General features: G+C 38.7%; 3 protein-coding genes and 1 long non-coding RNA gene across 5 annotated transcripts; 2 read left to right on the forward strand and 2 right to left on the reverse strand.

The window, feature by feature from the left end:
* Positions 1 to 25,927: 25,927 nt before the first annotated feature.
* LOC6498165 lies at positions 25,928 to 27,661 on the forward strand. The gene is made up of 2 exons (XM_032456159.2): positions 25,928 to 26,426; positions 26,529 to 27,661. Exons 1-2 carry the CDS (start codon positions 25,975 to 25,977, stop codon positions 26,533 to 26,535), a joined length of 459 nt encoding a protein of 152 aa, XP_032312050.1. The 5' UTR covers positions 25,928 to 25,974; the 3' UTR covers positions 26,536 to 27,661.
* A 7,339-nt stretch (positions 27,662 to 35,000) lies between these two features.
* Positions 35,001 to 35,334, reverse strand: LOC116656530. The gene is made up of 2 exons (XR_004311452.1): positions 35,131 to 35,334; positions 35,001 to 35,048 (listed from the first exon to the last, which is right to left on the reverse strand). It is a non-coding gene; the product is annotated as an uncharacterized LOC116656530 (long non-coding RNA).
* Positions 35,335 to 37,246: 1,912 nt separating this feature from the next.
* Positions 37,247 to 37,648, forward strand: LOC123258170. The gene has a single exon (XM_044718047.1). It carries the CDS (start codon positions 37,247 to 37,249, stop codon positions 37,646 to 37,648), a length of 402 nt encoding a protein of 133 aa, XP_044573982.1.
* A 10,777-nt stretch (positions 37,649 to 48,425) lies between these two features.
* LOC123258171 lies at positions 48,426 to 51,144 on the reverse strand. 2 transcript variants are annotated; one of them, XM_044718048.1, is made up of 2 exons: positions 48,631 to 51,144; positions 48,426 to 48,562 (listed from the first exon to the last, which is right to left on the reverse strand). In XM_044718048.1, the coding sequence occupies exons 1-2, from the start codon at positions 49,563 to 49,565 to the stop codon at positions 48,556 to 48,558; spliced, it is 942 nt and encodes a 313-aa protein (XP_044573983.1). In that variant the 5' UTR covers positions 49,566 to 51,144; the 3' UTR covers positions 48,426 to 48,555. Both variants share the same exon structure in this region; 1 of them encodes a protein (XP_044573983.1).
* Positions 51,145 to 72,089: the final 20,945 nt, after the last annotated feature.

Consider the following 72,089-nt stretch of genomic DNA (forward strand, 5'->3'; position numbering starts at 1 on the left):
GCACTCGAAAAACTCCACATGGAACAAAATTAATTAAATCAACTCCAAGAATACGAGTGTACGTGACTTGAGTTGTATGTTTTTTTTTTATTTTTGTAACGTACTTAAAAAACAATCGGAACCAGAAATCGAAAATCGAGTCACTTTTATTTATTCGTAGAAAATTCCTACTGCCGGGCATAGGAACTTATAAGCACTGTTTAATCCTTGGCTATTGTTGGCCTTGGCTATTGTTGGCACTCAGCTACTTACATATTGTAAAACTTCAGGGGTAGAGTTCGAATATTTTATTTAAATATTAATATTAATCCGTTGGGCGTCAATTATTTAATCGCTTGTGCCGGCTGGCTGTGCCTCCGTGGCAGGGGTAGAGCCAGCTGGTTGAAGATAAGTGGCAGGGTCGGCGGTAGGTTGCTGCCGCTGGTGGCCCTCGTCGCTATAGCTTCCAAGGCTCCCAAGGTTTGGGTAGTGGTGACCACCAAAGTTGGCAGCCACTGGAGAATCGAGTGGTCGCTTCGACTTTCTTCCTTCTTCCGAAGTTTACGGTGGGAGATACTTTTCTCCGTTGTTACGTCCCTTAAGGCACGATAACCAAATTCACTAAATGTGACGGCTAAAGCCGGAGTTTCATAATCGAGCTGGTGCTTTTTATTCCAAATCCAATTTAAAACTAAATGACAGACCGCTGACCTTGCACATTTTGCAGAAGTCATACGATCGCTGTCCACCAATCAGACAAAGCCACATCAGACAAAGCCGCAAATTGCACATAACGGTCCAACTTGCAAGCTAAGCTTTCGGGCCCGTTTGGCTGGCACCAACTTAAGGTGGACAACACAAGAGTGTGTTAATAATAGTAATGAAAATAATTAATAATAAAAATTATTAACATTTATAAGAATGGATAATTATTGGATAAGAATTGGCCTGCTCAGCCTACGCTGGGAGTTGGTTGTTAACTTGTACAAGCAGTACATGAACAAACAATGTGAGTCAGCAGACTCAGAGGTGGGTGTTGCTCAATGACTGAACTTAAAAATCAACCTACTTCGAGTGATCCTGTGTAAAACGGTTCACAAGTAGGACTCTCTGAAAGCTATCTACTTCACGTGGCTCCAGTGTAAACGGACCACCAGTAGAACTTTCATCATCGAACCTACTTTGAGTGGCTCCTGTGTAAATGGACCATAAGTAAGGCTTCATTATCTACTCTACTTCGAGTGTTGCTCCCGTGAAGCGGACCACAAGTAGATCAGGCGTTACCCAACCTACTTTACAAGTAGGACCGGCCGATAAGGAATCAGGCGAACCACCATACCATCTGTACTTGAGGAGAACCAGCCCAGGACTTCAAGAACCCCACATCAACTTCAGCCTGGTCAACCCGAGCAGTCCCTTACAGAATTCAGGTTTATTTAGTCAGAACCTTACCTTCCTTTCACTACGACTCCAGGACCTACCGTTATGCCCGCGAGTTCAAGTTCGACGTAGTGGCCGCATAACGCTCTACGAACGAACTGGGTTAAAACCAAAAAAGGCTTCCGGTGGTGATCTTCTGACGCCAAAGATGCTGATCGAGCTTCCAAAAAGCGCTAAAGAGGTCTTCTGCATACTATTTAATGGCATCAATAATCTTGGCTATTTCCCAAAAACGTGAAAGAAACCCATCATTATAATGGTACCGAAGCCTGGAAAAGACCACACAACTCCGTCATCGGACTAATAAGCCTTATATCTTGTTTGTCTAAATTGTTTGAAAAATGCTTACTAGCTTGAATAATACCATATCTGAAAGCTTGCAAAATTATGCCGGCACACCAATTTGGCTTCCGAAGAAACCACGGAACCATCGAGCAAGTGAATAGATTAACATCCGAAATACGCTCAGCCTTCGAGGAGCGAGAATACTGTAGCGCTATTTTTCTCGACATATCTTAAGCTTTCGACCCATTTTGACTTAATGGACTCATGCACAAAATTAAAACGTATTTGCCAACATACACCCATAAGCTACTGGAATTATATCTATAATAGACTTTTCTCAGTGAGGTGCAAAGCAACTACTTCGGGCGACTATATCATCGAAGCTGTAGTTCCCCAAGGAAGCGCTCTTGGCCCGTGTCTATATGTTTTGTATACTGCGGATATTCCCACAAACGCACAACTAACAACGTCAACGTTCGCCGACAATACCGCTATCCTTAGTCGCTCCAGATGCCCACCGCAAGCAACAAACAAATGTCCGATTGGCGAATTAAAATAAACGAACAAAAGTGTAAACATGTAAACGACTCTTAAAAGACAAACATGACCTCCGCTTTCACTAAACGGTATGCAGATCAGTCAAGCTAACGAAGTAACATACCTTGGCGTCCACCTTGATAGACGACTAACCTGGCGTAAGCACATCGAATGCAAGAAGGTGCACCTAAAACTGAAAGCCAGCAGCCTCAACTGGATCATAAACTCACGATCACCACTGTGCCTGGACTACAAGCTACTACTGAAGCTGAAGGACGACATCCTCATAAAACAAAGGACCAGGTACACACATTTGCTTATCAATATGACATTAAAGTGGGAGTGGACGGCCAGACACCAATAGGCGTTGGATAATCCAAAGTCGCGGTTGACAGGAGATCCAGTGCTGATATGCCCGCTTTTCTCAAAGAAATTTGTGCTGCAAAAGACGCCACCGACGCCAGGGCGTGGAGCACTTCTTACGGAGGACAAGCGAGTGGTCGCTTACACCAGTCGAACGCTGATAAGAGCACAGAAGAGTTCCTCGGCGACTGAGAAAGAGTGCCTACCCATAATATGAGCAATTAGACGATACCTGAAGGCGTACCAGTTCCACGTGATCACGTGAGCCTACTGAGAAGGATTGCGAGATGGGTCATTGAGCTTCCACAATATGACTATGTAATCAGCTACAGAGAAGGTAAGCTGAATATGGTTGCAAGAATCAACGTCTTCGAATGCATACGCGCACTGAAGAAGAAAATACAGAAAAACTCTCAGAAATGTCCAGAGTACATGAAAGAAGCGGGCCGACATGTTCTACATAGAGCCGGAAGCGAAGAAGTGGCATCATGGAAGTTGTGTGTACCGATTGACATGAGGCAGCAGGTGCTGTTGAAGGAGAACCACGCACCGACAGCGGGATATTTAGGTGGAAGAAAAACCATAGTAGCAAGGTTCTTTTGGCCAGGCATGCAAAGGACATAGGGAAGTTTGTCAGACAGTGCGAAACATGCATGCGGTACAAACCAAGTCAGCTGCAGGCCGCAGGGAAAATGCTGACACAGATTCCGAAAAAGCCATGGACGATGGTATTTCGTAGGACCCTTGGCGAGGCCCAAGCCTGGCAACACCATGCTTTTGGTATAATTGATCGATTTTCAAAGTGTACAGATATGGTTCCAATACGAAAAGCCACAACCGACACGCTGCAGAAGGTAATCCGCGAAAGGATTATCGCTAGATACGGGGTGCCAAAGGTGATAGTGACAGATAATGGTGTCCAGTTCAAATCCTACGGAAAGGGCAAACAGGACGGTCAAGACAATGATCGCCCAGTTTGCAGTAAAAGATCAGAGGACATGGGACGAGCACTGACGAAAGTTAATGCTGGCAGTGAACTCAAGCGTGTCCAACTCCACGGGGTACTCGTCGTGCTTCGTAACGTAAGGCAGAGAGTGGAGAATGCCGAACACCATTACAAGCCACACCCTCAGAGAACGCAGCGAAGCTACAAGAAGTGTTTGAACTGGTGCGACCGGGAGCCAGCGGCGCAGGAGCAGGCTCTGCCCTACAACCTGAGTAGGCGGGAGTGCAGCCCAAAACTTGGCGACATAGTGAGGGATCCCGCCTATGGAAATGCGACGGGAATTCGGGAAAGGATTAACGACGAGAATACAGGAACGAAGGATTAACGGCCGGAAGCGATATTTACAAGGATTAACGGGAGCCTCAGGCCGAGTCTTCTAGGGAAGCTGCAAGTGGAAGTGAAAGACCCTCGTGGGTAAGTATAACATTCAAGTAAGAAAGTTTCCTTGGAGGAATTAAGAGTATAGGCTGAAGGATCTGTGATCCATGGCTCAAGGACCCACTGTTGGTAAGTCAGGCGTCTGTACGCGAGTCATCAAACAAGGATAAGATAAGGAGCAAGTGGGAAAAAGATCTAGGATCCGCGGCGGAACTGAAGCCTAAGGATAAAACGAGTCGGGTTGGTTTATTGCCGGACACGACAGGTATCCTGGTGTAAGAAAAATAGCGACGGATTGGTCTGGCCTATGCCGTATCCATTCCTCACCGTTACGACCAGGATCCTGTAAAGCAACGGGGTGACCAGGTCGGGAACTCAAGCCCGCACTTAAAACCAAATAGGGACACCCCGGTCAAGTCAAGAGACTCCTGATTAAGGCGCTGGGGCAAACGCACAGCGAATCACCTACAGAAGAAGAGCAACGATAACAAGGAGAGGATCAGCGGCTAAGTCGACGACAGGAGCAGCGACCACAACTGGATCGGATCAACGGCGAAGCTAACAACGGGAGCAGCGACAGCGGCAGAACAGGAGCAGCATAGACCCTGCAGCTAAAGCACGTGTGTCCGAACAGATGGAACCGTAAGCCGAACCGGCGCCAGACACCAAGGCCTCACGTCCTGCTGGTTGAATGCGGCATTTGCATAAGCGACTGCCGGGCAGTCCATGATAGTGATGTGAACAAGATAGAAATAAAAGGGATATTGTTAAACGAACCACCCTGTGTTATTTCTGTGCTTGAACAGTCACGTCGAATCTATTAATTCGGTGAAACGATCCATAAACTCTAGCCGCGGCATTTCAGGCGAGCACGAACAAGCAAAACAGTTCTTTACAATCTGGAAAGATCCAAGGAGCCCTCCACCCAGTTGGACGCATTGTAAGAGGACGTTATGTGCATATTACATCTCCCTCCTTTTGAAAAATAACGGAGTTGTATAATTAGATGTAGATAATTAAGTGGAATTGTATGAAGTCTAGTATAAGTTAGTTTAGGGCGGAGCGGGAGCGCAAGTGAAACTCTCACTTGCGCTCTCCCATGAATTCGCCCCGCTTCGCCGCATTATATAAGCTAGGCTTAAGTTGTTGCTGATTGAATATAACCGAATTTATAACGTCGAAGAGTGCACGCATTTTGTTTTCGTTCGTTTTTTTCGCAAGTTAATTTAATTCTACAGCCACCTATTTTTCCTTTCGTTTTTTCGCGACGAGATAAAATAATCTCGATAAACATTTTGGCGCCCCCGGGTGGACTGTAGTAAATAATTAAATAAAAAAGCAACAAAAAATAGTGACAGTGACACATAAAATATATAAACAATATATATAACATATATATATTCAAAAAAAAAAGGAGTTGCTCGCGACGGTTGTGCCAGTGATTTCAAATACAAATTAAAGAATTCTCCGCGTCGCGAAACAAACTTCTCCATAGCTGCTACTGGAAGGATTCGTCGTCCCCATGCCCTGCACCTGCATCGATTGTGAAAGGAAAGTGGCCGCAGGATTAAAGGATCCGAAAGCAGAACTCCAGGTATTTGTGCAAAAAATTGAAAGTTGAGATAAGACAAATTAAAATCTGTCTTGTGCTGGAATATTGCACCCTCCTTTCAATTCTTGGCGCATACGTACGTAGAAAAAATAGTAGAGCAAAAATAAATAACAACATATATAAAAATTCTAAAATTTTAATTATAAATATATGTGCTAACCTAAATTTACTGCCTGTGGATAAAATAAAAAAGAGAATATTTATATTATTTGCAATCACTGTCGCCCCCTACCCCTCGTTCTCGAATTTACAAATCTTCCAAATAAATACTAAAGTGCAGCCAAAAATTATTATATTTATTACAGATAAAATAAAGGTGCATATATATTTGGTTTACATACATACAAATAGATGCAGCGATAATATTCTCGTTTTCGTTTCCCACCGTTATCCGCTGCTGTATGTATGTATGTATATGCACTTTTTGGCGCGTATAGTTTACCGGTCTACCAAGTGACGCGCTCCCCTACAATTTGGTCGAGCATATTGGTTTCGGTGTCATTGGCGACCAACTATTTTTTTGGATACTCTGTGCCTCGACTATCAATAATTCGTTATCAATTAATTAATCAATTTAGATTTGGTTAAATTTAATAAATTATTTATTATATTTAAATAAGATTAATTAATTATTTTCGTTTTCGCATTTTCTTGTTGTTGAATTAAATTCAATAAATTTTTAAATAAATTTTAGAAAAATTTAATAAATAAAAATTTATATTATATATATAATATATATATATAATAATATAATATATATAATATATAATATAATATATATATATATATAATATGTATAAATTATTAATATTATTATTTTAAAATTAATAAAAAATTTTAAATAAATTATTAAATCTTAAATTTACATTGTTTTCGTTTTTGTATTGAAAAAACAAATTTTTTAAAATGGAAAGTACTAAACAAAAACTTAATTCCACGACTCTTATTGACTTAAAAAAAAGATTAAATGTCAAAGTTAAAAGCATTCGCCGGTTGGAGGAACGTTTGGAAGATGGATCACTTCCTCTAAACAAAACCGAGCTAGAATGCAGGCTTCAGGTTTTAGATGGGGCAATTTCTAAAGCAAATGAGTTGCAAGACCAGATCGAGCAAATAGATGAAATGGATGATTTCGGAGCCGAGTTGGAAGAATTAGGAATAACTACGAAGGCAAGGATTATGTCCTTATGTAATGCCTTGAATTCAGCTGAAGACTACCGTTCAGCTACTGCAATTTCTGCAGCCCCAACTCGAGCTCGACTTCCTAGTTTGGCATTGCCAAAATTCAGTGGAAATTATTCGGATTTCAAAAATTTCATAAGTCTTTTCGAGACATTAGTTGACAAAGATGTGAACATTCCAGTTATCGAGAAATTTAATCATTTAATTTCTTGCCTCTCTGGTGAAGCCTTAGGAACTGTCAAGGCATTCCAGGTCACCGAGAGTAATTACGCCAAAGCTATCGCTAGTTTAAAAAGAGTTTATGATAAAGAATGTCTCATCTTTGCGAACCAAATACGTCAACTGTTCAGCCTTCCGAAAATTTCCCAGCCGTCTGCGTCGTCGTTGAGGGGTCTCATCGACACTGTATCATCCATTTATGGATCACTATTATCCACAGGAGATGAGACTAAAATTGCAAACTCAATGATTATTCATTTAGTTTTGAGAAGAGTGAATCCAGTGACCAAGCAAAAATGGGAAGAGTCACTGGATTATGAGGAATTGCCGCTGTGGTCCGATTTCGAAAAAATACTAAATCGTAGATACCAGCATCTGTCCACTGAAGAGACTGGCAAACCAAAACAAGAAAGAACTGGGTTCGGCAAGCAACTAAATAGAACTTCGTTGGCTTGTTCTTCTACCAACGCCAAACCAGCTTGCAGTTATTGTAACGCGAACAACCATTTTTTGGCCCAGTGTAGTCCGTTCGTTCGTCTTGCTGTAATGCAAAGGTTTGAGTTTGTTAAGTCAGCCTCCCTATGTTTGAATTGTCTGCGAAAAGGTCACACGGTAGCGAATTGTAAATCGACCAGGTGCCAAATCTGTTCAAGATCGCACCATAAACTTCTGCACCGATTTACAGTGACCGAAAATAGCTTAGCATTACCACCACCCACACAAAATCCTCCTCCAGAGTTAACGAATGATGGCCCTTCTACTTCACATGCTTTGCATGCGTCGTCTGTAGAAAGGGTTTTGTTAGCAACGTTTCGACTTTTGGGTTTTGAAAACCATTTCAGGCTATCACCCTGACCAGTCGGTGAACGTGAAAGATTGGACCCTACCAAAGAACTTGCCGTTAGCAGACCCATATTTTTACAAACCTCAGCGGATAGATATGCTAATTGGAGCTGAGTCATTTTTCGAACTGTTGTCCGTTGGCCAAATAAAACAAGGTCCGAACCATCCCATCCTTCAAAAAACTCTCCTTGGGTGGATAGTATCGGGAAAATATCTGGCAAATTCCTCAACTCCTCCACAGCCAGTCTCTAGTCTGAATTGCCAAGAGGAAGTATTAGAGTCAATAGACAAAAACTTGAAAAAATTCTGGTCGTTGGAAGAAGTTCCATCTTCTAAAAAGATGTTGTCGCCAGAACAAGAGCTATGTGAGGAACATTATCGGAAGACTACAAGAATTCTGCCTTCAGGTCGATTTGAAGTTAAACTTCCATTTATGTCGGATCCAAGCGTTTTGGGCAATTCATTCGAGATAGCCAAACGCCGATTCCTGTCGCTCGAGAGAAGATTATCTCGAGATCCGAACTTAAAGAAAATGTATTTGGAATTTATGGAAGAATACGAATCCCTAGGCCATATGTCCCCTGCAAGCAATGACGTTCTTGCTTCTCCACACTACGTCATACCCCACCAGTGTGTCTTGCGGCCACAAAGTACAACGACTAAACTTCGAGTCGTTTTCGATGCGTCCTGCAAGACATCCACACAAAAGTGTTTAAATGAGTTGTTGATGGTGGGTCCAACAATTCAGGAAGAGCTTCACTCAACTCTTCTTAGATTTCGGCTAAACAAATTCGCTCTGGTAGCCGACATAAAAAAGATGTATCGTCAAGTGATGGTAAATGAAGCAGATCGACGATACCAGTTGATAGTGTGGAGAAAAGACCCGTCTGAGTCCTTGAAATTGTGCAAGCTCAACACCGTTACGTATGGCACTGCACCAGCCCCATTCCTGGCCATAAGGTGTTTGAAGAGGTTGAGTGAATCCGCGAAAAATACATTCCCTCGAGCTGCTAAAGTTATTGGGTCTGACTTTTACGTCGACGACATGTTAACGGTTGCTGGTTGCGTGGAGGAGCTAAAGACAATTAAGTCTGAAGTAACTCAGGTTCTTCAAAACGCTGGGTTTGAATTGAGCAAGTGGTTTTCAAACTCGCCTGAAGTTACTGCATCCGAGAGCACGGTTAAGCCAATAACACTTTCGGACTCAGAGCTGACAAAAACATTAGGAATCGTTTGGGTTCCTAAAGATGATGTATTTAAATTCGAAATTGATATGTCAGTCATGGGTCAAAGGGCGACTAAGCGGAATATTCTTTCGGGGACGTCAAAGCTTTTCGACCCTCTTGGCTTATTAAGCCCGATCCTTATTAAAGGAAAGATCCTGTTACAGGAACTTTGGCTCAATAAGCTAGATTGGGATGAGTCCATTCCACTGCACTTGGAAACCGCATGGAACAAGATTCAGCTTGCCTTGTCACAGTTAGAAGAGATCTCAATACCGAGATTTGTGATGAGTGAGCCAATGTCACCAATTGAAATTCATGCCTTTTCTGACGCATCGATGAGAGTCATGGAGCCTGCGTCTATATCCGTTGCAAATCTGCAGAAGGTAGTAAAGTCTCATTGTTGACAGCAAAGTCGAAAGTAGCGCCGCTCAAGACAAAGACGCTCCCCCGTCTTGAGTTATGTGCCGCTCACCTTCTCGCGGACCTCTGTCGCAAAATAAAACCTCTTATCAAAGCACCGATCGAACGAAGTGTATATTGGTCAGATTCGGAAGTTTGTCTTCATTGGATTCGTTCCCATCCATCGTCGTTGTCAACGTTCGTATCAAATAGAGTTGCTGAGATTCAAGAGTGGTCAGAGGATAGCACGTGGCGGCATGTACCAACTAAACAGAACCCGGCAGATATTGTGTCAAGAGGTGGAGACGTAAAGGAAACGATAGAATCAATTTGGTTCACAGGTCCATCGTTTTTAACGGAGCCGGAAGATAAGTGGCCAACGAGCCCTCGGTTTGATCCGTCACCAGAGATTTTGCAGATGGAAGCAAAGAAGAGTGCGGTCGGACTGACTGCAATGGTCTCTACCTCATATTTGTTGGAAGTGATAGAAGGATTTTCCTCTCACTTAAAACTGCTGCGAGTGTTCGTTTACATGGTCCGCTTTATAAAGAAATGTAAAAAATTAGTAGTTCCTTCTGATAATGTACCTTCCCCTGTCGAATATCGAGACGCGTTTAATAAAATTGTCCAGATAGTCCAAGAGCACGAGTATCAAGAGGAAATTAAAAATGTTAGAAAAAATCTGGTTGTTAGCCCAAGCCTACAGAAGCTAAGTCCGTTTGTCCATGAAACCTCTCAGGCTGGGCTTACCTTTTCGTTGTTGCGGGTCGGGGGGCGACTAGCTAATGCTCCTATTTCGTACGATGCCAAGTTTCCAGTATTGTTGACGAAGCGCTCTCAATTTGTTCAGAGCTACGTCCGATACTTCCACGAGTCGAATTTTCATGTGGGTCCACGAGCACTAGTGAGTCTCTTGCGACAGCGCGTTTGGATAGTAAACGCGCAGGAAGTCTGCAGTCAGATAGTGCGGTCATGCATACGCTGTTTTAAATGCAAGCCTCATCTGATGACTCAAATCATGGGAGATTTGCCCCTAGATCGAGTTCGTGCTCTCCGCCCATTTTCCATATGTGGCGTGGATTTCTGTGGCCCTATTGAGACGACCTTGAAAATTCGTGGTAGGGTACCATACAAGTCCTACATTGCCTTGTTTGTTTGTTTTTCGTCTAAAGCAGTACATTTAGAAGTAGTTTCCGATCTGTCAACTGATTCCTTTCTATTGGCTTTTCAAAGGTTCGTTGGGCGCCGAGGATGTCCGCAGACCGTGCACTGCGACAACGCGACGAACTTCGTCGGAGCGAGTCGCCACTTCGCGGCACTGCGGCACCAGATCGAGAGCGAAGCGGACGAGCTGCGACAATACGCATCAAAAAAAGGATGCGTATTTGCGTTCATACCACCGCGGGCTCCGCACATGGGCGGACTATGGGAGGCAGGTGTGAAGTCTGCAAAACACCTACTCCTACGAGCGGTGGGCAGCGCAAAGTTGACCGCAGAGGAGCTGCAGACCATCCTCGTTGGAGTCGAGGCCGTCCTGAACTCGAGGCCCCTGGGCGCCCTCAGTTAGGACCCAAGCGACGGCGAGGCGTTGACTCCCGGGCACCTGTTGACAGGCGGGCCGCTCAGTCTAAGCAGGGTCTAACGTGCTTGCGGCGATGGCGGCTTGTCTCGTCAATCAAGCAAATGTTTTCGCAGCGTTGGTCCCGGGAGTACGTCTTGGGCCTACAGGCGCGGTCGCAGTGGCAGCGGGAGCAGGAGGACGCCAGGAAGGGCGATCTGGTGCTGGTCGCCGAGGACAACCAGCCGCCCCAGCAGTGGATCACCGCCAGGGTCGTCGAGACTCACGGAAGGGTCAGGTCACGGACGGAAGGGTCAGGGTCGCCGACGTCAGGACGAGTAGAGGAGCAGTATTTCGGAGAGCAGTCCACAAGCTGGCAAGGTTGCCAATAGTTGAAGCCTAAGGAAGGCCTTCAACGGGGCCGGTGTATAATTAGATGTAGATAATTAAGTGGAATTGTATGAAGTCTAGTATAAGTTAGTTTAGGGCGGAGCGGGAGCGCAAGTGAAACTCTCACTTGCGCTCTCCCATGAATTCGCCCCGCTGTGTGGCCACCCCAGTAAGGTGCATGGGGGGGAATGAAATTCCAGTTGATTCCTTCGTCTGCCAGGGCCTTCAGTACAGTGTTGTTGTGTTCGTCTGACTTCAGACTTGTTTGCAAACGGAAATGCCTGCCGAACCCGGACAGACGGCAGATCTGACATGAATTGGTGAGATGTGTGTTGCCGTTGTCTAAAGCATTTTAGACAGTCATGCGTGATCTTTCGAATGAGGTTGAGTGCGCCAAACACCCAGTAGCGTTGGCGTGCGATCACGAATAACGCCGATACTCCAGGATGTAAGTGAATCCGGTGCTCATGTTCCAGAATGAGTTTCGTTATGCGATGAGATTTGGGCATAATTATTGGATGCTGCACATCCGCTGGCAGTTCTGAGTTACCTAAGCGGCCACCCACTCGCAGGAGTCCATGTTTGTCGATTTGCGGTGAGAGGGTGCGCAATTTTGATTTGTTTCCCAAATCTTGCTGGTTGAGGAGTCGCTTGTAGTCAGCTTGGAATTCGTCTTGGGCATGGCGCAGGTACAGGATCCGTGCGTCATGGATCTCCTCAAATGTCAGCGTAGCGGTGTTGGATTTTCTGCGAGTGCGTCGGATGAACTTGAGAACGTAGGCGAGAATACGAAGTAGCTTCGGCCACGAGGAGACACGGTCGATCAGCTGATCCAATAGTCAGGTTTCAGTGTTGTATGTTCTCATTGTCGTGAAAGCGGAACCTTTTACTTCAGCCTGGACTTCAGCCTGGAGACACGGTCGATCAGTTGATCCAATAGTCAGGTTTCAGTGTTGTATGTTCTCATTGTCGTGAAAGCGGAACCTTTTACTTCAGCCTGGACTTGTTCATCTGAAATGAAACTAGAATGAGGAGTGCTAGGTGTTTTTACCCATTCAGCTTCGGTTGAGTATAGCCAGTGTGGGCCCTTCCACCATAGGTTGTGGTTTACTAAGTCAGCAGCTAGCATGCCCCTTGAAGCGCAGTCAGCAGGGTTGTCATCTGATTTGACATGTTGCCAGTGATCTCGTGGAATGATGCTGAGGATTTCGGCAGTGCGGTTTGCGACGAAAGTCTTTAGTTTGGCAAATATGTGCGAGAGCCAAGCCAAAACAATGGTAGAGTCGCACCAGGCGTAAACAGTGGCGTTGTAGTTTTTCAGTGCAGCTTTGACTGAGTTGATGAGTCGACTTAGTAGCAGTGCGCCGCACAATTCCAGGCGTGGAAGTGATTGTGTTTTGAGCGGTGCAACACGAGTCTTTGCAGCAATAAGAGTAACCTGTATGTTACCATCAGGGAGAGTGACTCTACTGTAAACGGCAGCGGCGTAGGCTTTTATAGATGCGTCCGAGAAGGCGTGCAATTCAATTGTGTCAGTAGAGTTGCCAATGTAGCGTGGAACCTAGCGTCGTGCTTGCATTTGAGATACCAATCTTCCAGGCTGAGCGGTAGCGGGCTGTCCCAGTCTAAGTTGAGAACCCAAAGTTCTTGGAACAGGATTTTGAATTGAATAACCACTGGAGCCAGCAATCCAAGTGGGTCGAAAATGCGAGACACGTCTGATAAAACTTGCCGTTTTGTAATCTTTCCCTCGCTGGGCAAAGATACCTTGTATGCCAATGTGTCCGTGTGCGGTTGCCAATGAATTCCCAAAACCTTGTTCGTAGTTTCGAGTGGACTGTATAATGTGTTGTTTGTGATTGTTGTCTCAGGATCGACAACGCGGTTGCTGTTGGAAATCCATTTTTCAAGTTCGAGTTGAGCACATGACATTAGTTGAATTAGTTCTTGTTTATATTGTAGAAGCTTTTCCTCGGTGGCAGCTCCTGTTAAAACGTCGTCAACGTAGAAATCTTCAAGAAGAATGCGCGCAGCAGTTGGATACAAATGTTGGTAGTCTCTGGCCAGTTGCTCAAGAACCCGTACAGCCAGAAATGGTGGACACGCAGTGCCATAGGTTACAGTGCAGAGTTGGTAATGTAGAAGTGGAGCTGAAGTATGTTCTCTCCAAACGATACGTTGATAGTTGCGGTGATGCTTGTTGATCCAAATTTGCCTGAACATCTTGATGATGTCCGCAGAAAAAACGTATTTATGTAGGCGAAAGCGTACGCATACATCGAACAGGTTTCGTTGAATGCTCGGCCCAACGTTCAGGGTGTCGTTTAAAGATTAACCAGAAGAATCTTGGAATGAACCGTCAAAAACTACTCATAGTTTCTTTCCAAGTACCGGGTGATGTGGCATGTAGAATACCCTTCCATTGTTGGTGAGAATTTCGTCAGGGTTCAATTGGCGCATGTGGCCTAGAGAAATATACTCTTGCATGAATTGTACATACCGTGAGTGCAGATCTGTGTCTCTATGTAGACGGCGCTCCACAGAAGCAAAGCGTTGGGTTGCTCCCTGCAGAGTGTCAGTGAATTGTGGATCTGCATCCTTGAATGGAAGCTCTACGGTGTATCTTCCCTTGGAGTCGCGTGAGTGCGTGGTTTGAAAATGCTCTTCAACCTTAACATTTTCAGGATCATGGTGAGTGGTGATTTGGGAGTCCTCAATTTCCCAAAACCTTTGTAGAGTAGCATGGATATCGACTGTAGACAAAAATGACGTGGTGATTGATGGATTTTGATACGCAATCGATGTGATAACCCATCCAAAGATTGTTGAAATAGCTATTATGTTGCCTTGCGCATCCAGCTTCCTGTTGCCGGTTAAAATAGCCCATACAGAATCGGTGCCTAGTAGGACGTCTATAGGCGATGCCGAGTTGAATTCAGTGTCTGCAAGCGGAATCCCATTGAAGATCTCAAGCGCAGATGCATCGATGTTTTCTCTTGCCAGCGTAGATGTGATTTTTCCTAGAATATGAGCTTTTACTTGTAGCGAGTGATCAGAAACTCGAGACTTGATCGTGAGTGTGCTGAATCCCCTCGTGGATCGGCCTTGATTGAAGAAATGCCGGAAATGAGAATCCAGCCAGGAACCCGACTAAGACCCAGTGCCTTAATACAGCGTTCCGATACATATGATAACTCCGAGCCCGTGTCGAGTAGCACCCGGCAGTTTGTGTATGTGCCTTGAGAGTTGCGGATGTGTACCAATGCAGTTGGCAAAGTACATGTTCGTCCTACTTGCCCATGTGACAATAGGGTTGGCGTGAGTAGTGCCTGTGACATGTGACTCGCAGTCACTGATGTCGTGTCTGGATCCTTGTGATCGCTTGAAGACGTGGATGTGATTTGACCCTCGTTGGTCTGCATAGCATGCGTTTGTATGAGTGTGTGGTGTCTGCTGCCACACTGCTGACAGTTGTACTTTGAGCTACAGTTTGATGACCTGTGACCTGGTTTGAGACAGTTAAAGCAGAGAGATTTGTGCTTTACAAAAGAACGGCGTTGGTCGATAGACAAACCAATGAATTGAGGACACCTAGACAGTTGATGCCCATCCGCATTACAATTCACGCATTTTGTCAACGCAGCAGTTACCATGGCTCTGCTTGTCTTCTTATTGTTACCACCCAGTCTCGGTACAGGATCGCTTTGACACAGCTCAAATTCTTCACATCGTGCATCCAGGAACTTGAAGAACTCTTCGACTTTTGGTGAATTTGAAGAACGGCTTGCATCTACCCATTTGCGGCGTGACTCTGGATCGATTTTGTTCAGCAATAAATGGATAACCCAGCAGTCTATGGATAACCCAGCATATGGCCAATTGAGTCCAATGCACGGATGACCTCATTTGCACCATCTGATATGCTACGCAATATGGATACCTCTCCATTGTTAGTCGATGGTAGCTCCATAAAGGTGTCCAACAGGTTGTGAATAATTTGCCGTGGTCGATCGTATCTCTCGTTGAGGCGCTCCCAAGCGTTGTCATATGCCGTCTCAGAAATCGGCAAATGGCGTACCAAACTTGCAGCCTCGTAAAATCGTTCCACGAGGAACGATTTTAGATAGTGGTACTTTTGTATCTTACCCAGATGTTGCTTGCTATGTACAGTGCTTATTTACAGTGCTTTGAAGGCTGGCCACTCCTTGTAAATGCCACCAAACGGTTTTATGTGTATTTTCGGTAATTCTGTCTCCCTTACTGGCGCCGCGGCGTCAGCCTGGGTTGGTGTTGAAGTTGCTCCTAGGCGTTCGAAAAACTCTTGTTGTTGCTGCACTAAGCGAGAAATAGCGTCGTTGTTAGCTATTGAATCTCCTTCTGCATGTCTCGTTGTTGTTGGTGTTGTCGGCTCCTGTGAGCGCTTGAGGGAAAACAAAAGCGCACGGGCTTTTATGTACTTCGCCTCATACTCGTCGTAGTCATCCTCAGGATCAATCCAGCCCTCGACGTCGTCAAGCACGCACGATCTCCGGCAAGTTCGAAATCATTCCAAACCTTGTCGAGCCTGACTAGCAGTACCTCCACGGCGTCAACGCCGATTGATGCGGAAGAGTTTTCTGCTGGGTGTAGCAGTTTGGTGAGGCTGGATTTGCGACGGCCCCTCACTCCCTTTAGCCGTTTGAGTTGTTCCATCGCAATGGTGCTTTACTTTTCTAACAAAAACGAATCTGGCTCTGAAGGACCAAACTTCCTTATGATGATTAACTTTATTTATTGAAATATAAGTTCTGGCTCAATCGCTTGATTTCGCCATCTGTCTAACAAAGCAAAGCAAAAACTCACACGCCGAACTTGCAATCGACGCTTCTAGTCCCTTCTTCTTCTCTACATAAACTATTGTGTGCCCAGTTTCCAAATCGAATTGTTAATTAATGCAGTTTTTTTAGTTTTACAGTGACCGTTCATCAACAAAACGAATTGAGTGAATTGAAAACGTTGAAAACAGAGACGTTTCATTCAAATGATTCGAGTTGTAAATGGAAATAAAAACAAATTAAATGCAGCGAATTTATATCTAATTTAAATTGGAATGCAAAAACATTATTTTGTTAATATTTTCAGAGTTAGTGGCGATTTGACAACGCTTCGCTGTTATCAAATTTATGCGTTTGAAAAGGTCCGTTCCGAAGCCGCGCTGCTCGCTGGAATGCAAAATATTTTGCAGCTTGTTTTGTGCAATAGCGGAAAAAATTGCTTATTTAAATGCCACCAAGCTAAAGCATTAAAATCAGGAGTGTATGCAACCTTAATATTGGAATATCCAGAAATTTCTTGTTCCACCTTGTCCTGTATTGTCTCAAATTTGGGGACATCAAAATAATCGGCAAATTCATCATCTACTAACTGGGCTTCATTATTGTTGAGGTCAGAATTGTCTTCAAGAAATTGACTCATAATTATTTTGCAATCATTAATAATGGTCTCTTTCTCAGTTTGTGAGAATTGAATTAGTTTGTTAGTTGGGGGAAAAAGGAACAAAGCTATGTTTGGGTATTTTGACAAATTTGGAGTAACTGTTGATAAAATTTGGGTATTGAGTTGGAATTTAAGGCTTTTAATTATTTCTGCGTCATAGTACTCGATATTGCAGGTTTTCTTTAACTTGTTTAAATGTGGCAAAATTAAATGTATCGTTGGGCGTTTAGAAGCTTCAAGGTTTGGACACATTCTCAAAAACTTCCAGCAATCGTACAATTGCACCTAAATGATTAATATTGATGTCATCCACTCTGCAGGTCTGATTTTTTTCTTTTAAAATTGCTGTTAGCTCTATCCAATTTATTTCAATGGACTTGACCAAATAGTAGACGGTATTCCACCGAGTTGGACAAAAACTCTTTAAAGACACCCCTAACGATGAATTATTTCCTGACTTTTTAAAATAAGTGACTAGCTTGCTGCAACTTGTGACAATATTTTCCACCTCGGGAATAGCGTTAATAGCTTTTTCAACAGCGTTGTTAAGCAAGTGGTTTATGCAGTGAATTTTATCCGAGCTCGAAAAGGCTTTAATCATGTTCGACCCACGATCAGTTACGAATACGGGTTTGTCTACTTCAAGGTCACATCCAAAGTCCTTCAAAATCGACTCTATTTTTTTCTTTATATTGGCACCTTAACAAAGAAAAAATTGTAATTATACTTGTGACATAAAGATAGGGTTAACAAACCTGTGCTGGGCGAGCCCTTCATTGACTTTATGGCCATAAGGCGATCGACCAAAACTCCCTCCCTTATGTAATGGACAGTGCACGACAAATATGCTGTTTTTAAGAAGTTATCAGTCCATATGTCACTGGTAATAGCATATCCAAAGGCTTTGTACTTTTCTATTTCCGTTTTTATTGGCCCAAAGTGGGTCAAATATATAGATTTTATGTTTCGGGATACGGTAGTTGGATGTGGTAACAGCTTATTTACATGGACATTTGCACCATATTTAGCTCCAACATTAATTAAAAATGATGCAAACTGTTTAATGCCAGAGTCGTCAATAATGTTAAGAGGACGGCAGTTCTTAAGAACCCATTCGGTTACAACAGATAAGCCCTCGTCTTTTGTAGCTTTGTTAACTTCAACAAGAGCAGCGTTGTGGAATTGGCTGGCATTTAGGATGTAGCATTTATGTTTGACCAGGTTAGATGTGCTTCCTGTAAACTTTAAAACAGTATAGCACATCTTACAAGCTACAAAGTCATCAACTTGTTCTCCATTTTCGTTTTTAATTTTGCGGAAAAACTCCCAGACTTCGCTTCTGCCTCTCTTTTCTATTAAGGTGTACATTCCACTTTGCAGGTTCTCTTTGATACCCACAGCGCTTTGCACAGCCTATATATTTTAAATAAATTAAATAACCTCTTAAAAACCTAAAAACTAAACTTTAAAAAACTCTACAAATATATACATACAGGCTCGTCGGCTTCTTTTATAAATTCGTTGTCCATATTTCCGTTTTTTGTTGCAGCTCTTTTTTTTTTATATTAATTTAAAAATTGTTAAAAATTTTTAGACAAATTTGTAGCAGCTCTCAGATAGAAATGTGCACGAATGATAAGAAAAAACTCGAAGGATTCGGGTATACATGACATTGACATATTTCTCATTTCACTTTTCGAATCATTCATTCCCTGTCATTTCGTTTGACGTCTCAAATTACGAGAGGAACCTAAGCTTACATTCATACAATCTCATTTCATTTCCATCATTCCACTCACTTCATTCTATTCGATTCGAATGTACTCTATTAGAAGTATGTTATGAATGTAATCATTCAGATGTCTAATAGCTACTCATTGTTCTCTGCTCAGTTAATTTTATGTGACACACCAATATTGTGTTTACTGAAATTTTGTGAAAAAAATTTGAAAAATTTTAACTTGAAATTTTCTCACTTCACAAATTTCGCGGCAAATTTTCTCTCTTATTAACAATTAACGATGCCGAGGAGAAGACGGCCTGACTTAGGTCGTCGTAGTCAATTAAATTTGCGAAGAGCTACCTCACGTGCTAACCGCACTGATGACCCGAGACAGACAGATCAAGAAAATAGTCGTATTGCTATGTCAGAATTTCGTTCTTTAGGAGATAGGCTTAGAATGCAACGAGTTCGTGCACATGAAACTCATGAACAGCAAGCTAGACATAATAAAACTGAGCGAATCCGCAGACGCAGTGCTTCTGTGATTCTTGAACGAGCTGCATTCCACTATGATCCGGCAATTAATTATTGTGCCGACAAATCAGTAAAAATTGGTGAAATGAAAACAATTTGTAAATATTGTAAGGCGTTAAAGTACACTGGTGAATCTACTGGATTATGTTGCGCTGAAGGCAAAGTAAAATTGCCACAATTATACAAGACAATTTCATGCCCACTTTTAAGGTATTATATAAAAATATTCAAGTTTGTATTAAAATATAAATATAGGAAATAATTAATGGCCACAATAATTAATAACCCGTTCGACAGCGTTCCCGTGTGACTTGGCATGAAACGTCCACCACCACGTCCACCGTACTCGTTTCCATTGTCTGATTTTGGTAGTGGACCAACTATATCCATGATTACTCTATCGAAAGCTCTTTGTGGAGTTTCGGTTATAGTTAATGGGGTCTTAGTGTATTTATTTGATTTAGACTTTTGGCATTTAGGACATTTCCTTACGTATTTTTTTATGTCTTTGGACAAAACTAGGAAGTCGAGCTCGAGTTGGGGCTGCAGAAATTGCAGTAGCTGAACGGGAGTCTTCAGCTGAATTCAAGGCATTACATAAGGACATAATCCTTGCCTTGGTAGTTATTCCTAATTCTTCCAACTCGGCTCCGAAATCATCCAATTCATCTATTTGCTCGATCTGGTCTTGCAACTCATTTGCTTTAGAAATTGCCCCATCTAAAACCTGAAGCTTGCATTCTAGCTCGGTTTTGTTTAGAGGAAGTGATCCATCTTCCAAACGTTCCTCCAACCGGCGAATGCTTTTAACTTTGACATTTAATCTTTTTTTTTTAAGTCAATAAGAGTCGTGGAATTAAGTTTTTTTTTAGTACTTTCCATTATAAAAATGTATTTTTTCAATACAAAAACGAAAACGATGCAAATTTAAGATTTAATAATTTATTTAAATTTTTTGTTAAAGAAATTTTATTAATTTATTTAAATTTTAAATTAATTTTAAAATTTTAATATTAAAAATTTATTAAAAAATAAATAAATTTTAGAAATTCATTTAAAAATTTATTGAATTTAATTCAACAACAAGAAAATGCGAAAACGAAAATAATTAATTAATCTTATTTAAATATAATAAATAATTTATTAAATTTAACCAAAAACACAAATCTAAATTGATTAATTAATTGATAACGAATTATTGATAGTCGAGGCACAGAGTATCCAAAACAAGAAAGGAAAGCTAACTTCGAGCGGAGCCGAAGTTTATATACCCTTGCAGTTCACTCGCAGTCCGCTAGGTGGCGCCACGCATCACTGTGGACGGAAGTCCACGAGGTGACGACCTGCATGCCTAGGCGTGCGCGAGGAAACTCTATATATAGCCGAAGAATTAAAAATTTTCTGTAGGCAACCGATCTAAATGAATGATATACCAATCGAAAGGTATTGTTTCAATTAGATAATTTTTGTCGAAACATATTCCAAAAGTTATTTGGTTTGAGAGAAATTAGGGTGAAAGTAAAAAAAAATTTTATCACTAAAGTGGGGCTGGTGGACACATTTTGGTCCCCAGATAGAATATTTTTATATATTCGCATTCTAGAGCTAAATACGCGTCGATTGGTACCTCAATCGACCCGATCCGACATTTCATTCAGAAGTTATTCGAAAAATTCGATTTTTTCTTCTTCTTCAAAATGAAGCCAGTTTGCGTCGGTTTGTCGGTTTGTCTGTTTGCACTATTTTTATCTTAAAAATCTTGAAAAAAATTGGAAAATGTTTGTTACTATCATATGAGCAACTATTGTTCTACAACTTTTTGAAATACCTTAAGCTTACGTCAAAAAATTAAAAAAACGTTGTTAATGAAAAAATTCATAACTTTATAATTAAGAAAGATATTAAAAAGAGCTTTACACCGTTGAAATGGTTTTTTAAATATCAATTTCACTTTCTTTGAGACCAAACGTCGATATAGTAAAAAAAAAAAAATACACTGAAAATAAACTTTTTTTTTAAGAAAAAAAATTATTTCTCAAAATTTACTCGACTGATCCTATTTTTTTATTGCACGTGTAGATAGCTTTTGAGATGACGCAACTTTTGATATATCGCTCATATCTGGCAAAATCCGTTAACTCAAGATATAGTCCTGTAAGTGCAGCTACCCATTTTGTCCAGCCTCCTGTGAAGCTTGCATTTACTTATACTTGTGTGTGTATTTGATTGGCAACTTTGCTTTTTGGAGTCTGCTTATATTTGGTCAATACCCTAAAAATATGGAGTATATCTTTTCAGATTTTAGTTTATTTATTTAAAAATAAAATACAAATAAAAAAGGGCTTAAAAAGTAAAACGTAAACATTGACTCAACTTGGGCTCGAACCCAGGCCCTCCGTGTTAGGAACCACGACGCTCTCCACTCGGCTAACCTCGAACTTTGTTGCTTGATGGCAAATTTTGTTGTAATTCTGCTTTGTGTTTCAGTGTCTCGTGTCTCAATGAGAAGAATGCAAAATTTTATGAGTAGAAAGCTTTATATGCATATGCCCCCACTGAGCATATAATGCATATAAATAAAACTCTGCTTTACTTAAATTACAGCCACCACCGTTTTGGGCCAAATCATGGATTAAAATCTAAAAAAAAAAACCAGGCAAACCAACTCCGCCAATACTTTTCTAATATTTATTATTTTATATCGCACACCCAAAATAAATTGTTACATTCAACAATTGGTTTAACTAGAAATTTTTTTTTTAATTTTTTATCTTTGCGCATTTATTTTAGATATAATACATGTTTATTATATGATTAATCGGATATGCCATACATTTTTATACCCTTGCAGAGGGTATTATAATTTTGGTCAAAAGTGTCCAACGCAGTCAAGGAGACATCTCCGACCCTATAAAGTATATATATTCTTGATCAGGATCACCTCCTGAGTCGATATGAGCATGTCCGTCTGTCTGTCGGTTTCTACGCAAACTAGTCTCTCACTTTTAGAGCTATCGAGTTGAAACTTTGCACACATCCTTCATTTCCTTGCAGGTAGTACATAAGTCGGAACGGCCGGGATCGGTCGACTATATCCTATACCTGCCATATAACTGATTGATCGGAAATGCCATAACTTTGGTGTTTTTTAAGTTAGAGGATTGGGACTTTCCACACATGTTTTATTTGACCAAAATATCTTGTACAAAATAAATTGTACAAAAATATGTACAAAATTTCATAAGGATCGGCCGACTATATCCTATAGCTGTCATAGAACGATCGGCATTGGCATAACTTTGGTGTTTTTTAAGTTAGAAAGATGGGACTTGGTACAGATTACTCTTTGGGCAAAATAATTCAATATGCCAAATTTCATAAGGATCGGCCGACTATATACGATCCGCTATATATTTAATAATATAAGATGCGTGGCGCCACCTAGCGGACTGCAAGGGTATATAAACTTCGGCTCCGCCCGAAGTTAGCTTTCCTTTCTTGTTTTATTAGAAGTTTTGTTGATGGTGAAATTCTCATAAGGATCGGACAACTATATAGGATCCGAAATATATAATAATAATATAAGCTTCTGCTTAACTGCAAGGGTATATCAACTTCGGCTCCGCTTGAAGTTACTTTCCTTTCTTGTTTTTTTTTTTATAATTTATTATATAGTGGAACTCTCATAAGAATAGGCCTCTCATCTGTTAATTTGTTAAAACAATTTGGTTTCCCACAACTGAAACAATTTTGGATTTAAAATACATTTTTGGGCAAATTTTTAAATAAAATTTTTAAACTAACCAAATTCTAAAACCTTTGTAAATTAAAAATACGTATAACTTCAGATCCACTGAAGCTATCGAAAAATTCTTTACGTCTTTGGAAAGGTTTTTAATTATTCCACCTTTTTGAATGTCAAAATCTATAGAGTTAAAAAAAAAAAGATTTTTGATGTTTATCCTTACAATTAAAGTATTGCTAACTGTGTGAATCGCCTGTCCAGAGGTTACTTCCATATATATATATATATATTCTATATATTATACGTTCTGTTTTAAATAATTGAAGATCAATATATACAAAAAACAACTGATATCATATAAAAAAACCTCTTGACGAGGTAAAGTACCGGTGACGAACCTGCATGCGAAACCCAAAATATCTGATATCAATTTTAGTGACGAAAATATGCTATATAGGTGTACAAAATTGCATATAAAAAATATTCTTGTTCGGCACGTGCAAGAAAAACAAAAAAAAAATCAGTCACGTGCCGAACAAGAATATTTTTTATATGCAATTTTGTACACCTATATAGCATATTTTCGTCACTAAAATTGATATCAGATATTTTGGGTTTCGCATGCAGGTTCGTCACCGGTACTTTACCTCGTCAAGAGGTTTTTTTATATGATCTTATATTATTAGATATGTAGCGGATCGTATATAGTTGGCCGATCCTTATGAAATTTGGCATATCGAATTATTTTGCCAAAAGAGTAATCTGTACCAAATCCCATCTTTCTAACTTAAAAAACACCAAAGTTATGCCAATTTCGATAGTTCTATGACAGCTATAGGATATAGTCGGCCGATCCTTATGAAATTTTGCACACAAGATATTTTGGTCAAATATAACATGTGTGGAAAGTCCCAACCCTCTAACTTAAAAAACACCAAAGTTATGGCATTTCCGATCAATCAGTTATATGGCAGCTATAGGATATAGTCGACCGATCCCGGCCGTTCCGACTTATATACTGCCTGCAAAGGAAAGAAGGGTGTGTGCAAAGTTTCAACTCGATAGCTTTAAAACTGAGAGACTAGTTTGCGTAGAAACGGACAGACGGACAGACGGACAGACGGACATGCTCATATCGACTCAGGAGGTGATCCTGATCAAGAATATATATACTTTATAGGGTCGGAGATGTCTCCTTCACTGCGTTGCACACTTTTGACCAAAATTATAATACCCTCTGCAAGGGTATAAAAATAGTTGGTCGCCAATGACGCCGAAACCAATATGTACGACCAAATTGTAGGAGAGCGCGTCACTTGGCGTTCCGTTAAACTATAGGTGCCAAAAAGTGCATATACATACATACAGCAGCGGATAACGGTGTGAAACGAAAACGAAAATATTATCGCTGCGTATATATGTAAGTATGTATACCAAATATATATGCACCTTTATTTTATCTGTAATAAATAAATAATTTTTGGCTGCACTTTAGTATTTATTTGGAAGATTTGTAAATTCGAGAACGAGGGGTAGGGGGCGACAGTGATTGCAAATAATATAAATATTCTCTTTTTTATTTTATCCACAGGCAGTAAATTTAGGTTAGCACATATATTTATAATTAAAATTTTAGAATTTTTATATATGTTGTTATTTATTTTTGCGCCAAGAATTGAAACGAGGGTGCAATATTCCAGCACAAGACGGATTTTAATTTGTCTTATCTCAACTTTCAATTTTTTGCACAAATACCTGGAGTTCTGCTTTCGGATCCTTTAATCCTGCGGCCACTTTCCTTTCACAATCGATGCAGGTGCAGGGCATGGGGACGACGAATCCTTCCAGTAGCAGCTATGGAGAAGTTTGTTTCGCGACGCGGAGAATTCTTTAATTTGTATTTGAAATCACTGGCACAACCGTCGCGAGCAACTCCTTTTTTTTTTTAATATATATCTAATATATAAAATTCTCGTGTCACAGTTTTCGTTACCGTACTCCTCCGAAACGGCTTGACCGATTTTGATGAAATTTTTTGTGCTTATCCGGTATCTATGAGAATCGGCCAACATCTATTTTTCATCCCGAATAATTGCCGGGAAAATCCTCAAACCGCATTTTTCTATTTCCCATACAAACGTTTTCTAAATAAACTACAATAATAGTAGGCGCCGGAACGTGATTCATTGTTTGACAACTTCTCATTGTTCTCTGCTCAGTTAATTTTATGTGACAAACCGATATTGTGTTCTTTGAAAAATTGTGAAAAATATTGGAAAAATTTTAATTTAAAACCATCATATCAATCACGTGTATTGTGGAAATTATTTTTCAAATTCATTTGTCTTCAGCCAGCAACAAGTGTATTGTGATAGTGACACTTTATGAGCGGGAAATTTTCTCACTTTGATTAATTACAAAAACAAGCAATGCCAAGAAAACGCAAAGGGGTTGATCTCAGCCGCAGTACAAGCAGAGCTCGAAGGTTGCAAAATAGCAGATCCGAAAGAACAGAAGAACAAATCCAGCTACAAAATACTGATGCACGTGTCAGAATGACGCGATTGCATCAAGAAGAGCCACAAGATACACGAGATGAACGCAATGAAGTCAGAAGATTAGAACAACGACAATCACGCCGTTTCACAGTCAATAGACGAAGAACAAATAACCAACAACGACAACAGGTACATCGAGCATTTATATCTGATTCATTCCTGCGTCTAACATTCCAGTATGAGCCCGATATTGAATATTATGCTCATTCAAAAGTGGTAATTGGTGCTATGGACAAGGAATGTCCGCGTTGTCATGCTCTGAAATTCAAAAATGAGCCAGCTGGGATGTGTTGCGCGTCAGGAAAAGTGCAACTACCTGAAATTGAAACACCACCTGAACCATTGAACGGCTTACTTAACGGCACGGATCCAGATTCTAACGTGTTCCTGAAGTCAATTCTAAGATTCAATTCATGCTTTCAAATGACATCGTTCGGAGAAACAGAAATAGTTCGAAATACTAATGCAAATGGTCAACAATTCAATTCTACATTCAAAATCAGAAGCCAAGTTTATCATAAAATGGGCTCACTGCTGCCAATGCCAAACGAACCACATAAATTCTTACAAATTTACTTTATGGGCGGCGAGGATTCCGGAAGCGCACTTGCCAATCGCGTGAATGCACGTTGTAATTATAATAACCTTGATTCACTTTATGCCAGGCGCATCGTCAGCGAGCTAGATGCTCTTTTGAACGAGCACAACGAGTTGTTGAAAATATTCAAATCACATATGCACCAATTACAAAGCGATAATCACGCTATCGTCATTAATCCTGATAAAACACCAGCTGGAGAGCATATTCGTAGATTCAATGCACCCGTTGTTGATGATGTTGCTGGAATCATGGTTGGCGATTCTACAGCTGCACGAGAAATTGTGATTCGTAGAAGAAATAATAATCTTCAGTTCATTCTGGAAGGGACAAGACGGATATTGCATAAACATAAAACAACGAGATACCGTATCAGGTACTTCATTGATTATTAATTTGATCATTAATCATTTAACAAAACAATTAAATTATTGAACGTAATAAATTTAAATTATTTTTTTATGAACAAATTTTACAGGAGCTGAAACAAACAAGAACGTTAGCTCAAAGGATTACGCATAATAATCCTTAATCCGATTAATGATTAGACGTGGCCTGGACAACGTCATTTTACGATGTCGTGAGCTTTGTCAACAATTCATGGTCGACATGTACGCGAAGATTGAGAGCGAACGACTACGATACTTACGATATAATCAACAAAAGCTGCGCGCGGAAGAGTACATTCATTTGCGAGACGCTATCAACAACAACGCCGACGTCGCCGAAATTGGTAACCATGTCATTTTACCATCATCGCACGTAGGCAGTCCACGTCATATGCAAGAATATATACAGGAGGCTCTGACTTTCGTGCGCGAATATGGACGACCATGTTTATTTATCACGTTCACATGTAATCCAAAATGGCCAGAGATTACATCTTTGCTACTGCCTGGCCAAAATGCAATACATCGCCATGACATTACAGCACGTGTGTTCAAACAAAAGTTGAAGTCTTTAATAAGTTTCATTACTAAATCACATGTATTTGGTCCCACACGTTGCTGGATGTATTCGGTTGAGTGGCAAAAGCGAGGATTACCTCATGCACACATTTTGGTTTGGTTCATCGACAAAATCCGTCCTGAAGAAATCGATAGCATCATTTCTGCGGAAATTCCAGATCCATCCACTGACCAACTGCTGTTTGATATTGTTACAACAAACATGATTCATGGTCCATGTGGTACTCTTAATAGCTCATCGCCTTGCATGGCTGATGGAAAATGTACTAAAAATTTCCCTAAAGATTTTACCAATGATACGGTCACAAATGTCGACGGATACCCAATATATCGTCGAAGAAATCCTGAAAATGGCGGACAATCATTTATTAAAAATATCATCAACACAGACATTGATATTGACAATCGTTGGGTGGTGCCATATTCGCCTCTGCTGAGCAAGACATATAATGCTCATATTAATGTTGAGTTCTGCAGTTCTGTGAAGAGCATCAAATACATTTGCAAGTATGTCCATAAAGGCAGTGATATGGCTGTGTTTAGAGTGGAAAATACTAATGTGAATGCTCCTCCAGTGAATAAAAACGATGAAATAACGCTCTACCAAATTGGTCGGTACATCAGCTCCAATGAAGCTGCTAAATACAACTTCTTTACTAAACAAGCTGAACCTGCAATAGATACGTTTTGAATATAGAAACAGTTTTAGATAGCCATGACTTTTTGAAAATATGAGATTAAAAACTCCAATTTAATTAAAGAAAATATTGTTGAACCACCTATATTAAATTCAATAAAATTATTTCGAGTTTTTCCTTAAATCCAAAATTAAAACATGGTATGATCTACTGATTTCAATAAGAAAATAAAAATCTTCCATGGGCAAATGTTTGGAAAAAAATCATAGAAGACCAAAAATTAATGTAGAAAATCACAGATTTCAACTTTGGATGAGTATTCCAAAGATATGGTAGCTGCTAGATACCATTTTTGAATTTTAGTTGGTACACATACATTTCAAAAATGATATGTACTGGAAACTATGATGGTCATCGCCATTACACGGCCTACATAATTCAATATATGGTAAAATTTGATCAATTTCTTCTCTTAGGTGTACCGCGGAAACGGTGGGTGATAGAACCTATGTTTGTTCTGCACTTTGGTTCAGGGGAGCCTAAAGATTATGGAGCAGGTAAAATTATGCTTGGAGGAAAAAAAAAGTTGGAAATTGTCGGCCTGTGTAATCTAGTACTTAATCGAAGGATTGATTTTTTTATGCAAAACTTTTTTTTTACAGCTGAAAAACTACCGCTTTTATTAACGAAAAACGATTGTTTAACTTTGATAGGTCGCCATTTTGTCAAATATTTTTTTTTTAATATCCTTCGATTAAGTACTAGATAAACTTTTCATAAATGTAAATCCGTTTCATTTTTTGAATTCAAACGATCCAGATTTCCACAATCTTGGTCACCGCGACCCGTGTTTTTCAGACGGACCTCACTTCGGACCTCACTTCGACGGGGCATAACTTTGAAACCTCTAAATATTTTCTACTTTTTTTTTTCAAATTTAAGTTAAAATGATGTACTTTCACATAATAAAACGATATTTCAAAAAAATTCAACAGTTTACGAGAAAAAAATTCGCGAAAAATGCCTATTTTTTGGCCCTCCAACTGCGCAAGCCCTCTTAATAAAAAAGTGCATAAATTTTTTATATTTAACAAAATGGACAACAAATCGGTGTGCAAAGTGTGCGGAGTTAAATTAGCAGGTTTTCACTCTACAAATTTAAAACGCCATTTGACATCGAAGCATGGTGAAATATTTAAAGACTGCGACAGCGAAGAAGTCACCGAAACTCAAGTTGTGAAGAAAACAAAAATTTCATTTGAAACTAGTGAACACACAATTATAAATTCACTGGTCAAAATTGTCACAACTGATGGAAAGCCATTTATGTTCTTGGACAGCGAGGGATTCAAAGAAATTGTTGACCCAATTTATAATGCCCTTGGTATGAACGGAATTACATCAAGGAACATTATGAGTTTCGTTTCTGTAAAAGAACAGGCCATCAAAGACGGCATAAGGGCGTTAGTTAAAGGAAAGCTGATATCGTTAAAAATCGACGTGGCGACTAGAATGGAAACAGCAGTTCTAGGTGTGAATCTGCAAATGATTCCCACAAATATTAATAAAATGGAGATTGTTATAAAGACATTGGGAATGATCCAGCTCACCCATGCACACACTGGGGTCTACATAAAAGAAACATTTTTGGAAATTCCTTACGAATATGGCATTAATCTTAATCAAATCTTCAGGTAAAAATGTGTTTTTAGTTAGTTTTTAATATGTTTGTTATTAAAGAAAAAAATGTATATATGTACATATATATGTTACTTCTGATAATGGGAGAAACATGGTCAAAGCCGTAGAAATTCTTAATGACGAAACGGAGAAATCCCTTTTTGAAGATGACACAGAAGAGGAAAATTTGATGGGTAAGCTAGATGATCTGGATTTGGCGAATATTCATCTCGTACGGTCTACAGCTGTGCGTCTATGATGTGAATAAGCTGAGCGAGATTAGCGAAAACATTAGTATCTGCTGCATATTATGCAAAAAATTGCGCACTGAAACTTATAAGGTAAGAAAAGTTTAAATAGAAATCTATTTTTTATATATATGTACAAAATAAAAATATAACCTGCGCAGACGCGTCTTAATCGAGCACAACAAAACTATACCCTCGCTCGACGTTGCCACTAGGTGGAATTCAACGTACTTAATGGTAAAAAAACTACTTGTCCTAAAAGAGTTTCTGGCCGCTCAGTGTATCATTGATACCGCCGTAGAATGGGACTGGATGGAGACGTATGTCGACGCTCTTAAGGACGCATATGATGCGACCATAAAGCTGCAAAATACCAATTTAGTTCATAGTGAATTTGTCATTATTTGGATGGAGCTTAAACTGAAGTGCGATATTATAAAAAAAAAATTATTGGCACAAATCAAACTTCGAGAGTGTAAGTTGTTAGAGAACGAAGCTTTATCATCTGCAATTTATATGGATCCACGAGTGAATTGTATTTTAACAGAACACCAGAAATGGTTGGCTAAACAGAATGGAAAAAACATGTAAGACGAAGTATGATTGAAGTTTGGTCCTGTTTCCTTTATGTTATAGCTGCTTTTAGATACGTGTTCTTAGTTTTAATAATTAAAATTGTCCTCGTCAAGCACTTACAGCTGTTCTAAATTGTTATTGAAAACAAAAAATTTCACATTAATTTTGTTTTATTATTAAAGGATCATTCCACAGAAAGTGTTTTTTTCGCAGCCAATTCATGATGTTGAACTGGTTAAGGACTTATTATTTTCATCCCCACCAGAAGAAAAATCGCTTTTATCAGCATTTTTGGATGTCGGCAGACTGTTCCAGAAGCAAAGGACGAGCCTGTTTCGGACCAACTTGTCAAAATATATTTTGAGGTGGAGAACTTCGACAAAATGTACTGTCGCTTAGAGGTGGAGAACTATCGATGGCGCTATCGACACTATCGATGGTTGGCCGCTATCGAGCCGCAATCGATAGTGTCAGACACGTTCGATAGTGACCCAACCACTATCGATGGTGCCTTCGATAGCTGGCGTCTCACATCGCTAAAATAATTTCAATATTCGTTTGTGTAAAAATTGCAAAATTTGGTGTGAAATTGACGGCAATTAAAAAGGAACTATTAAATATGGATCGCTTTTTAAAGCGAGCTTAAAGCGAAAGGTATGCTTAATGTATTCTACATAAGTATTTTGATGGCGAATTTAAGGTATACGTCGGAGGACCGCAAAGCCTATTGCGCCAAGTCCATGAAAGCAAGACTGCGATTGAACCAGCACAGACTCTGAAAAGGATTTTGTTCCCAATAAGCAGGGTAACTCAAAAAGGAGTAAGATTTCTCATGTTTGGAAATATTTCAAAAATTCCGACGACCAAAAACTTGCCAAATGCCTTGAAAAAAAATATGTTAATGTCGGACGATAGTATCAGTGACTATCGATGGCACTATCGACACTATCGAGGGTTTAAGAAAAACAATCGCCGGCTATCGAGGGCGCCGACTATCGATAGTTCTCCACCTCTACTGTCGCTTACCTTTAAATGACGATGTATTAAATTTTTTTAGAAATGTCAAGCTGAAATCGCCACATTTGAGTGCGCTGGCACAAGTAGTACTAGCCACACCGGCTACTCAAGTGTCGGTGGAAAGAGCATTTTCAGCTTTACATTTTATTTTAAGAAGGCATGCGCAGTCGGAGCGCCAAAAAATATACATTTTTCGTGAATTTTTTTCTCGTAAACTGTTGAATTTTTTTGAAATATCGTTTTATTATGTGAAAGTACATCATTTTAACTTAAATTTGAAAAAAAAAGTAGAAAATATTTAGGGGTTTCAAAGTAATGCCCCGTCGAAGTGAGGTCCGTCTGCAAAACACGGGTCGCGGTGACCAAGACTGTGGAAATCTGGATCGTTTGAAATTAAAAAATTAAACGGATTTACATTTATTGAAAGTTTATCTAGTACTTAATCGAAGGATATTAAAAAAAAAAATATTCGACAAAATGGCGACCTATTAAAGTTGAACAATCGTTTTTCGTTAATAAAAGCGGTAGTTTTTCAGCTGTAAAAAAGTTTTGCATAAAAAAATCAATCCTTCGATTAAGTACTAGATTATTATGTATTTAAAAAGCATGCTATTTTTCACTAGTTTTCGAGTAAGAGTGGTCACCGACTTCAAAAACGTAGTTTTGAGAAAAACGTGTTTAGAGTTTCAACTCCCTATTAGATAAACCGGACGCCCCTACCTTTAAACATTTTTATCTCAATGAATTTTAACCGGATCATTTCAAAATTTTGTGAACACATTTCTAAATATATACACTTAAAAAAAAGGCAAAAAAAAATCGATTTTTTGAAAATTACAAGTGCGCATGCCTCCCCAGTCGGGCCTTGCAACTGCCAAATGAACATCCCGCGATAGCAAATGATGCTCGCGGCGCACATCCATCTGCGGAAAACCATCATTCCAATTTACATTGGCGTGGCCGCTTTTTTCATGTATGCCTTCGTTCCGCAAGCGCGTAATGCACGCGGATCGCAGCTTGAGTTCCATTAGGCCCACGCTTCCCGGCTATGGGAAAACGGTATGAACCTTCCACTAGGGAAATTCTGCTTCAAAAAAAATTTCCCCTGCTTTTTGCTTTGCTTTTGATTTTTGTTTTTGCTTTTTCTGCCCATACCCATTGATTTTTTCTCAATAAAAAATGCATTTTTAAAATGTTTCTTTTCATATTTTCAATTAAAAACTAATTAAATATTTATTAAAAGTCAACTTATCTTAAACATCTTAAAGTATTTACACTTAAATCATAATAAAAAATAAAAAAATAGTATAAAAGTTATATAAAAAAAACAAAAAAGTAATTAAAAACTAAAATTAAAATTATAGCTTAAAAATTAAAAGGATTCGGAAGATGAAGATGTCTCCTTATTACTTTTTTGCATGTAGACTTTGTTTTTCACTCTTTTGATTCCATCTCGCAGGGAGCGTATGAAGTCTTCATAGCCCCTGCCTTCCTTCTTTGTTGATTCTAAATAAAAGGAAACAAAAACAATGAATAATAAATAAAAATAAAACATTACATAAAAACAAAAACAAAAAATACCAACCAAACAAAGCGTTGCATAAATTCGCGTACTTTCTTAAACTAATTTTCCCATACTCCCCATTGTAGTTTAATCTCATAATGAGGTCTCGAGAAAATATTCGTTCCAAATTGGAACCAATGTCCTTATTTAATATGGATTGAAACAGAGGAATCTAAAATAAAGAAAATATATATATTAAGAATAATTTTAAAAAATTAAATAATTCTTACGTATTTTAAGGGGGCCTCCTTAATAGAAGTATCAATTGCCCGAATATCGTCTTCATTATTTAGCATAGCTTGCAAATAACTGTTAACCGTTTTTTTGCTTACGCTCTGTTTGCGAGAGCAACCGAAACAAAGCATGCCGTTTCGGTTCCTCTCTGAGCAGCAGGCTTTGTTTTGTTTTGTTTCGGTTTTCTGTTGAACGAATTACAATGAGCAAATCATGAAACTCTCATCTACCGAACATCGCTCAATGAGAGATTTAAGTTTCACTCGCACTGAGAGATTCAGTAAAAGACCGATTGACTGAAAAAGTCAGCGCAAAAAGTCTTTTCAATAATTTGTTTTCGTTTCGTTGCACAGTGGTACATGGTACATGAAATTTGACGAAAAAACTTATTAAAATTTTAAAAGTGAATTTTCCAATTTCAAACTAATATATTGATTATTTTAATTAAAAAATAAAAAAATTCCTTTTAAATTCATTTATTTTGAGTTAATAAGCTTAACAACTAAACTTTGGACAACTTTGTTGTCCATTTTGTTAAATATAAAAAATTGATGCATTTTTTTATTAAGTTCTCGTCCCATTTTCAATAAATTTGATAAATCACTGTTTACACGAGAGATTTACAAAGCAAATTGACAAGTTGAGCCCACTAAACTTTACATACACACATACATGCACAAAAGACTTTTTGAATCGTCGAACGCAAGCAAAGGGTCCTAGACTGAGCAGACCAAACGAAAACAGAAAAAAGTGTGCTTTGACTGAGCGCGAGCAAAATTTGTATACGAGCAACTCAATCGGTTGCTCTCAGACTTTTTGCTCAAAGTCTCAGTGACAAACACTTATTTTGAGACCGCTCGAATCGGTTGACAGTTATTTGCAAGCTATGTTATTTAGAGGCAATATGGGCTGAGGATCGCCCATATTCTTTGAAAATTGATTCATGAATGCAAGAAATTTACTATTCATAGATATGTTTGTTTCTGAAAGAGGTGGAAATTTGATTAATATTTTAATGTACATATATTTAAATCTTACTTACTTTGCATTTCATCCAGTTTCTCTTTAAAAAAAAATACAAAAAAACATTAAAAATAATTATAAAAGTCAGAATTTAAAATAAACTTACTTTCAAGGCTGTCTACCTTTGCCTGCAAGGATGAGCAGCAGCAATTGGCAGGTGTGTCGCTAAGGGCGAAAATGCGATCCATGGCAGCTGCATATAATAAATAATAATGTCATAGAAGTCATAAAAATATGCCAGGTACTAATACTATTGTAACAGTTAACAGTTAATAAAGAAAACAAATAATGAAAGGGTTATTTGGGTTTGCCAAAAAGGGTTATTTCCGTAATAATACCAGGTAATAAATTAATGTTTCAAATAAGCAGTGCACAGGTACATGCAGGTAGGCGCTTAAAACAGTACAAAAAGGAGTGCAGAGCACCAATATCTATCAGTCTTAGAGCTGGGAAAACATCGATAGTTGGCATATTCGAGGTTTTCGAGGTTTTTCATACAAATATTCGATAGTATCGATAGTATCGAACTAAAAAAATTATAAATCAAGTTTAAGTTGCATTTAGAGTAAATAATAAAAAAACTTCTTAAAGGCCATTCTTTATTCGAATAACAAAACATAACAAAATCTCATAATCATATGAAGTCGCTTATAACAAAGGAAGAAATGAAATAATTCACAAAAGATTCTTATGAATAGGTTAATATATTCTAAATTTGTACACTGACGACTAATATTGTAATATGAGTTCAATGCTATAGCCTCAACGGTTTGTATCTTCTGTTTTGAGTTACACATGCTATAACCTAGTCTAAGGTTTTAGCAGGTATAACTTAGAACAGAAAATACTAACCGTTGAGGCTATAGCATTGAACTCATGTTACAGTATTAGTCTTCAGTGTAACTAGCTAACTATTCATTGATTGAATAGTTTGAGATCCACTTGCCGTCTTGCCATCTTGGGACTTTTTAAAGTGGTTCCACACTTTGGACTTCCCTATTCGTTTCACCTGGTTTTCGTCCTCCTCCGACTTGCTCTTTGCACTTATGCCTGTAAAAAGTTATATATCAGAAATTAGTTATTGAGAAAGAGTCCAAAACATGCTCAGATATGCACTAGTTTAGATACCTACCTTTATCGTATTCGCCTTGCAAAAATTTGTCCATTTTCTCCGCCAACACCAATATTAACTTTCACGTGTAGATCTCCGCAGTTGTTCGCCAAAAGTAAAGATGTGCAAGCTTGCCACTATCGTTTACTATCGGCACTCAAACATCGATAGTGGTTCGCAAACCCAAATATTCGATATATCGATACTATCGTGAGTGGCCGACCCAGCTCTAATCAGTCTTCATTTTGCGAGGAAAGAGTGTACAAGTGTGCTAGTGTCAATCCAGTGTTTTTTTAAAAACAACAAAATGAGTGGATATTCTAAACGAACATTAAGGCGAGTAGCCCAACAATTTACATGGGAAGCAAGGACGGAGAGTGAGTTATTGGGTGGCGAGAATCAAGGACAAAGTGAGCAAGAACAACTTCTAGAGGAAACTATACAATTTGAGGATGAAATTAGGACGGAAGAACACTTAGTAACAAATACAAATAGGTCAGAATTAAAGAGTAAATTAGTAAAGTGGTACAGAAGGTGCAATGTAACTAGACATCAGTTAGAAGAATTACTTAAAATTTTAAAATCAGAAAATATTCAGGTGCCTACTTCAGAAAAGGGATTATTATCAGCAGGAAATAAGAAAGCACCTATTAGAACAGTAACTCCAGGCCATTATACCCATATTGGTTTGAAGCCATACCTTGAAGCAGTAGAAGAAAATTTATTGGATGAAAACGAGCTACTATTAGATGTCAATGTTGACGGGCTGCCTCTATTCAAAAGTTCCCAAACGTGTGTTTGGCCAATTTTAGGTTTCTTTAAAAACCTTCAAAACTCCCAAGTATTTATGATAGGGTCATATGCAGGTAACTCAAAGCCGGCAAATGTTAACCAATACCTACATGATTTTGTAGCAGAAATTAAGGAATCCGAGATAAACCCCATTGTGATAGGTACCAAACAGGTAAAAGTAAAAATCAATTCTTTTGTTTGTGATGCCCCGGCACGTGCCTTTATGTGTGGGACACTTGGGACGAATGCCTTGCATGAAGTGTACTCAGGTAGGGAAAAGGGTTAATCACGTAACAACATTTTCCAATAGTGTAGGTACATTAATGACCAATGAGGATTTCAGAAACAGGGTTTACCCTGACCACCACTCCCTGATATTTAGAACTTTATCTTTAGAAATTGAGAAATTAGATATTGACATGATCGCGGCTTTTCCATTAGATCCCATGCACCTGCTTGACTTAGGAGTTTGCAAAAAAATTCTTAAGTATATTATTGAAGGTAAAACTCAGGGATTTAGGTTGAGGAAGGAAAATATTTCACAAATATCAGAAAAATTGATTAGTCTCAAAGAATTTATTCCAATGGAATTTGGACGAAAGCCTAGAGCATTAGACGAATTTCCACGATGGAAAGCCATTGAATTGAGGCAATTTGCAGTCTACACTGGACTAGTAATTTTAAAAAACTTCGTTTCAGAGGAGTGCTACACGCATTTTGCTACATTTACCTGTGCGTATCGATTACACTAGTTTACAAATTTAAATGTAATCGAGTGAACCTTAAAATTGATGATTGTTTTATAGTAATTTGGGGTCGGATGTCGAAAATGACATCCGTTTATTTTTCTTAAGAACCGTTTTTGAGATATTTTTGAAAATCGTGTTTTTGAGGTCCTTTTTCAGTTTTTTGGTAATATCTCATGAAAAAAACTGTTTACAAACAAAAAAAGGATATTGATTGACAGGTATTGAAGTAACGTTTACGTGGATATATAATATGTGCAGATTGAATCAAATCTCTGTAATGCACAAGCGAACAAAGTACAAAAATAGTGTCATTTTCGACCAATTTTGAAAATTTCAATTTTTCAGATCGATTTTTGCCAAAAAAAAACAATTTTTTTTCTAAGGTTTCAATATTTGAGGGAAAAGATTTATTATTTACCAACAATTTAAGAGGCAGATACATAATTCTGTCAACGTAGTCTGGCCGTGGGCATGAGTGAGACAGATAGTGTTCGTCATAACTCACCACACTGTGCGTGTGTATTGGAGGGTGAGAAGGAATTGAAAAGGGATCGACATGAATTAAAGAGGCAGTCGAGTTGTGAAATTCAATCAACATGCCACGCGCCAGAAAACGTTTCGACGAAAGTCCGGTCAAAGACTCGGATAATGAATCCTCGTCATCAGAAGTGGGATTACCTCCGCCTCCAGCCGATGATGCAAATCTTTTGTCAATTTTGGAGATGCAAAATCGTAATTTCGCTGAGCTAATAAAACAAGTGCAGTGCTCTCAAAATGAACCAAAAGATGCCAAAAACATTGTTCTGCCAAAGTTCAACCCTGATCGTGCAGGATCAGACGCTCTCTCCTGGTGTTCAACGGTCGACTACATCTTGTCCGAAAACCAGCTAGTGGGCAGCGCTCTTGTAATGTCCCTCAGCAAATCACTGGAAGGCACCGCATCTCACTGGCTCTCGCAGACATGTTTTCCCGGCATTACGTGGACGCAGTTCCGATAATTATTTTTGCAATATTTTTCTGGAACGGAGACTTTGGCCGCAACCGTTATGAATTTGCTAAATGCACGCCCAAACGAAGGAGAGTGCTTGTCGCTGTATGGAAGCAGAATGGTCACATCACTTATGGCCCGCTGGAAGTCACTTAGCGTCGAGCAGATTGCAGTATCCGTTACGTTGGCACATGCAGGTGGGATAGACAAACGATTGCGCCGTTTGGTTTTTACGACGGATATCAAAACCAGAAACGAGCTGCATCAGGAACTCAAAGCCTTTTCGTTCGACACTAGACAGAACCAGCATTCGAGTGACAACTTATCAGCACCCCAAGGAAAAAGAGTCAGGACTATGTCTCACATCACGTGTCATAATTGTGGCAAACCCGGACACAAGAAGGCGGAATGTCGCTTTAATAAAGAGGCAACTCAGCGTCAGCAGCCCCGTAATCAACAATTTGGAGCAAAAGATCGATCATCCGTGATCTGCTATAAATGTGGAAAAGCTGGACATGTATCTACTGTGTGCCCAGATCGTCAGGAGCGTCCACCGATGAAGAGCAATACCATCAAAGACGTAAACATATGCACAGTACTTGAGCCCTTAGGAACGTTGCTGCAGTTTGGTGAGTCGTTCCAATTTTACTTCGACTCCGGAGCCGAATGTTCACTCATCAAAGAGACTGCATCACTGAGATTATCCGGCACTAGAATAAACAACGTAGTGACATTGAGGGGTATAGGTGGCAACTCTGTTTGCAGCACTTTACAGATATTGGCGAATGTTTTAATTTGTGAGCGTTCTTTCGAAATCTTGTTTCACGTAGTTTTAGACAATCATATCAAATACGACGCTCTGATTGGCCGGGAAATTTTGAGCCAGGGCATCGGCGTGACAATTACATCAAGCGCGCTTACTATGTTTAACGAAAAGTCTGTATTACCTGTCGTAGTCTCCGAATGCACTCCTGACCTGGCTGGTGTCGATACCGATTTACATGGACAGGATAAAGACAAACTGCTCTCAATATTACAGGGGTATTCAAATTCTTTTATAAACGGTATACCACAGAGTCGCGTGACTACGGGACAGTTAGAGATTCGCTTGATTGATCAGAATAAGACGGTTCAGAGACGCCCTTATCGATTGAGTGTGGAAGAAAAAGAAAAGGTTAGACATTCCATTCAAGAGCTGTTGGAAGCAAACATAATAAGACACAGTTCCTCTCGTTTCGCGAGTCCGATGTTACTTGTCCGTAAGAAAAATGGTACAGACCGTCTGTGTGTTGATTATCGTGAGCTTAATGCCAATACCGTTTCCGACAAGTACCCATTGCCACTTATATCTGACCAGATAGCTAGGTTGAGTGGTGCTAGGTTTTTCACGTGCATTGACATGGCGAGTGGCTTCCATCAGATCCCAATACATCCAAGCTCTATTGAACGGACAGCGTTTGTAACCCCAGAAGGGCAGTATGAATACTTGGCTATGCCTTTTGGGCTTAAAAATGCGCCTTCTGTATTCCAGAGGGCCATTAATCGTGCCCTAGGCGATCTGACTCATACATATGCCATCGTTTATATGGACGATGTAATGATAGTTGCACGCACAAAGGAGGAAGCTTTCGACAGGCTAAAAATAACTCTACAAGCACTCGTCGAAGCAGGATTTTCTTTCAACATTCAAAAATGCTCCTTTCTTAAATCTTGTGTAGAATATTTGGGCTTCGAAGTTAGAGCAGGTGAAATTCGACCGAATCCTAGAAAAATACAAGCTCTTACAGATTTACCGCCTCCGCAATCTGTGACTCAACTGAGACAATTTATTGGACTGGTCTCGTATTTTCGTCAGTTTGTACCCAAGTTTTCACAGTTACTGAAACCACTCTATGCTCTAACTTCAAAAAGCATGTCATTTTCATGGGAATTAGAGCACGAGCAAATACGACAGAAGGTAATTTCAATCCTGACTAGTGAACCTGTTCTTACTATTTTCGATCCACAATTTCCTATTGAGCTTCATACAGATGCGAGTGCCGATGGCTATGGCGCAATTTTGTTGCACAAAATCGAAAACAAGCCACGAGTTATCGAATACTTTAGTAAACGGACTTCGTCAGCGGAATCGCGTTATCACTCGTATGAGTTGGAAACACTTGCAGTTTTCAATTCTATTAAGCATTTTCGCCATTACTTGCATGGTCGACATTTTATCGTTTTTACCGATTGCAATTCTCTCAAGGCATCTCGCACAAAAGCGGAACTGACTCCAAGAGTCCATAGGTGGTGGTCGTACATGCAATCTTTTGAGTTTGACATTCAGTATAGGCCAGGCGAACGAATGGCTCATGTAGATTTTCTGTCTCGAAATCCCATATCAAAAGATCGCATCCAGTCAAAAGGTACAGTGGAAAAACATATAAATTTAGCAGAGATTACTGACAAATGGTTGTTAGCTGAGCAGCAACGAGACGTAGAAACGTCGTCTATTGTTTCTAAATTGCGTAACGATGATCTTTCTGAGGATTTGGCCAAAACGTTCGAGTTAAGGGCAGGAACGCTGTATAGGAAAATTCAAAGAAACGGAAAGACTCGTTGTCTCCCTATCATCCCAAAGCCATTTAGGTGGTCAGCTGTAAACAATGTGCACGAGTCAATTATGCACCTTGGTTGGGAAAAAAACCTTGAGAAAATGTACGAATACTATTGGTTTGACAAGATGTCCAAATACGTTCGCAAATTTGTCGACAACTGTATTACATGCAGATTGTCAAAGCCCCCATCTGGTAGGGTACAAGCGGAATTGCATCCCATACCAAAGGTTAACATCCCATGGCATACAGTCCACATCGACATCACAGGGAAGCTTAGTGGTAAAAATGAACAGAAGGAATACATAATCGTGTCAATAGACGCCTTCACGAAGTTTGTCTTTTTTATCTCATACATCGAGGCTAGACACCGAGAGCTGTATTAAGGCATTAAGATCACAAATATCATTGTTCGGCGTACCCTCTCGTCTGATCGCAGATCAGGGACGTAGTTTTTCAAGCACAGCATTCCGTGATTTCTGTTCGGTTCAAAAGATAGATTTGCATCTGATCGCCACGGGTGCTAGTCGGGCCAATGGCCAAGTAGAGCGAGTTATGAGTACTCTAAAGTCCATGCTAACAGCGGTTGAGACAGGTCAGGGGTCATGGCAAGATGCTTTATGCGAAATTCAACTGGCTCTTAATTGTACGCCCAATAGTGACTAAGGTTAGCCCTTTAGAACTACTTATTGGCAAAGAAGCAAGGCCGTTTGGTCTCGTACCTGTTGTTAAAAATAAGAACGATGTTGATATTGATAAAGTTAGAGAAATGGCTAAGCAAAACATGAAAAAGAATGCCAATTATGATAAGGCTAGATTTGATAAAGATAAGGCTACTATTGTAAGACATAAAGTTGGTGATCACGTTTTGCTTAAGAACGAAGAGCGACATCAGACAAAATTAGACCCTAAGTTTAGAGGACCGTTTTTAGTAACCGAAATATTGGAAGGAGATCGGTATAAACTTAAGGCACTAACTAATAATAGAACATATAAATATTCTCACGAATTTTTGAGGCGTATGCCTGAGAAGGGGATTACCACAGAGTTGGATGATGAGTGTGATGATGAAGAAATCACAGAACTAAATGATGAAATCAGTGATGAAGATGCCACAGATCAAGCCGGCGAGGGCTGTGATCTTGAAATAGAATAAAGACCTTTTCGGATCGGTTCCATATTTCATGACTTTCTGTAGAGGTGAGCGCCCGAGTTATGTGGTTCTCCATTTGCTGCATTAATATTGAAATTTTGGTAATGATCGGACGTCAGTTATTTGGCCGGCTTATAAACTAAACTGTGAGCTATTTGTGATGGCCGGTTTGTCTGGATATAAGCTGTGGGCTAAATTAACTTGTTTATTGGCTGGCCAGTTTATTTTGTTAATGACTGTGTGCTAGTTGTTGGCATGATTTTTGTAAATGAAATGAAGAATATGGTCGCCTTATGAAAGAAAAGGCTGAATAATTTTAATTGTTTGAATTTAAGTTGGTGGTAATCTGAATCTCATGGCAAACGTTGTATAAGAGTAAGAAATAATTTGTTCAATTTTTATTTAAGAAGAAAATGTATTTTTGCGAAACCTGCTTGAATTTGAATTTGTATTAAAAGGAAAATAATAATAATAATAATAAGAGAATATTTTGTAAAACCTTTATATTGTAAACTCACGAGGACGTGAGATAGGTCAGGAAGGCCGTGTCGCAGAATAATTTAAACATTCAAATTATAACGATTATTTGTTGGTACACATTTGTTTTATTTCTTTGTGGTTCCCCTTTCTTTCGTGCGAGGCAGATACGTAATTCTGTCAACGTAGTCTGGCCGTGGGCATGAGTGAGACAGATAGTGTTCGTCGCGACCAAAGTCGCTTGGAGATTATTTTATCAAGTGTTTTTGCTATGCATGGGTTTAAGGAGATCGGTCTGTATGATTCTATTGACGTTTTGTCTTTGCCTGATTTATGAATTGGGACTACTGTACTAATTTTAAAAGCTTGAGGAATGAAAGAATCTAGGATTGAGTTGAAAAAGTTTATCATTCTGTTTTTTACTGGTATTGCAGTGTGCTTTATCATTGAGTAGTTGATTTTATCGTTACCTGGGGTGTCCCCCTTTAGACTGTTCAAAGCAGCATTAAATTCTGTGTACGTAATGTCTTGTTCCATAAAGTCGGCTATGGTTTTGGGTAGATAGTTGGTGTCTTGTCTGTTTGAGATTTTTTTGGTGTCTATAAATGCCTGTGAGAAGTTTTGGTCCTCTGATTTAGATGACCAGTGTTTGGAAAAAGCGGTAGCTATGTCTTTTGCATTTGTGACCGTTGAGTTTTTATTCGTATCTTGAATGCAATGGATGTGTGTTGATTTGTGAATTCCGCAAAATTGTCTAATGTTATTCCAGATCAAATCCGCCTTGGATTGGCTTGAAATTGCTGAGGTCAGTACGTGTAAGCTTTCCTTCTTACTTAGTCGAATTTCTCTTCTGAACTGGGCGTTAGCTTTTTTATATTGTATTAGGTTATCTTGAGTCATATCCCTATTGAATAATCTCCATGCTCTGGTTTTTTTAGTTTTCAGGATGCTTAGTTCTTTATTCCACCATGGAACATTATGTTGAGTTTTTGGAGGTTGGGATTGGGGGATACTATTGTGTGCGCTATTTAGTATTATTTTTTTTATGTTACTGTGTTCTATGTTTGTGTTCGTTGAAACCGGGATTTGGGTATGGAAAGAGTTTGTAAGAGTTTCAAATTTTTCCCAATTAGCTTTTTTAGTTAAAAATTTACTTGTGTAATTGAATATATTTTTTTCTTTATTAAAGAGTTTAATTGTAATTGGGAAGTGGTCGCTACCCTGGGGTGTATCCGCTATTTTAAAGTCACAGTGAATTGAAAGGGTTGGTGAGCATAAAGCAAGATCGATGTGGGTGTAGGAGCTGTGTGTGGAGAAATGGGTTGGTTGGCCGTTGTTTAAAATTATATAATTGTTTTTGAGAATATATTCTCCGAGGATGCTACCCCTGCGATTGCTCTTGGGGGAGCCCCAGAGGGTGTTCCAAGCGTTAAAGTCACCAGTTATGATCGAAGGTGTTGATGACTGTGGTATTGTGTTTTCTATATCTGACGAGGTACATTTTTGAGAAGGTGGAATATAGCAAGATAGGATGTTAAATTTTTGTTTGGAGTGGATTTCTACTGCTAAGGAGTCGAAAATGTGTCCTACCGGAATTGGTTTATGTTGAATATCTTTGTGGATCAGTAAGGCTACTCCACCCTTTGCTATATTTGATGTAGTATAGTACATTTTATAATTGACAGAGATGGGGAATTGTTGGGAGAGTTTTATGTGGGTTTCCTGAAGGGAGATGACTTTGGGTTTGTGAAGTTTGATTAGGATTAGGAGTTCATTATAATTGTTTGCGTAGCCATTGATATTCCATTGTAATATCTTGAGAGTCATATTTGCGAATTATTTAATCTTATTTACGTCTAGTTTTAATTATATTTTGTATTTCTAATTTAGTAATTAGTTAGTTCTGCAATATTTTAAGCTTTGATCTTGTTAAAATTGTGCTGTTTGATTTATCTTTGTTGATAAGGTTTCTTTTAGTCCTATTACTTATATTTCTAGGGAGAATATTTACTTGACTGTTTGCCCTATCATTACTGGTATTTTCAATACTGGAGTCGGTTAGCATAGTTTCGTCTTCCTTGTCATCGTATCCTATGATGGGTCTGCCAGTGTCTTCTGTTGATGGTGGGTTTTAAGAGGTTGATGCTGTTGTCGAGGGGGTAGTCTGTGTCAATCTATGTGGTTGAGGTGTTTTGTGTTGCATTGAGCTGGCAACCGATGCGTATAGAGACCCGTCATGGTGGTGTCTTTTCCTATATATCGACCAGGCTGTTCGGTTGTCTACTTTTTGGAGGGTTTTTATGGCTTGTACTTCCTTATGGGAAATAAAGACTGGACAGTTTCTGTCTCTAGGGTGGTGCTTATTATCTGGTATCTTTTTTTCGGTGCAGTTGATGCAGCAGGTTCCACGTTCGCATTTTTCTCCTGATGCCATGTCAATATGGGCAGGTTGGCTGCACATAAAGCAGGTCTCTGTGTTTTTACAGAATTTTTGGAGATGACCTAGTCGTAGGCAGTTGTTGCATCGGATTGGGGCTGGTATATAAGGACGAACTTGGACCCTTTCATATCCTATCTATACGTGGTCGGGGAGGTCTAGTTTTTCAAATGTTAGGGTGATAAGTCCAGTTTCTGTCGGCTCACTTGTAAAGTTCTTCATAATTTTCCTTACGGCTAACACTTTTTGGTTTTTAAGGTTTTCAAGAATCTCTTCCTCATCAATTCCTCGCCGATCATTTGAGTATATTACACCCTTTGAGTAGTTTAGGGTTCTGTGTTCAGAGACTGCTACGGGTATGTGCAATATCTTTGAAGTTTTAGGAGTTTTTCGGCTTGTCTAATGTCTTTCGTTTGTAGGAGTAGGTTACCGTCGCGTAATTTCTTACAACTGACGACTTCGCCTCCGCACGTTATATCAATAACTTTTTTTATATTAAATGGTGATACGCCTTTAAAGGTTGAGTCGTCGGTTCTGGATATGATTAGGTATTTACTGGTTGGAGAAGGTTTCTCCTTCCATATGTCTGGTGGGTCGCGCATAGTTAGTTTTGAGCTTCTTGTGCTGCTAGAGGATTGTCACTGCAGGTGCACTTGCTGATAACCAATCTATTTTTAGAACTGGATGTGTGTTAGAATGTTTGTTCCTTAAGTTTGCCTCGCTAAGTAGTTTGATTTGGGAGAAACACACGACTGTACGCATCGACTGCCAAACGTAAACTGTGATCAAGAATATATATACTTTATAGGGTCGGAGATGTCTCCTTCACTGCGTTGCACACTTTTGACCAAAATTATAATACCCTCTGCAAGGGTATAAAAACCAAAGATGACGCGATTTACGAATTGATGCAAAAGTTCTCTTGCATACATAAATTAACACGAGTAATAGCTTACCTAATTTTTGGTTATGAGGGGCTTGATGACCCGGGACGGATCGAATATGAAACAACGGTCCGATCCGAATGACCATGCCGTGAGGAGATTAAAGGGAAAGTTATTTCAAAGACAGTGGTCGAGCAGTGCGGATGGAAAAGAGAAGAAAAAAAAAATTTTTTCACACCAAAATAATGAAAAATAATTAACAAGCTGGAAAAGACACAGGCGGGAAGCAGGATCGGCAGAAATCAAAGGAAAGAGGTCGGTCCAGAAAGGAGAGCCGTTATAAATGGGCTTCTTCATTCCAAGACCGACCAGACTCGTACATCCGGGAGATGAAGTCAGGCCTAGGAACTCAAGTTGGGCGTGGCGTGTTTTTTTTTTGGTGGACCAAAATCTCCGATCTTGAAAAACTCGACGTTGTTCCAACATGGTTCCGACATGGCACACCTAAAAAGGACCGCAGGGTGAGAGAGAGGACTAGCCATTCTTCTGTAATCCGGGAAAATTGCCCCGCCTTCTCGGAGGTGGAGTCCACCCGAGAAGCAAAAAAATAGGAGATCGCAATTTTAGATCCAGTTTTGAAAACACAGTTTTTGTTTGATACATATAGATAATTTATTTTTAGTTTTAATACGTATTTATGTGTGTGGCGGTACATGTGTCGTTATTATTTAATTATTCAGTTTTTTATTTTAATTTTATTTTTTTGCTTATACCTTCAAATACACAGGCCGACAATTTCCAACTTTTTTTTTCCTCCACGCATAATTTTACCTGCTCCATAACCTTTAGGCTCCCCTGAACCAAAGTCCAGAACAAACATAGGTTCTATCACCCACCGTTTCCGCGGTACACCGAAGAGAAGAAATTGATCAAATTTTACCATATATTGAATTATGTAGGCCGTGTAATGGCGATGACCATCATAGTTTCCAGTACATATCATTTTTGAAATGTATGTGTACCAACTAAAATTCAAAAATGGTATCTAGCAGCTACCATATCTTTGGAATACTCATCCAAAGTTGAAATCTCAGATTTTCTACGTTAATTTTTGGTCTTCTATGATTTTTCCCCAAACATTTTTCTATGGAATATTTTTATTTTCTTATTGAAGTCAGTAGATCATACCATGTTTTAATTTTGGATTTAAGGGATAACTCGAAATAATTTTATTGAATTTATTATAGGTGGTTCAACAATATTTTCTTCATTTAAATTGGAGTTTTTAATCTCATATTTTCAAAAAGTCATGGCTATCTAAAACTGTTTCTATATTCAAAACGTATTTATTGCAGGTTCAGCTTGTTTAGTAAAGCTTTACAGAAGTTGTAGATAGCCATGACTTTTTGAAAATATGAGATTAAAAACTCCAATTTAATTGAAGAAAATATTGTTGAACCACCTATATTAAATTCAATAAAATTATTTCGAGTTTTTCCTTAAATCCAAAATTAAAACATGGTATGATCTATTAATTTCAATAAGAAAATAAAAATCTTCCATAGAAAAATGTTTGGGGAAAAATCATAGAAGAGCAAAAATTAACGTAGAAAATCTGAGATTTCAACTTTGGATGAGTATTCCAAAGATATGGTAACTGCTAGGTACCATTTTTTAATTTTAGTTGGTACACATACATTTCAAAAATGATATGTACTGGAAACAATGATGGTCGTAGCCATTTCACGGCCTACATAATTGAATATATGGTAAAATTTGATCAATTTCTTCTCTTAGGTGTACCGCGGAAACGGTGGGTGATAGAACCTATGTTTGTTCTGGACTTTGGTTCAGGGGAGCCTAAAGGTTATGGAGCAGGTAAAATTATGCGTGGAGATTTTTTGATGTTGGCCTGTGTAATAAAAGAAAGATATTAAAAAAAAGGAAGTGTTCTCGCCTTTTTTTAATAAATTAAACATTTTTTTATTTTTTATTATTTAAAATAAAATAATTTTTTTTTTTTTTTTAATTTTATTGAAAAATAATATAATTTAAAAGAAATGGGTGTGGTCCCACCATTTTTGTTCGCTGGATAACTTCTAAAAGAATATTTTCCACCTATTGTTCTTGGTCTTCGTTTTCCAACGCTATATTCCACGAATGTCCGATTAAGTCATTATAATTCTTCATCCTCTACATCAGCCTTGCTGTCAAATTCACAAGATAATAATTGAATTACCTCTGTTGGGAGATTTTGCCTTGGAGAGGCAAACCTCTGTTGGAGAGGTTAGGACCTAAAAAGTTAAATTTCAGGGAAAGTGCGCAAAAGTGCACTTTTATTTTAACTGAGTAGAAGAAGAATACAATGCTCTACAACATGTAACAAATTCTAGAGGTGCAAAGTGCTGCAATCACTTTGTTCCTCTATTTAAAAATTACATTTCACTAATGTTTCGATCAATGAATATTGTCCCAAATCTTATCTAAGATCCTTTTTGAAATAGTCCTAAAAAAAGGATCTACAAAAAGGATCTATAAAAAAAGGAAAAACATCCTAAGTTTGAAATAGTTTTTAACGTACAAGGTGATAGTTCCAATTTAAAATTTAATTTTCGTTGGAAAATTTCCCAAAATTGCAGAAATTTGCAAAATAGTTCCCAAAACATGCAGATAGTCCCAAATTTCATCAATGTTATAAATATTAAGCTGAAAAAGTAATAACATGTTATGGATATATTTGGAGACCTTTTAAAGAAGCAAAGAAACGTTAAATCGAGCGGCATATTTTTATTTTTTTATAGAGCACGTGACAGTATGTTATGTTGGTCTCGGTTTTAAAAATTAAAAATATGATGCATTTTTTAATTTCGCAGAATATTTATACAATTTTCATAGGATCAGATATTAAATTTTTACAGACAGATATAAGAATTATAAGAAAAATAAAAAACTTAGGATAATCTTTGTAATTAGGTTAAAAAAAAAATTAGAATCAAATATCTTGCTTTTCCTGAATTATTAAATATAGTAAGGATTAAGTATAAGACATAATTGATGTATGTATATAATAAAGGCTATTAATAATTTTGTAAGAATTTTTTTTTAAAGAAACTTGATTTTGACATTTTAAAAATAAAATGTTTTCTAAATATTTTAGATTTTAAAATTATGTTTTTATCAAAATATCAGCTGTTGAACGCTTTTCCTTCTTCGTCGCTAAGAAATTAAATACACATATATATATCACTAGCTTACCCGGCAGACTTCGCACTGCCAGCTGTTGTTTTTTTTGTTGCGTTCAGAATCTTCTTTTGTGAAAACGTTTGTACCCAAATGTACCGACCAATTTGGTAGAGCGTTATTTCATCGTTTTTATTCACTGGAGGAGCATTCACATTAGTATTTTCCACTCTAAACACAGCCATATCACTGCCTTTATGGACATACTTGCAAATGTATTTGATGCTCTTCACAGAACTGCAGAACTCAACATTAATATGAGCATTATATGTCTTGCTCAGCAGAGGCGAATATGGCACCACCCAACGATTGTCAATATCAATGTCTGTGTTGATGATATTTTTAATAAATGATTGTCCGCCATTTTCAGGATATCTTCGACGATATATTGGGTATCCGTCGACATTTGTGACCGTATCATTGGTAAAATCTTTAGGGAAATTTTTAGTACATTTTCCATCAGCCATGCAAGGCGATGAGCTATTAAGAGTACCACATGGACCATGAATCATGTTTGTTGTAACAATATCAAACAGCAGTTGGTCAGTGGATGGATCTGGAATTTCCGCAGAAATGATGCTATCGATTTCTTCAGGACGGATTTTGTCGATGAACCAAACCAAAATGTGTGCATGAGGTAATCCTCGCTTTTGCCACTCAACCGAATACATCCAGCAACGTGTGGGACCAAATACATGTGATTTAGTAATGAAACTTATTAAAGACTTCAACTTTTGTTTGAACACACGTGCTGTAATGTCATGGCGATGTATTGCATTTTGGCCAGGCAGTAGCAAAGATGTAATCTCTGGCCATTTTGGATTACATGTGAACGTGATAAATAAACATGGTCGTCCATATTCGCGCACGAAAGTCAGAGCCTCCTGTATATATTCTTGCATATGACGTGGACTGCCTACGTGCGATGATGGTAAAATGACATGGTTACCAATTTCGGCGACGTCGGCGTTGTTGTTGATAGCGTCTCGCAAATGAATGTACTCTTCCGCGCGCAGCTTTTGTTGATTATATCGTAAGTATCGTAGTCGTTCGCTCTCAATCTTCGCGTACATGTCGACCATGAATTGTTGACAAAGCTCACGACATCGTAAAATGACGTTGTCCAGGCCACGTCTAATCATTAATCGGTACGCATAATAATCCTTTGAGCTAACGTTCTTGTTTGTTTCAGCTCCTGTAAAATTTGTTCATAAAAAATAATTTAAATTTATTACGTTCAATAATTTAATTGTTTTGTTAAATGATTAATGATCAAATTAATAATCAATGAAGTATCTGATACGGTATCTCGTTGTTTTACGTTTATGCAATATCCGTCTTGTCCCTTCCAGAATATTAGCGGATATTGGAGAGCGTCATATGAACGATGTGTGTCAGAAATGAACTGAAGATTATTATTTCTTCTACGAATCACAATTTCTCGTGCAGCTGTAGAATCGCCAACCATGATTCCAGCAACATCATCAACAACGGGTGCATTGAATCTACGAATATGCTCTCCAGCTGGTGTTTTATCAGGATTAATGACGATAGCGTGATTATCGCTTTGTAATTGGTGCATATGTGATTTGAATATTTTCAACAACTCGTTGTGCTCGTTCAAAAGAGCATCTAGCTCGCTGACGATGCGCCTGGCATAAAGTGAATCAAGGTTATTATAATTACAACGTGCATTCACGCGATTGGCAAGTGCGCTTCCGGAATCCTCGCCGCCCATAAAGTAAATTTGTAAGAATTTATGTGGTTCGTTTGGCATTGGCAGCAGTGAGCCCATTTTATGATAAACTTGGCCTCTGATTTTGAATGTAGAATTGAATTGTTGACCATTTGCATTAGTATTTCGAACTATTTCTGTTGCTCCGAACGATGTCATTTGAAAGCATGAATTGAATCTTAGAATTGACTTCAGGAACACGTTAGAATCTGGATCCGTGCCGTTAAGTAAGCCGTTCAATGGTTCAGGTGGTGTTTCAATTTCAGGTAGTTGCACTTTTCCTGACGCGCAACACATCCCAGCTGGCTCATTTTTGAATTTCAGAGCATGACAACGCGGACATTCCTTGTCCATAGCACCAATTACCACTTTTGAATGAGCATAATATTCAATATCGGGCTCATACTGGAATGCTAGACGCAGGAATGAATCAGATATAAATGCTCGATGTACCTGTTGTCGTTGTTGGTTATTTGTTCTTCGTCTATTGACTGTGAAACGGCGTGATTGTCGTTGTTCTAATCTTCTGACTTCATTGCGTTCATCTCGTGTATCTTCTGGCTCTTCTTGATGCAATCGCGTCATTCTGACACGTGCATCAGTATTTTGTAGCTGGATTTGTTCTTCTGTTCTTTCGGATCTGCTATTTTGCAACCTTCGAGCTCTGCTTGTACTGCGGCTCATATCAACCCCTTTGCGTTTTCTTGGCATTGCTTGTTTTTGTAATTAATCAAAGTGAGAAAATTTCCCGCTCATAAAGTGCCACTATCACAATACACTTGTTGCTGGCTGAAGACAAATGAATTTGAAAAATAATTTCCACAATACACGTGATTGATATGATGGTTTTAAATTAAAATTTTTCCAATATTTTTCACAATTTTTCAAAGAACACAATATCGGTTTGTCACATAAAATTAACTGAGCAGAGAACAATGAGAAGTTGTCAAACAATGAATCACGTACCGGCGCCTACTATTATTGTAGTTTATTTAGAAAACGTTTGTATGGGAAATAGAAAAATGCGGTTTGAGGATTTTCCCGGCAATTATTCGGGATGAAAAATAGATGTTGGCCGATTCTCATAGATACCGGATAAGCACAAAAAATTTCATCAAAATCGGTCAAGCCGTTTCGGAGGAGTACGGTAACGAAAACTGTGACATGAGAATTTTATATATTAGATATAAAAAAACCTCTTGACGAGGTAAAGTACCGGTGACGAACCTGCATGCGAAACCCAAAATATCTGATATCAATTTTAGTGACGAAAATATGTTCGAAAATATATTCTTGTTCGGCACGTGACTGATTTTTTTTTGTTTTTCTTGCACGTGCATATAGCATATTTTCGTCACATTAAAAAGCTTTCCAAAGACGTAAAGAATTTTTCGATAGCTTCAGTGGCTCTGAAGTTATACGTATTTTTAATTTACAAAGGTTTTGGAATTTGGTTAGTTTAAACATTTTAATTAAAAATTTGCCCAAAAATGTATTTAAAATCCAAAATTGTTTCGTAGTTGTGGGAAACCAAATTGTTTTAAAAAATTAACAGATGAGAGGCCTATCCTTATGAGAGTTCCACTATATAACAAATTATAAAAAAAATAAGAAAGGAAAGCTAATTTCAAGCGGAGCCGAAGTTGATATTCCCTTGCAGTTCAGCAGAAGCTTATATTATTAATATATATATCGGATCCTATATAGTTGTCCGATCCTTATGAGAATTTGACCATCAACCAAATTTCTAATAAAAATATTGGAAACAGCCCCAAGCATCTTTAAAAATAGAAAGGTTGTAGCATTTTCGATCGTTCAGTTATATGGCAGATATAGGATATAGTTGGCCGATTCTTATGAAACATAGGATTAGATTGCCCAAAACGGAAACCGTAGATAGTCATATCATTCTAGCTTCAAAAACAACAAAGTTAAGCCAATTATTATAATAAAATTTTGCAAATCGGATAAGATTGGCCAAAATGCAATCTGTACTAAGTCCCATCCTTCTAACTTATAAAAAAAAAACAAAATTATGGCATATCCGATCAATCATATAATAAACATGTATTATATCTAAAATAAATGCGCAAAGATTAAAAATTAAAAACCTTCAATTTACAAAGTTTTTTTAATTTTTTGACGTAAGCTTAATGTATTTCAAAAAGTTGCAGAACAATAGTTTCTCATAGTATAGTTCCTGATATAGTTGCTCATAGTTGTTGATAGTAACAAACATTTTCCAATTTTTTTTCAGGATTGTTAAGAAAAAAATAGTGCAAACAGACAAACCGACGCAAACTGGCCTCATTTTGAAGAAGACATAAAAAAATCGAATTTTTCAAATGACTTCTGAATGAAATGTCGGTTCGGGTCGATTGAGGTACCGCGTATTTAGCTCTAGAATGCGAATATTCTATCTGGGGAATAAAATGTGTCCAACGGCTGGTGGACTAATCACTAATCACTTTAGGGATTAACAATTTTGTAACTTTCACGCTTATTTCTCCCAAAACCAAATAACTTTTGGAATATTTTTCGACAAAAATTATCTAATTGAAACAATACCTTTTAATTGGTACATAATTCATTTAGATCGGTTGCCTACAGAAAACTTTTAATTCTTCGGCTATATATAGAGTTTCCTCGCGTACGCCAAGGCATGCAGGTCGTCACCTCGTGGACTTCCGTCCACAGTGATCTCCTTATTGTAGTCCTACAGTTATAGGACCCAAGAAAATGGATGCATCGGGCATTCCAAAATTTCGTATGGCTATTGATAACAGAGGACTTAGCGAGATAACTATTGATGACAAATTTCCCATCCCCAATATGGATAAAATATTAGATAAGTTAGGGAAATGTCAATATTTTACAACGTTAGATCTGGAAAAGGGATTCCATCAAATTGAAATGGACCCAAGATCAATACAAAAAACAGCATTTTTCCACTATGAATATACTAGAATGCCTTTCGGTCTAAATAATGCTCCTGCTACATTCCAGCGATGTATGAATAATATTTTTCATGATATAATAGGAACTCATTGCCTAGTATATTTAAATGAAATTATTATATTTTAGAGAGATATTTAAGAGAACCTCCTTACAAGAACTTCAATTAGATAAATGCAAATTCATGAAAAGAGAAACAGAATTTTTAGGCCCTATAATTACTACTGAAGGAATTAAAACAAACCCAAATAAAATTCAAGTTATTCACGATTTTAAAATTCCAAGTACTCCTAAAAAAATCATAAAAAAGAAATGATCCAATCCTTAGATATCCAGATTTTGAAAAAAGATTTGAATTAACTGCTGATGCTAGTAATTATGCTTTAGGAGCTGTTGTAGCTCAAGAAGGTAGTCCATTTTGCTATGCAAGTATAACATTACATGATCATGAAATAAATTATTCAACTATCGAAAAAGAGTTATTAGCCGTAGTCTGGGCAACTAAGTACTTCCGACCCTATCTATTGAAGGAAAATTTAAAATTACATCCGATCATAAACGACTAGTTTGGTTACACAATATTAAAGAACCTAATATGAAATTGCAGAAATGGAAAATATATCTTAGTCAATATGATTGTGGTATGAATTACATTAAAGGAAAGGAAAATTATGTAGCAGACGCCTTAACTAGGCTACCTAAAAAAGAATCAAATAATGAACAACTAGAAGAAACATTTCAAAACGAAGATGATTTACAACGTACAGGAGCTACTATACAATGCGCCCAAGAAGACAATGGCAACTGTATTCAGATTACAGAGCGGCCAATTAATGTTTTCAGTCACCAATTAATATTTGAAAAGGGAAATGAAGATAGTAATGAATTAGTCCGGTATTTTAATAAAACAATTAATACAAAAAAATATAGTAACATGACGGAACGTACAGCAAAAGACATTATTCTTAAATTTGTATGTGGACACAATTTTGTAATGTACATAAATAATGACGAGGATTTCGCAATATTTCAAAGGGCTTTCATGGAATTAATTAAACCAAATTTGGGAACAAAATTAATGAAAACATTAGTAATACTTCCTAATATACCTACGCAGATTTTCTCGAGAAAGTAATTAATATTCATGAGAAAACTATTCATCAAGGTATTAAAAAAACATATGACGATTTTAAAGCTAAATACTATTTTCCAGATGCACAAAAATTAATCCAAAATATAATAAATGCGATATTTGTAATTTATGCAAGGCAGAACATAGAAAAGTAGCATTAATATTTGAAAAAACACCTGAAAGTAAAAATATCCGTGAGAAATATGTAATTGACTATTATTTTATTGATCAAAGAAAATATTTAACTTGATTTCTATTCAAAATTTGTTTCAATTATAGAATCTCATACACAGATTGGATCGAAAGTAAAAAAGCATTACTTAAAATATTTAATATGTTAGGTAAACCAAAAATAATAAAAATGGATCAAGATCCCAACAATTGGTTGGATCCCAAATTACAAAATTGGTTAGAAAAAGAAAATATTGAGATCGAAATTACTAGTAGCAAGAATGGTATAGCTGATATAGAAAGAGTTAAAGAAAGAGAGTTAAAATACAATTAATGAAAAATTACGAATCATAAATACACTTAATGATGCTGAAGACTAGCTCATGAATATCGAAAAAGCTACATATGTTTATAATCATGAAATTACATATAACACTACAGGTAGATCCCCTGCTGAAATATTTATTTTCGGTATGGAACCTAATAAAAATGTTCAAAAAATAAAAGAATCAAAAATTAATGAAAAACGGGAAGAATATGAGGTAGATTTAAATTATGCAAAAGTTGAAAAAGATATGAAACGTAAGCCGAAACTTGTTAATCCATTTAAGAAAACAGGAAAAATTATACAAAATGATGAAAAACACTGGCAGGAAATAAATAGGGGTCACAAAGTAATAAGTTGCCAATCAAATACATAAAAAAATAAAGAAACAAGAAAGGAAAGCTAACTTCGGGCGGAGCCGAAGTTGATATACCCTTGCAGTTCAGTCGCAGTCCGCTAGGTGGCGCCACGCATCTTATATTATTAGATATATAGCGGATCGTATATAGTCGGCCGATCCTTATGAAAATTGGCAGATCAGATTGTTTTTCCCAAAATAGAATCTGTTCCATCTTTAAATCCCATCTTTCTAACTTATAAACACCAAAGTTATGCCCATTTCGATCGTTCTATGACAGCTATAGGATATAGTCGGCCGATCCTTATGAAATTTTGTACATAAGATATTTTGGTCAAACATAACATGTGTGGAAAGTCCCAGCCCTCTAACTTAAAAACACCAAAGTTATGGCATTTCCGATCAATCAGTTATATGGCAGCTATAAGATATAGTCGACCGATCCCGGCCGTTCCGACTTATATACTGCCTGCAAAGGAAAGAAGGATGTGTGCAAAGTTTCAACTTCATAAGGATCGGATGACTATATTCTATAGCTGTCATAGAACGATCGAAATTGGCATAACTTTGGTGTTTTTTAAGTTAGAAAGATGGGATTTGGTACAGATTCTATTTTGGGAAAAATAATTCGATGTGCCAAATTTCATAAGGATCGGCCGACTATATACGATCCGCTACATATCTAATAATTTAAGATGCGTGGCGCCACCTAGCGGACTGCGACTGAACTGCAAGGGTATATAAACTTCGGCTCCGCCCGAAGTTAGCTTTCTTTTCTTGTTTATATGCAATTTTGTACACCTATATAGCATATTTTCGTCACTAAAATTGATATCAGATATTTTGGGTTTCCCATGCAGTTTCGTCACCGGTTTTTTACCTCGTCAAGAGGTTTTTTTTATATGATTAAATAATATAAAAGATAATATGATAGAAAAATCGGAATTTAATGAAATCATTGGTAAAATAAATAAACATATAGAAGACATAAATAAATTAATACGGGAAGAAGAGGAAAATGAGGCCTTGCACCTCTTTTGATACTCTTTACATATTTTTCTAGAATACATTGAAGATTTACAAATGTCTTGTGGAGATCAACAGCCAGATAAAGTGGTAGTCGGTTATTAAGAACGAAAAGGAATATAAAGTACAGTTTATTAAATTGTTGATAATATGATCGCGTTTGAGTTAGAACGTTTGAGTTAGAACTGAACTTGAACAAAAGAACTTAAAAACTAATACATACATATTGGAACAGAGTTGCCAAATTGCTGCTTTGATACAAATATATGCGTATTTTACAACATGCCCCCTCAAAGTAGCAATTTATAACTTTAATTATTCAACTTAATTAAATACGGTGACGCCCAATGATGATATGCAGTCACGATGTTTGCTGCTGCTTAATCCCTTAGTCAGGACGTCGGCTGGCATCTGCTCCGTCGGCATGTATTCAATTTCGATGTCGCCACTCTTATGTTTTTCCTGGATGAAGTGGAGGCGCACGTCGATATGCTTTGTGCGGGGATGAAAACCAAAGCCTTTAACCAATTTTTGCGCGCTTTGGTTGTCATTGTAGATGCGTATAGGTCTGCCTTTTCTGCCGATCCTCTCCAGAAGACTCTTTAGGTATTAGCCACAGTCCGCTGTTTTCGCGCCTCCCAGCTTATGGTAGCGCCGGCAAGTACACACGCTTGCCTCGAATATGAGCGTTGATCTGTCATGTTGGCGCCCCAGTCTGCATCGACCACACCGTATAGGTAAGTACACACGCTTGCCCCGAATATGAGCGCCGATCTGTCATGTTGGCGCCCCAGTCTGCATCGACCACACCGTATAGGTCTTTTTCATTTTTGCTGTAGAGAAGACCTAGCTCCTTTGTTCCGTTTAGGTAGCGCAGTACACGTTTTGCCGCTCTCCAGTGTTCTTCATTGTAGCTAGAGTTGAACTGGCTCAAAAAATTCACTGCATATGCAATATCTGGACGAGTTGTCACTGCAAGAAACATTAAAGTACCAGTTAAACTCTGGTAAGGATACCTTTAAATCTCGTTCTCGTCGAATGCCTCTGGTCGCTTCAGGTTGCTTTTTGCTTCAATTGGTGTCAATGCAGGTTTGCATTCTCTCATACCAAATCTCTTCAATATGGTTTCGATGTACTTCGCTTGTGAGATGAATACGCAATGTTTTTCTAGATCTTGTTGGAATTCCATTCCCAAACACATCTTCACTCGGCCGATATCTTTCATCTGGAACTCTGCGCTGAGATGCGATTTGAATCCGGATGCGATTTGAATTCGGATTATTTGAAGTTAATAGCAAATCATCCACGTAAATCGTCACCAGTAGAATTTTCTTCTCCTCCTTTTTTATAAACATGCATGGGTCCTGCTCGGTAGGCTCAAGTCCAATTTCCTTGAGTTTTGTAGTCAGCTTCTGATACCAACGTAAGCCTGACAGTCACAATATATAAAGGGCCTTCTTGATTAAGCAGACTGGATTTTTCATCCGCTTTACTGCCTGAATCCACTGCTTGGCTTCTTTGACGTATTTCGCTTCTGGATTCTTCATGTACACGTCTTCCTCCAGTTCACCGTTTAGGTATGCCCTTACTACGTCCATTTGGTGGATCTCCATATCAGACTGTGCCGCTAAGGCTGCCAATAGTCTAACTGATGTGAATCGTGCAACGGGGGAGTACGATTCATAAAAGTCTTCGCCTGGTTTTTGTGCGTAGCCCTTTGCCACTAGCCTCACCTTCTTCTTACCCTTGGATGTGCCATCTTTGGTTCGGAAAACCATTTTGTTGCCAATTATTTGTCGGTTGCTTGGACGTTCAACAACTTGCCAAGTGTTATTGAGAACCTGCGCCAAAAATTCGTCTTCAGCTGCCCTTATCCAGCTGATCCCATCTGTTGAGCTTTTCGCATCGTCGATTGTCGTTGGATCGTCTGCGTCCATCGCAAATGCCATCTCAACGTTTTTTGGGAGGATGAGCCCATGCTGTCTTCTTGACTGCTCTCGTTGCCCTCTTTTGCTGCTTATTGGTATATTTTGCGTGGTCTTCCACGCTGGCCGGTCCTCATTGATCTGGGACGCCCTTTACCAAAACGTTGGGGCTGGGGTTGATCTTCAGATTCTGCATCGCTGGATGACCCACTTTCTTGCTGCTGTTGTAGCTCAATGCCTGCTATTCCTGTGCCTATGTCCACTTGAAGCTCGTCTTGTTAAAACTCTTGGTAGTCGCTTTTGAATCCTGCTGTGCTCAAAAACTTGACGTCACTACTGGTGATTATTGAGCGTGCTCCTGGAACATACAATCGGTAGGCTTTCGATTCTTCAGCGTAGCCAACCAATATGCATTCTTGTGATCGAGACTCAAACTTGCCTTTGTTTGTGCCTTTCACCAATGCATATGCTTTTGTGCCAAATATTCTCAGATATAGAACCGTTGGGACTTTTCCAGTCCAGTATGTATATGGTATGTCACCACATATTCCTTTCGTCGAACATCTGTTTCGGATGTAACAGGCGGTGTTGACTGCCTCTGCCCAAAGCACAGGGGGTGCACCCGACTGTTTCATCATGCACCTGGCCATCTCGATGAGAGTGCGATTCTGCCTTTCCGCTATGCCGTTCTGCTGCGGTGTGTGCGGCACTGATAGCCGCCGACCAATTCCGTGCTTCTCCAGAAAATCGAAGGCTCTGATGCGATATTCTAGTCCATTATCGCTCTGCAATGTTTTTATTGTCTTGCCTGTGAAATTCTCAATAAATGATTTATAAGTCTGGAAAGCTTCAAATGAAGTATTTTTCCTTTTGAGGAAATATATTTTACAGTAACGGGAGTAGTCATCAGTAAACGTGGGAATATACTTGTAGCCACTTATGGACTCCGTTCGCATGGGGCCGCATACATCACTGGCAGACAACACCGCCTGTTACATCCGAAACAGATGTTCGACGAAAGGAATATGTGGTGACATACCATATACATACTGGACTGGAAAAGTCCCAACGGTGCTATATCTGAGAATATTTGGCACAAAAGCATATGCATTCAATTAAGCAATTTTCACATTTTGAGAGTTTTTCTTCGCGATTTAATTTCATACCGTGGACTTTCCCTTTTATGGCCATGCCTTTTAAGTCATTTTCGTTTAAGTGTCCTATACGATAATGCCACAAATCGATTTCTTTAACATTAGAATTCACCACATTGTTCACCTGTTGTTTTTCGGTATTCAAATAATATAAGTTTCCATACCGTTTCGCGCTTAACCACACTTTATTATTTTTCATAATAATGCCTCATTTTTTCGGAAATGTACCTCGTACCCTTCGTCGGTCATTTTTGAAACTGACAATAAATTTTGGCGCAACTCAGACACATGAAGCACTTCTTTAAGAATTATTTCTTTCTTTTGTTGTTTGTTTCTGACTTCAATATTAATGTCGCCAATACCGTTTACCCTAGTTGTATTATTATTTGCCAAATGCAAAGTCTTTTCGACCTTTGTTACACTCTCAAACATATTTCTGTTTGAACTCATATGTGCCGTGCAACCGCTGTCTAGGCACCACTTTTCGTTTTGCATTTCCACTGAATAACCATATTCGCAAATATTTAGCGCTTCTTTCTTATTTTCCGTTTTACTCGCGCGATTCTCGTTATTTTCATTTTTCTGTCAATTCTTGCAGTTTCTTGCTAAGTGTCCCGGCTTATTACAGTTATAGCAAGTTCTCGTTTCTTTCTTCTCTACTTTGCCTTTTCGGCGGTTAGCGTATAATGCGTTTTGTTCTTCACAATCACTTTTTGTCTTTCGCGCATCTGCCTCTTCTAATATTTTTACGCGTAACACTTCTGGCCCTGGCAAATCGTCTCTTGTTTCCATGGCACACCTAAATGTTTCGTAAGAACCCGGCAGACTATATAAGAGAAGGATAGCAAGCAAATCGTCGCCTATTGCTACGTTGATTTCTTTTAACTTTTTCACTGCGTCGAAAAATTCGTTGACATGTTGCCTCATGTCGTTACCTTCTTGCAATCTCGATAATGCCACACGTTTCAGCAGACTCGCTTTTCGCGCTGGTCCCGTTGATTGAAACGTTTCTTGTAACTGTATCCAGCAATCTCTGGATGTCGTGCAACTTTCAATTATATTTAATTCCGATGTACTAATCGAGAGTAATATATCCGCGCGCTCCTTTTCATCTTGCATTTTCCATGCATCCCGATCTTCATTTTTTTTTGGAAAAATGTTTGTACCATCTACGTACTCACCATTTTTCATAGCTTGCCTATTTCACAATTTACACTTTTTCTCAGAAATCTAAGTTCAGCATTTCATTCTCTTGACTATCGCGATCTGGGCCCATAACCTGTTGATATTTTGGTCAACAGCCAGATAAAGTGGTAGTCGGTTATTAAGAATGAAAAGGAATATAAAGTACAGATTATTAAATTGTTGAAAATATGATCGCGTCCCTTACATTGGACTCTCGTGCTTCACGTTTGAGAATTTATAAAATACATTGAACCAAATATTGCAATAATATATAGTTTAAGTAAAACGCAAATTATCCAAAATTGTGAATTATTTAATAAAACAATTGAATCGATGGTTCCGTGGTTTCTTCGGAAGCCAAATTGGTGTGCCGGGATAATTTTACAAGCTTCCAGATGTGGTATTAATTGAGTTAGCATCATTTTTCGAACTATTTAGACAAACAAGATAGAAGGCTTATTGGTCTGTATAATGACGATGTTGTGTGGTCTTTTCCAGGCTTTGGAATCATTATAATGATGGATTTCTTTCACTTTTTTGGGAAATAGCCAAGATTAATGATACCATTAAATAGTTTGCAGACGACCTCTATAGCGCATTTTGGAAGTTCGATCAGCATTTTTGGCGTCAGTAAATCACCACCGGGAGCCTTTTTTGGCTCTCTTACGACTTTTTCGATTTCGTTCGGCCGAAATGAGGGTGCAGTTGACTGAGGGGTAGCCTCTGGCTGAATTACTGGCAGAAGAAATGAATTTGAGGCAGGGTTTGGCTGGAAGACACTTTCAAGATGTGTAGCGAATGTTTCAGCTCGGTCTTCGTCGTTGCGAGCCCAGCATCCCTAAGAGTTTCTTATCGGGGTGGTCGTTTCGATTGGGGCGCTGAGATTTGGGTAGGCCCTCCACAGAGGATACTTTTGTGCTTGTTGGGGAAAGATTCTGGATGTACCTCAGCTGTGCGTTTTCTTCCTGTTGGTGAAGAGCCTGGTCGAGTGATCGTGTTGCTTCCTAAAGGCGTTGCTTTGAAGCTGGTGATGTGCTGTTTGGCCAATCACGACGCGTGCGCCTCTTTTCTCGCACGAGCTATTCAATTTGCTGATTAGATTTGTGGTGTTTGTTTAGGTCTACTTCCTTCCCTTGAGGAGTAGAGATTTTGGCTGCCGCAACGAGTACTTCATCCAGGACGTTCGTAGTGTAATCGATGTCCGATTCCATGTTAAACTCCGGAGCGAGTTCTATGTGGGCACTTACGTACTTTTTGTATTTAAGCCAGTTCGTTTTTGGCAAGGTCAGGCTGAGAGGGTGTTCAGTTATTTCTGGGCTTTGAAAAAGCATTAAAAGCACAGGCGAGTGGTCTGATGATAAGTCCTGCTTTGGCATGCCTGGACTGCTTTGGCACTTATTAGATTTCAAGGTATGATTTTTGTCACCGCAAAATCAATAAGGTCTGGAAGCTTGCGTGGGTCGGTTGGCCAGTATGTGGGACTTCCAGGGGAAAAATAGTCCAGTTTATTTCTTTCATTTATAATTGCATTGTACAATTGCCTTCCTGTGGGAGTCCCTAGTGATTAATCCCCAGTGCGTGTGTTTAGCGTTGTAGTCCCCTGCGGCTATAAAACGATCCCCATTGTTGAAGTCCTTCCGAGATTGAGAAACGAGAAGGGCAGTAAACGGCAGCGATTGAAAGGCTGAATTTGTCTCGATGTGGCCGGCAAGAAGGTCGTTTCAAACCTTTTGTGTAAATGGTGTTTAAACGTTCTCTGATTAGAACTCCAGTTCCGCCGTGGGCTTTCCCATCTGGATGATCTGTGCGGTAGATTGTATAGCCTTTTATTTGAAAGTTGTATTTGACAGTAGCATAACGTCAATATGGTTATCGATCAAGAATCATGACAATTCTAGTTTATGCCGTGAGACACCATTGGCGTTCCACATTGATATTCGTAGAGTCAGCATAGATTATTTAGACAGTTGTGCAACGAGCAACTGTATTACCATGTTCTGGTTTTGAACAAATGTTTGCATGGTCGTTTTCATGAATGACATAAGCTCCATCATACTTTGCTGGAGTGAAAGTTTAATAGTTTCCGTTTTGCTATGTGGCTGTTCTGGGGTCTGTTGAGCGCTGTGTGAGTTAGGCTGATTTGGATTTACCATTCCAGATTGTAGAGCATCGGCATAGGAGAAGTCGTTGGTGCTATTTAGGGGACCGAATGAGGACCTCGCAGCTTTGGCGAAGAAGGCGTCTGGCGTAGTTTATGATGCAATGTATACATTCTGTGGGTTTTGGTTGCGCGCTGCGATCGCTTGACGCATGCGACTCTTCAACTCCTTGTACACCATACATCCTCTATATGGTTGCCTCCGCAGTTTGCACATTTCTTCGCGGTACTGCCCTTGTTTGTAGTGCAGTAAGTGGAGTTGTGGATGTCCCCGCAGGCTACACAGAAAGCCCGAAGTGTGCAGTATGACCTAGTATGTCCATACTCTTAACAGTTAGTGCATTGCACTGGACCGTTGCGTTTATGTGGCTCTTCAACTGTGATTCTCCGATGCAGAAGATATTGCAGCTTGTAGATTGGGTGGACTTCGTTTTTCTTCAGCGACCTGCTTTCTGGCTCGTTTTTTATCTTTATTTAGAATGTTAAAAACGTTCTTGGCGGCGAAGCCCTTTTCCTTAAGGGCGGTTTTTATTTCCGCGGCGGTAACATCGGGTTCGATTCCCTTTACTACCACTTGTAATCCCTTGCTGCTTTTCAGCTGGTACGTCTTATAGCTTTTCGATCATTGTCCAAGTATTTTTACACGATACGAAAGTGCTCTTCAGTTAGTTTGCACCTTTGTTTCGTTGATCCTCCCTTTGATAAGCGGGACAACATAAAAGTTGTCACCGTTCCCGATCAACGCCGCAACGCGGATGATTTTTGTTTTATTGCCTGCCGTTTTACTCTGCGGGCTGATTTTGCGCTTAAATTGGATGTAGCGATCCAATCCAGTCTGTATGGCCGGGGTCGTTTTGGCACTTTCCGAAGTTGTTGTTTTTATACTCGCTGTAATCGTTGATGTCGCGGTATTTTGAGTTGCAGTGGATGTCGCTGTGGTTGCTGAAATTGCATCACTGCTTGTTGTTGGTGCGAAATTTGGTTCCGCCATTGGAGGGGGGGTTTTACACTGCGAACTCCATGACGCGGCATTCGGAGTGAGCAGAACGGGTGAGCAAGTCCGTGCCCTATGGCTTTCAGCGGTCAGTAGGGCCGGCTTGATCTTAATCGCCGATTTTTCCATTTCGATATCGCGGGTTGAAAAGTAAGAGTAGAAGCCGTTTCTTTGGTTCACTGAACTCGTTCTTTTGATCGTTGCTCAATGAGCTCATTGCGTGGCACTTATTTATTTAAAACAATGCACTAGATTTTGTTTTCGCACATTACAACTGTTAGAAAAAGCATGTCTGTTGCTTTTAATAAATTGTGGTTCATTGGCGTCTTTTCGCATTTATTGGGTTACCCAAGATTTTGGTTATTTTTTTTTTTTTGTTGCAGTTTCCCCGGAGCTCGGGCAGAGCACGTCCGCTCTGTTATGAACGTGTTAATGCCAGTGTTACCCACCACTGAGCCTGAGGACTCAGATTGCATGTTCGTGCATTGCTTGTACATGTTATCCAACCCCTAGTTTAACTAATCTAATACAATATATAAACATTATTTTAAATCGCAGAGGATGAGTCATATACTATTTGTCAAACTTCCCCTCATTCGTGTCTGAGAACCACCAAGTAATTATCCCAGACTTAACATCCAGCTCTAACTGTAAACATATTTCTAAAACTTTTTCACGGTCTGAGCCAGACTGATAAACAAATGAACGGCTCGCCGTCGCCAGTCCGAATTTGATATATCTTCCGATCTTATCCCTTTTCACCAATGAGTCAATTATTGCATCAGCCAATTATCCGTTTCTCTTTATGTCTCTTAGGACAATTGTTTAGACTTACAAATAGCCCCTTTTGAGGTCTCTCTCTTAAGCCGAGGTTTGGCGGTAAATTGATAGTAAAATTGATAGCGAAAGCAGTCTTAAGTCGGGATTCAACCAACCCTGAATAAAAATATAATTCTGGAGTAAAAAGTGGGTTTAGCAATAAGTCGATTTAAGTAAAAGTTTGTAAAAGTGAAGAAATAAAATAAAAATTTAAAAAGTAAACTTCGGAAAAAATTTAATTGGGTCCCAACGTGGGGCGATGCTAAAAAAGTGTTTCAAAAATAAAAAATTAATGAAATAAAAAAATTAATTTAAAAACGGAAATACCGGCGTGGCTCAACGAAACTCATAAGTTCCCATAAAAATCGATGAAAGCTAACCCATAATAAAAACAACTCCAAAAAAGAATTATATATAAAAAAAATAGGTTTCATTTGCAAAAAAAACTTTTAAATAAAACAAGAAAGGAAAGCTAACTTCGGGCGGAGCCGAAGTTTATATACCCTTGCAGTTCAGTCGCAGTCCGATAGGTGGCGCCACGCATCTATATTATTAGATATACAGCGGATCGTATATAGTCGGCCGATCCTTATGAAATTTGGCATATCGAATTATTTTGACCAAAGAAGCATACATTGAAAATCCCATCCTTCTAACTTGAAAAACAACGAAGTTATGCCATTTCCGATCAATCAGTTATATGGCAGCTATAGGATATAGTCGACCGATCTTTATGAAATTTGGCAGATCGTATAAGTTGGACCAAATAAGAATCCATAGAAAATCCCATCCTTCTAACTTGAAAAACAACGAAGTTATGCCATTTCCGATCAATCAGTTATATGACAGCTATAGGATATAGTCGACCGATCTTTATGAAATTTGGCAGATCGTATAAGTTGGACCAAATAAGAATCCATAGAAAATCCCATCCTTCTAACTTGAAAAACAACGAAGTTATGCCATTTCCGATCAATCAGTTATATGGCAGCTATAGGATATAGTCGACCGATCCCGGCCGTTCCGACTTATGTACTACCTGCAAAGGAAAGAAGGGTGTGTGCAAAGTTTCAACTCGATAGCTTTAAAACTGAGAGACTACTTTGCGTAGAAACAGACAGACAGACGGACAGACAGACAGACGGACAGACAGACAGACAGACAGACGGACAGACGGACAGACGGACAGACGGACAGACGGACATGCTTATATCGACTCAGGAGGTGATCCTGATCAATATACTTTATAGGGTCGGAGATGTCTCCTTCACTGCGTTGCACACTTTTGACCAAAATTATAATACCCTCTGCAAGGGTATAAAAATATATATAAAAAAAAGAAAGAAAAGCTAACTTCGGGCGGAGCCGAAGTTGATATACCCTTGCAGTTTAACCTCAAAGTTAGAAAATAAAAACAATACAGTTGAAGATTATAAAGTTCATATAATTGACCCAAACATTAGTTGCGAGACGACTTTGGAGGTGGTAAAAGCACTTCCCAAATTTTACGGGGAACAAACCCAATATGTTGGCTGGCGAGAGGCAGCAGAAACAGCAATGGGCCTATATAAAATAAATAGTGAGCAATATTTTATTGCATTACCAATATTGCGAAATAAAATCATGGGAACAGCTCATGACGCCCTTACAAACCATGGTACGGTACTAAATTTTAATGCCACACTAGCTAGACTGGATTTTATCTACAAGATAAAATCCAGTTGTTGTTAAAATTGTTAAACCACCAAAACCAAAATTGACCTCAAGGGAATCCTTATGAAATTTGGCATATCGAATTATTCTGCCCATCTATTGAAAATCCCATCCTTCTAACTTGAAAAACAACCAAGTTATGGCATTTCCGATTAATCAGTTATATGGCAGCTATAGGATATAGACGGCCGATCCTTATGAAATTTGGCAGATCGGATGAGTTGGCCCAAATTAGAATCCGTAGAAAGTTCCATCCAACTTAAAAAACAACGAAGTTATGGCATTTCCGATCAATCAGTTATATGGCAGCTATAGAATATAGTCGACCGATCCCGGCCGTTCCGACTTATATACTGCCTGCAAAGGAAAGAAGGGTGTGTGCAAAGTTTCAACTCGATAGCTCTAAAACTGAGAGACTAGATTGCGTAGAAACCGACAGACAGGCGGACAGACGGACATGCTCATATCGACTCAGGAGGTGATCCTTATCAAGAATATATATACTTTATAGGGTCGGAGATGTCTCCTTCACTGCGTTGCACACTTTTGACCAAAGTTATAATACCCTCTGCAAGGGTATAACAATGAAGGTCAACAACATACAAGAAGATTAGAAGAAGGTCAGGAAAAAACCTTAAACATTTAGTGCGAATTAATAAAAAATACAACAAGAAATTTATAGTGTTGATCGATACAGAAGCAACAGCCTGTTACATTTAAAGCGGGATATTTTTAAATAAAAAAGAACTTCCAATACCCAAGACTTCTTCTCTTTATCTTAAAGCGGACGGACGTGTTTTTTTTTGTGCGCACTACGTTTTTGTAAAATTTGCAATAAGCTTTCTATAAACAATCGGTGTTTATTTCTTTACATATATAAAAACAAATTGCAATTTTTTAGATCCGTATCGCTTCGCGTGTGCAGTGATATATTTGGAGGTAAAATAATTATTTATTTAATTTACTTTCCAAACATAGCCCTGCTCTGCTTCTTCATCTCCTACGGTGTTGTTGCTATTCTTTTGCTTCTACTCTCGCTCAATAGAGATTCTTATTTCAATTTCTTTAAATCTTACTAACTTGCACTAACTGCTCTCTTTAATCTCCCCTTCTCGTTTCCTTGGTACAGTGGTTCAAGGTTCCTCATTAATAAAATCAAATAATATTTTTAAATTAATTATTAATTTTTTTAATAATTTTTAATAAATTAATTTTTAAATTTTTAATAATTTTAAATAAATTAATTATTTAATTTTAAATAATTTTTAATAAATTAATTATTTAAATTTTTAATAATTATGGATTTTAAATTGGTCTGTGCATTAAAGTCTTGCAATAAGACAATCTCGTCTTCCCAGCCGACCATCCATTGCTGGCTCTGTGAAAACGTTTTACACGCTAAGTGTGCCGGGTTCACGGCCTCAGTTTCGGATGCAATCTAGCGTAGGTCTGGTCTCCACTTTTGCTGTGATGGTTGTCGTGCTGTTCAGGACGAAATGAGGTCGTTCATGAGGCAGACTAAAAGCGGTTTCAAGGAGTTGATTAGTGGTTTTCGAAAAATCAATGACCAACTCTGTGCGCTTGATACACAGTTTAGTAGCCTTCAACTACTAAATGAGTCTCCAAAGCTTAAGAAATCCGCTTTTAGTCATGTGCTCGGGTCGAATAATCTTCAGCCTGCTCAGCCGACAACTATGCAGCCGCTTATATCTCTGCCCACCCCAAGGGCCGGACCTGAGAAAAATTCGGCTTCCGAATGTCTCGGAATCAATGAGCAATTGTCCGATATGTCCTCTGTGGCATCGCTTCAAGTGATTCCAGACCCAATAATTGAAACTCCTGTAACAGTCACCAAACAGGGTAATAAACCGTCCGGACCCCCGGTACGCACTGATGCCGCAGTATTAGTTACGGCGGCACCAAAACCCTTGCAGGTGATCCCACCATCGAAACACATTTTTGTTTCCCGGCTTGCCCCTGATACTTCGGAGATTGATATCTCGGCTTACATCAAAGCCAAAGCAAAAGCCGACATAAAGGTGGTGGATATTACAAAATTCAAATATTCTTACACCAGGCACACGTCATCTTTCAAAATACGTGTGCCCTTGCAGATGTTCAAGACGATCTGTTCCGCCAGCTTTTGGCCAGAGAACATTTTCGTCCAAGAACATCAGCCAAGTACGGTGAAAAAAAAAGATAACCAAACCTGTGGGTGTAAAACTCCCACATGTTAAGGCCACTGATCAACCTTCCACCTCATCTTCAATCTCAAAAAACTAATGTCTTCATTAACACTTACCTATCAGAATACAAGAGGGTTACGTAGTAAACTTCCCAAACTGTATTCTGATAGTTCTTTTTTTGCATCCCACATTATAGTATTTACAGAAACTTGGTTAAAGCCGGAGATCTTAAGCTCCGAAGTTTTTCCTAGTAGGTACACCACTTTTAGATGTGATAGAACTTTGCGAAGGGGAGGAGGAGTGCTAATTTCTGTAGACTCCAAATTCGCTTCTGAAGAGGTAAAATCACAAGAGTTTGGTAACATTGAATTTCTTTGCATCAAAATCACTTTGTCCGATCAATCTTTGTATGTTACCTGTTCGTACATACCACCTTTGTCCGAACCGCCAACATACTGGCAACATTTGTCCGCTATTCGTTTCATTTTCGATCGTCTGTCTGATGGTGACCAGCTGATAGCTCTGGGTGACTTTAATATCCCAGAACTTATGTGGTCAAATGTTGATAATTCACCGTTTTTACAGTTTAACTCCCACCATGACTTCCCTGAGGGCATGTTCGACATGTCACTCGGGCAAATTAACCACGTTAGAAATTCTTTAGGTAGGCTGTTGGACTTATGTTTCGTTTCTGATCCTGTTGGAATTACTCTTTCCAGAACTTTGCCCCTTTCTAACCCTGAGGATCCATATCATCCCACTCTTGAGGTTTCAATCGAAAATAATTACTTTATTGACCTTAAGTCCACAGTTAAATCTCAGAAAGTTCGTTTCTTTCGTAAGGCTAACTTTACGAAATTAAATAAGTCAATTTTGGAATTTGATTGGTCTGATTTACTGGCATGCGAGGATATAAACATCGCATTACAAAACTTTTATTACACTTTGAACATATTTATAGACGCTTGCGTGCCCTGGAAATATCCGTCCGCTTCAACGAATCCGCCTTGGTATACAAGGCACCCTATAAATTTAAAGAATAGTATGAGTAGACTTTTAAACAAACATAGATTATCTGGCTGTACAGTTAGTTATTCAAGATACTTAGTAGCTCGGTCCAATTTCACCGTGCATAACGCAGAATCTTATAGGAGTTATATTCGCCGCTGCAGGATTCAGTTTACTCAGGATCCGAAGCAGTTTTATAACTTTGTAAACACTAAGCGTAAACCTGTATCTTTTCCCCCACTGCTTACGTTTGAGAACTCTTATGCGAACACCGATCAGGCAATGGCCGATCTCTTTGCACAGTTTTTTCAAACTACCTATTCACCTAGCAGCAGTTTAGCTCAGCCTTACACTTATAATATCCAATCAGCCAACCTTATATTTTGCCCATCTTTCGATCAAAGTGGTATGTTATAGGATCTTCTTAAGGTTAAGCCCGTGTATTCGCCAGGCCCTGATGGAGTACCAGGCTGTGTTCTGAAGTGCCGAGGCACTTATCAGGGAGAACCCAACGTGTTTTCTTTAAAGATGTTACCTCGCGTTTAGTTCGCGCCACATCGGGGGTGCCCCAAGGAAGCCATCTTGGACCCCTACTTTTTACTATGTTTATTAACGACTTGCCCCTTGCCTTAACTAATTCACTTGTACTTATGTACGCTGATGACGTTAAGCTCTGCCTTCAGTATAAATTCACTAGCGCCCAGTCTAGACTTCAATCCGATTTGGATAAACTTCAAAATTGGTGTTTAGCAAATAACCTAAAGCTTAATGGATCGAAATGTAAACTTATGTCTTTTTACCGATCTAGTCCTCACCAGGCTATGTACTTTCTCTATGGGAACGCCTTAGAACGATTAACTCAGGTTAACGATCTAGGTGTCCTATTAGATTTGAAACTTAAATTTACCGACCATGTATCTACCATGGTTAATAAAACTATGGGTGTGCTTGGTTTTATTAAAAGATGGTCAAAAGAATTTAATGACCCGTACATAACTAAAATGTTATATACTGGTCCGTCCGATTCTTGAGTATGGATCGTGTGTCTAGAGTCCTCAATATGGAGTACACCAAGATCACATTGAATCTGTACAAAAAAACTTCCTTACTTTTACGCTTAGGAGACTTAATTGGGATGCAAATCTTTACCCCCCTCATAGTAGACTTTTACTAATCAACTTACCATCATTAACAAATCGTAGAACGATGCTGGGTGTCATGTTTTTATATAATCTTATTTATGGAAATATAGACAGCCAGCATTTACTAACACGCTTAAATTTTAACATTCCTAATAGAAGGACCAGAAACTTTCGTCCTCTGCTCCTCAGCCATTGTAGTTCGACATATGCCCAACACGATCCGTTCAGGGTATTATGTTCGGACTACAATGGTCTCTACCACATCTTGCCATTTTGCCCTACTAACAATCTTAAATCGCTTATATTAACCGCCGTATCTGTGCAACACTCTTCCTCATAATATCTTTCTCCTAATCCTCGCTTATCTATCTCGGATCTATTCCCGCGATTCGAGAAGTACGTTACGCGGCAGCGTCCCTCGGTCGGTTGGACGGGAGGTGGGCTGTACGTATGCAGTGGGAACCGCGCAAAAAAAAAAAAAAAAAGAGAGTATCAACGGTCAATGGATAGTCGATAATAAAATATTATCAAATAATAACAATTTTTAATATCAAACATATCATTTATGAAATCGAAGGGTTAGAAACTGACTTGTTAGTCGGCTATAACTTACTAAAACAAATAGGAGCAATAATAGACACAAAAAAAGATGTCATTTGCTATCATGGGAAAGAGGAAAAATTACTTTTTCATAATAAAGTGTGCAACAAAAAAAATTTCACACACCGAGTAATTATTCTCTAAATGAATTCATGATAAATAAATATTTCAACAAGATAAAAGAATCCAAATCAGATGCAGTCAAGGTTGAAACAGCATAAAGTCCGATGCGTCAAGTGATAGTTTTTCTATCACAACTTATGATAATAGTATTGAAGACTTAAATTCAATTTCAGCTTCAGTCAGGGACGATAAAATAAATAATATTCAATTAAAACCGGAAAACCAAATGAAAAAACTGCGAGAAATAATATTAAATCATATAAAAGAGGAACATTCGAAAATAAAAATGCGAATCCCGTTCAGAACCGATATCAGAGGGGAAATCAACTTCGAACATGATAGACCAATATATAGTAAACAATATCCTTATGCCCAATCGGTCGCAGAATTTGTGAATAAAAATTCAAAAGAATGTTGGATGAAAACATAATTCAACCCAGCAGGAGCCCATATAATTCTCTAGTCCTTGTAGTGCCAAAAAAAGGTTCTACTGAAGACGGCCCTCCAAAACTAAGACTTCTCATAGATTTTAAAAAACTAAATGAAAATACAATTCCTGACAGATACCCCATGCAGGACTCTAGTCATACAACGTGATTAAAACATACCCAGAAAAATAGCAGCAATCCAAAAATACCCAATACCAAAAAACATTAGAGAACTCAGAAGTTTTCTTGGCTTAACAAGTTATTATAGAAAGTTTGTCCGCAATTACGCTTATATAGCGAAACCATTGACCACGTATCTAGGAGGCCATAATGAAAAAATATCAAAAAATATGTCCAAAAAAATGTTAATACAGTGAGATGAAGCAGCCATAAAAGCGTTTAATGAACTTAAACAAAATTAGTTAAATCAAATCGAATTAATTCAACCAGATTATAGTAAAAGATTCATTCTAACAACAGACGCTTCAAACATAGCATTGGGAGCGGTATTATCACAAGAGGGCAAACC

Source organism: Drosophila ananassae, assembly GCF_017639315.1.
Source record: "Drosophila ananassae strain 14024-0371.13 chromosome Y unlocalized genomic scaffold, ASM1763931v2 tig00000093, whole genome shotgun sequence".
NCBI classification, from domain to species: Eukaryota; Metazoa; Arthropoda; class Insecta; order Diptera; family Drosophilidae; genus Drosophila; species Drosophila ananassae.

Bases quoted from the DNA above. Each gene is read 5' to 3' on its own strand.
- LOC123258171 (XM_044718048.1), bottom strand. From the start codon at position 49,565: ATGATTAGACGTGGCCTGGACAACGTCATTTTACGATGTCGTGAGCTT.
- LOC6498165 (XM_032456159.2), top strand. From the start codon at position 25,975: ATGGGCTCACTGCTGCCAATGCCAAACGAACCACATAAATTCTTACAA.
- LOC123258170 (XM_044718047.1), top strand. From the start codon at position 37,247: ATGCCACGCGCCAGAAAACGTTTCGACGAAAGTCCGGTCAAAGACTCG.